General features: G+C 37.4%; 4 protein-coding genes, 1 long non-coding RNA gene and 1 pseudogene across 5 annotated transcripts; 2 read left to right on the top strand and 4 right to left on the bottom strand.

Annotated features, from left to right (window-relative positions):
- The first annotated feature begins 4,988 nt into the window (after positions 1–4,988).
- LOC121051391 lies at positions 4,989–6,809 on the top strand. The gene is made up of 4 exons (XR_005805567.1): positions 4,989–5,041; positions 5,618–5,665; positions 6,448–6,520; positions 6,606–6,809. It is a non-coding gene; the product is annotated as an uncharacterized LOC121051391 (long non-coding RNA).
- Positions 6,810–26,987: 20,178 nt separating this feature from the next.
- On the bottom strand, positions 26,988–28,764 carry LOC112190950 (glycosyltransferase BC10). Its single transcript, XM_024330469.2, has 6 exons — positions 28,728–28,764; positions 28,550–28,621; positions 28,090–28,171; positions 27,880–27,960; positions 27,369–27,407; positions 26,988–27,137 (listed from the first exon to the last, which is right to left on the bottom strand). Exons 2-6 carry the CDS (start codon positions 28,576–28,578, stop codon positions 27,063–27,065), a joined length of 306 nt encoding a protein of 101 aa, XP_024186237.1. The 5' UTR covers positions 28,579–28,621; positions 28,728–28,764; the 3' UTR covers positions 26,988–27,062.
- Positions 28,765–30,557: 1,793 nt separating this feature from the next.
- LOC112188677 (senescence-specific cysteine protease SAG39) lies at positions 30,558–31,721 on the top strand. Its single transcript, XM_024327842.2, has 2 exons — positions 30,558–30,999; positions 31,128–31,721. The coding sequence occupies exons 1-2, from the start codon at positions 30,558–30,560 to the stop codon at positions 31,715–31,717; spliced, it is 1,032 nt and encodes a 343-aa protein (XP_024183610.1). The 3' UTR covers positions 31,718–31,721.
- Positions 31,722–33,724: 2,003 nt separating this feature from the next.
- LOC112187593 (ketol-acid reductoisomerase, chloroplastic) lies at positions 33,725–38,292 on the bottom strand. The gene is made up of 10 exons (XM_024326457.2): positions 37,929–38,292; positions 37,695–37,787; positions 37,209–37,274; positions 36,911–37,051; positions 36,114–36,341; positions 35,910–36,027; positions 35,476–35,615; positions 35,216–35,383; positions 34,892–35,047; positions 33,725–34,337 (listed from the first exon to the last, which is right to left on the bottom strand). Exons 1-10 carry the CDS (start codon positions 38,211–38,213, stop codon positions 33,969–33,971), a joined length of 1,764 nt encoding a protein of 587 aa, XP_024182225.1. The 5' UTR covers positions 38,214–38,292; the 3' UTR covers positions 33,725–33,968.
- A 23,964-nt stretch (positions 38,293–62,256) lies between these two features.
- Positions 62,257–64,092, bottom strand: LOC112186389 (ABC transporter G family member 10). Its single transcript, XM_024324785.1, has one exon. The coding sequence runs from the start codon at positions 64,090–64,092 to the stop codon at positions 62,257–62,259; it is 1,836 nt and encodes a 611-aa protein (XP_024180553.1).
- Positions 64,093–69,507: 5,415 nt separating this feature from the next.
- Positions 69,508–72,089, bottom strand: part of LOC112184353 — a 2,621-nt pseudogene continuing 39 nt past the window's right edge.

Below are 72,089 nucleotides of genomic sequence, written 5' to 3'. Positions count from 1 at the left end.
TTTGATCCTGTGTCTTCCAAGAGATAAAATCAACAGAAATGGTGCTTGAACTCCCATCAGAAGCACGAATAAACTGAGGTGGACATGGATTTGTGCCATCAACAAAACCAAACAGATTTTGGCCCCTAAGAAATGACTCCATCCGAAACAACCAGGTGGGATAGTTGGTTTCATCAAGAAAAATGTTTGGTAGGAAAACTGTGGTTGATTGAGTGGTATGAATCTGATTTGGAAGAATAGATGTAGTCATGGCTGTATGGATCTAAGTGTAGGCAAGTGTATTAGCAAAGTTACAGCTTAAATTGCAAAGTTAGGGTTTCAATCTCAAGGAAAATTGTGGATCTGAACGAATCTATCAACTGTTATCAAGATTGTATATATCAACATGCTCAGTATGAAAAACCAAAGCTTCGAGTTAAGAACAAGTATGAGTTGCAGCAGAATCACATAATCTTCGTCAAAAATTTGGACTATAAAATCTTCAGAATCAAAGAACGAACTTATCTGAAACAAGAAAAAGCTCAATCCAAGCATAGAGTAGTAAGATTTGATGCTCCAAGGTCGCAGCCTGAGCTCTTGATACCATGAAAGCTGAAAAGCAAGCTTGAAGATGAAGCAAAATAGAGAGAAAAGAGAGAAAGCTCTCTAATCATTTATGCAGAATTGAGTTGTTGAGATCGTTACAGGGTTTATATAGTAGCTGGAGGATAAGAGGGATAGAGTACACGTGTCAGCTCATAACACATACTGAGCTAATTACTAACAGAAAACTTAATTAGTAGAGAATACGTGACTAATCCTAATTAACCCTAATTAACAGAAAACACACAAAAGAGGGCTAATAAGCTGTAGTAATCATGCTATATGGTTAACAACTAACAGCGTTGTTGGAGTAACTGCCATGCATATATAGACCCTCAACACCAGCAAGTCCACCATGCTAGCGCCTATGACGTCAATTTGCCTTTGATAGCTTTTCCCTTCCCAAGACAAATATGTTGTATCCCACCTGCATATTTTTCCTTCGTAATAAACCTTTAGAGGTCTGATATTGTCAACGATTCGTGTAGGGAAATCTGCCAGTTCCTCCTCGCTTTGCAGGAAAGAATGGAAATAAAGGTTTTTGAACTCTTCCCTGTTCAAAACCACAAAATTAAAAAATGATGTTTACATCAGTGTAAAGAGAGATATATATATATATATATATATATATATATATATATATATAGACACACACACACACACACACACATATCCTATCCAAAGCGAGGTTAGGATTTGAGGTCACTTTTCGGTGGCATATCCACATTTCAACCGTTCAGTTTTTAGGTACTATTGTATAGATCATCTCTGCAAAATTTCAGCCAAATTGATGGTCGTTAAGGCATTGATAACTGCCTTAAAGCTAGTACGGTTCAGGTTGGACAGATTCAGTTCGTCCATTGGTTTAAGCGAGTTAGAGACCTTAAAGACCATAAATTTGGCTGAAATTTTGCAGAGATGATCTATACATTAGTACCTAAAAACTGAACGGTTGCGATGTGGATATGCGACCGAAAAGTGACCCTAAACCTTATCCTCACTCTGAAATTTCAAAGCAAGACCTCGCTCAGGATAGGATCTGTATATATATATATATATATATATATATATATATATATATATATAGAAACTTTTCAGGAACGGACGTCCATTCCTAAGCTTAGGAACGGATTTCTATTTTTTTTCCCACTTTTCGATCACACATTCATACCTTAACCGTTCAGTTTTTAGGTCCTAATGTATAGATCACTTATGCAAATTTTCAGCCAAATTGATGATCGTTAAGGCATCCAAAATGCATTTACTTGAATGAACCGAATCCGTCGAACTGGAACCGTTTGTGTACATTGTTGTAAATTGTAGTTTTGAATGCCTTAATGATCATCAATTTGGCTAAAATTTTGCAGAGATGATTTATACATTAGGACCTAAAAACTGAATGGTTAAGATGTGAATGTGTGATCGAAAAGTGAACTGGAAATTTGTTCCTAAGCTTAGGAACAAACGTCTGTTCCTGAAACAGACTGTATATATATATATATATATAGAGAGAGAGAGAGAGAGAGAGAGAGAGAGAGAGAGAGAGAGAGAGAGATGGTATCACAGAAGAACTTACAATGTGAGATTCAGTTTCTTCAGCTTAGCATACAGATCATCCCTAGCTTTAAAATTTGCTGCAGCTCCGTGAATAGCAGTAAGATATTGCAAGAAGATTTTAGGGTACTGCTTTGAACCCTTTCGACCTTCCATAGGCAGGAAGGCCGTGTTATCTCGCAATTTCACATTCTCCGAATTCAATGTGCAACATGGTTGATCATTGACCCATCTATTGGCCAACGCATTTAAAACGTTCCTGCACACAATGACATTTGTGTCAATGCATGATTTATTTTTGTCTACTCCATGCCAAATATAAATTTCATACACGTCAAACAGCTAAGCAACTATTCAATCAGTGGAAAAAAAATAAAGCTAAGCAAGGCATAAGTTTTAGCTTATATATGCTCTAACATCATCAATAGCACAAGGAAAAATACTTTTAATTCATAAAATTAACTGTTCTACTCTCCACTATTCCTCCGTTCATCAAAAGTCCGGAAAAAAAAAAACACCTGATGAGTGTCCAAGCCGATTCATTCCAATCCAGCAAGCAAAGAGTTTGAAATTTCAAATAATGTTTGATGACTAAAGAGTGTTAATATTCTGGAAAATTATTGGGTAGAAAAGTCTGTAGCTGTCTAAATCGATCAGCTACGATATAATTTGAGTTGTGGCAAGCAGAATAGTTGGAAATTTTCTACAGTTTAAATTGGCTAAGCTATAATGGGCCCCTTTGGTTTACTGGATGGAGTTATTGCAAAATTAATTCATTTTTCCCTGTTCAATCGGGAGTTTTGATTGTGGCCTAATTTTGATGCCGCATTACATGTCAAACACATATCATCGTAATTAAAGGGTTTTTTTAAATGTACCCAGCAAATTTCTATGTAGACCCAGCAAGTTTTTTCCACCCAACAAAATGATAGAATTTCTAATTACACCCTGCAATTTTTCCGATATACCCTTATTATTAATTAAACCCAATAAAACTCACACCCAGCAAATCTCACACCCAAAAGTCACATCCAACAAAATCCACACCCACCAAATCCCCAATTATCTCCCTTGGTTGAGTTACTTATGATGCGTTCCGCATTAATGAGCATTATGCCAAGTTCGTTCCCCAACTGAGGAACTAGTCCGGAGCTTCATTAAAGAGGACCGACTCGATGTTAGTTCCAGATAAAAGGAACTGAAGCTAGTAAAAGAATTCGACAAGTAGAAACATTCGGTGCTTGTCTGTCGAAATTCTACCCATATTCGGTGTTTATGGCCAGTACAGAGCAGTAAAATTCGGTGGTTGTCGTCCGAATAGTATAGCAATTTTCGGTGGTTGATTGCCTAAAGTACCTATTTCATTCGGTGATAAACTACCAAATATTCTAATTATTTTCAGTGTTTATTAACTGATCGAAGTGCGATAAACTGCAACAAATTTTTTTTTATTCCGGTTCTATGATAAACAAAATGAACAAACCTTATTTAATGCCTCCAAAATCATAATTGTAATCACAACTTTGTCGATATCATGTGTATTCACTACTAAAAAAACCTCAATTGCTTCGAAAATTTGCGACGGAAAAATATTCCGTCACGAAAAGTCAGCTTTTGCGACGGCATATACTACGGTATATTTTCCGTTGTAAATTTACAAATTTTTGCTAAGGTTTCAATTTTACCGTCGCAAAATCTTACATCAATTGCGACAGTATAGCCAATCTGTCGCAACAAACACGCTAAATGAGAAAGAATAAGCCAACAAACTGCCGGATAAAAGAGAAGGAAAAAGAAAAAAAGATGGCCGGCCTCATTCTCTTCCTCAAACCCTATCTCTTCGTCCCCATTCCTCACCCAAATCCCAAGATACTTCAATCTCTAGTCGCCTAAACGCTGGAATCCATATCATTCTTTTCTTCCCAAGGTCAAATTTCTCGATCGATTGGGTTCTTAATTCTTTGGATCGTATTGTAGTCGGTTAGGCTGTTGTTTTAGGATCTGTATTCCAAAAGATGAGTAGACAGTGAGATTGGATTTTGTTGATGGTCGTCTCCTCCTCAAAGAAGCTGAACGAGTTGATGGCGAGGGATGTTGGTTTCATCCCTTTCAGCTTTTGATGTGGCCTCCTAGTCCCCGACGCATGCGTAAGCCATTCTCAAAATTCAAAGGTGAGAGCCTAATTCCCCTAACACCAAAACCCCAATTCAAATTGGGCACTGAGGATCCAAACCTCAATTTCAATTCTACAAGGTAACCATCTCGATTCCTCATAGTTTTTCCACATCAATATAGGAATTAGGATTTCCAAGATTACCTTACTTATATGTACTTTGTTAAATTTTTTAAATTTCGTGTTCATAGCTACTCTGCTAGTCTTTTTAAGGCGTGAAATTGAAGATTCCAATGTGTTTCGCTTGAAATTTAGGTACCCATTTACTAATTTTTGATTATTTCTGCAATTGGGCAAATAGATGTGTTGATGTTCATATACTGTATCTTGTTTGATAATTTCTATTACAGTCAGTTGTAGGCAGTGTCTCTTATTAGGGTTCTGGAGACCGTGTTAGTGATTCTTGATTTTATGATACTCTACATTCTTGCTTTTATGATATTATGGATTCTTTCTTTTACTTATTCTTGTTGTTACATTTGTTTCTTTTTGTATATTTTTTGTGTAGAGCTCCAGGGAGAAGCCTTTTCTCTATGAAATTGTGGCAAATGGGCGTAATGGTATGGAAGCCTTTTCATCATCCGTGTTGCTCATCTGAACTCTAGTTTATGTTTGTTATGTATATTTCTTCATGGAATCTAATGCTATGGATATATTAATGATTCACAGGTTTGATTATCTTGTCTGTGATAGCCGAGCTTGTGGGCTGGGATGCAACTTTGAGTTTAAAAGGTTGGATGAACTAAAGTTAAATTTACCTGTTATTGGTGCATTGTAGCTAAAGTTAAATTCATCTATTAATAAGTTGGTGTACGTATTATCAAGTGAATGAAAAATAATATACGGACAATCTTCTCTAGCTTCATATATTTTCCTGCTCTTGTAGATTAATGGAAACAATTCGGATTTTGGATGATGAGTTTGGTTGGTTTGACGAATGATTATATTTGCATCAACTCTATGTTTTGGAAGTATAAATTACTACCTCTAATATGATCCTCTAAGCACAGTTGCAACTTTTGGGCCACAACCTAAGAGGTTTAGTCTCTCAGTAATTGGTTCTATAGCATGGTGGTATTGCCTTATGTTTATAGGTTGTTGGTGACTTCCTAATAGATTAAAGTTTCAGAACTCTCGGGCATTCTTGCTTTTATATATGTTACTAGATTGCATTTTACGCCTTTCTCACGTGGTATATTTGTGCTCTTAGGTATGATCATGTTTTGTTTGTTTGGCTTGAAATAGCATATTACAGTTTCAACTTTTACTTATTCTTGCTTTCTTTGTGGTGGTATTATGGGGATTCAGATTTAGAGATATAGATGCCAGTGCTGGTGATGTTGATCCTCATTATAGGTAAATCATTCTTTAACTGTTTGTGGGATTTTTAGTTCTACTGCTTTAGCTTCTATTATTAGTTTTGCCACAGTTATGTATATCATTTTGAGGTTTTCGTGTTATCATTAGTTTGCTTTAAAGATTGGGCATTGTAATGTCCTGTATGTGGCTAGTGTTATGTAACCTACTGAGGCTTTTTTAGCCTGGATTAGGCATTTATTTTTTGGTTATGTGCTTACTGTTTGGAAATATAGATTGAGTCCGGTCATTCATAACTCTAGCAAGGAGGCGTGGAGCATTGTTGTTCATTACTTGTGGGAGTATGTCTCACCTGTTTCCTTGTCAGCTGGTTAGCTAATAAGAGCTCAATCTAAAAAGTAAATTGTGTGATGTCAACAAGCTTTCTTTAAAAGCAATTAACTCTTAACTTTCAGCCATATTTTGAACCATTAAAATAGAGGCTTTCTCGGTGTTACTAATTCTTCCTCCTACTCGTCCTCCTCCTTCTTCTTTCTTTTTCTTTTTCCATGCCTTCTTGCAATTCCTATCTATTTGAAGTCACTTAAAATTGATTTTTGATAAGTACCTCCTCACCCTTTGATATCAATATGTAATTATTGGTTCAGTACTGACTTGTACAAGGTTAGTTGAGTATGGTTCTTGTTATTTATTTGGTGGAGTCAAAGGTTTTGTCCATGTTGCATAATGAAGAAGTCTGGCTTATTTTGCATACACTTGCAACCTGTCATGTGGATTTAGGGCTTGGAATTGACAGTGTCACATTTCACTTGGAATTGTAGGGCTTGTTTACAACAATGTGAAGAAACTGGATGTGTAGCAAGAGATGCTTTCCACATTGCAATTTCTCTTCAGGTGGGGTATGGTGCTTATTTTTGTTTCACTGACTATATTAGCTGATTTAGTTAAGCTTCTCACTGTATCCCACGTGTTATCTCAGTTTCAGGTCCAAACCTAGCAGAAGGCGTGGGAGTATTCATATACTGAGTAGTTTTTGCATTGTCTACCACTACATATCTGTTTAACTTTGTATATTTGCTTGCAAATACATGTTCGAATACAATTCCAGGTCTTGTGATTGTTGGTTGGTGTAAGAATGATGGATATTGTATTTTGAGATTTTTCAATGTATAATATTTGGAGAACGTGGAACTAGCTTTGGTATGTAAATTTTTTATTTTTATTTTTTTTGTGTACAATTCACACCAGATTTTTTTTTTTTAATATCTTTTTGCGACGGCAAAGTACCCGTCGCAACTAAATTAACATTTGCGACGGTAACAGTTTCCGTTGCAAATACTTTTTGCAACGGAAATTTACCGTCGCAATTGGATCTTGTGACGCCACCTATTGCAACGCTAACATTTCCGTCGCAAATGCTTAATTTGCCGTAGTGAAAAGTATTTGCTACGGCAAAATTACTATTTGCCGTCGCAAACTGCCGTCGCAATTGAAGTTTTTTTTAGTAGTGATTAAACCCTTGAAGCAATTATAAAGGACAGTGAAATTTCAGTTTAAGGTTTTGCTTAAAGAAACAACATAATAACGTGAACACAGTGAACTGCCAGGTACAAATACAAAAAAGAGTTTCAGAATTTATGGTTTATTTTGTTATTATCTTTATTTACCGACTGTGACCATTACTGTCATTTCTTACGAGGATATAATTGTTTTTTCATGCAAAAATTTATCTACATAAAAATTTGCTGGGTACAATAGAAAGACCCTAATTAAATTCTTACACAATCCGAAATTTGATGCGTGAGAACTCTCTTGCATTGACTCTTTTTTTATATTATTATTATGTATAACATATATATATATATATATATATATATATATATATATACAGCAGGGATCAGAAGAGGACGTCCGTGAACAATGAGAAATGCGGACAAACACGTGTCAGCTAGTCAATCAACTTCATTTCCATGTGGGTTCCACCCACATGTCCTCCTCCGTCTCCAACTCTAATATGGTTTTCTAGGACTGAATCTTCTCTTAATCCCGATCCTTCTCTGTCTCTCCAATCTCCAAATCCAAAAACATAAGCAGCTTGAATAGAAAGTTTTAATCTTGAAATCGGCAGCACTTTCTAGTGTTGCTGCTCATCTCCCATTCCCCAAAGAAACCCGCCAACCACCACCACCGCCACCGCTGCCTGAAGCTTCTCTCTAACTTCACATTCTCTCCTCCCCTCCACCACTCTCACAATCCCATCCCCTTCGACTCTCATCCTCTCTAATCATCATCGTTAACAAATGACAACAAAATCATCTGAGTGAACTCAGTAAAGGTGTGGGTCTGACTTGGTTTCTTTCGGGAAGTGAAAAGTGGTCACTGGGTGAATTCGTTTCTAGTTCTGGAGCATAGGAAGGTTGAGAATGAGATTGGGTCGCTGAAATCATCATTTTGTATGAAGATTTTTAGATGAGGTTTGCATCGCAAGATGGGAGAAGAAGAACTGGAGGAAGAATAGGAGTTTTTTTTTCCTGGTGATATGTGTCATTGGTGGGGATCTAGATCTATAAAATCTTAGAGTTCATGGTCTCTGCACAATTTGGATATAGGCTATGATTCAAATTGAAGAGTCTGAAAGTACTAACAGTTCAATTTCATCATTTTGGAGGCGTGAATGCTGATATGGGAGAATTGGAGACACATTGGTTGGTTTGAGGTTGCTCTAGAAGGTGGAGTTGAATTTGCAGAAGCCGCTTCTGGAATCGAAGGTGGTCAGAGTCGAAATTTCAATTGATCAGAAGCTGCCAAAAATCATTGATTCAAATGCTCCAATCAAACGTCAGCTTTTCTCGAAACGTTTCTCAACTCTGAATTCTGGATATCAAAGGGGAATAGGCGGATAGCTTCATCTTCATGGTGCCCGGTTTGCTACCGGTCTTTTTTTGAAGGCGGTGCCACGAAAAGACCAGACCCATCTCAAATGTTAGGCAGTCACCAAATTCCAGTCTCTTCTACCATTGCGTTTCCATAGTTGCATCTCACCGATGAAGCTTGACTTAGAAGAATTTTTCTTCGTTTTTCTTTTGTTCGATCTGGGTTGGTAGTTTGGTACTGAACTCCTCTAGACTTCTCTCCTAATTTCTGTCTTTTAGATATATGTCCTCCCCTTTTGAGTTCTAATATTCTAGCTCTCTCAAAATCAAGGTGTTTATGGGCATCAGTTTCTCAGAGATAAGATTTTTTTTTTAGGCATCAATTTCTGGGCTCAACTCTATTAATTGGAAATTCATGTTTGAATTTACAGAACAGTCTGGGTTTGCTTGATTGTGATTCAATTTAAAAGAAAAAAGAACTCTTGATGAAAGCTTATAGAAGATGAGAGGGACGTCGAAGGGAATGAGATTGCGAGAATGGTGAAAGGGAGAGGCGAATGTGAAGTTGGAGCGGAGCTTGAGGCGGAGCGATCATCGGCGGGTTTCTTTGGGGTGGTGATATATATGAAAACTGAGGGCTTGCCTATTTCAAGATTTCCACTTTCCAGTCAATCTGTTTATGGATTTGGAGATTGGAGAGATGAAGGAGGATCAGGATCACGAGCAAGTTTCAATCTTTGGAAATAGAACAGAGTTAGCTGGAGACAGATGAGGAGAGTGTTGACTAATCGGACTGTGCGGGAGACAGAGAATATGTGGGTGGGACCCGCATGCAAATGAAGAATTCAATCTAAGCCATTGCTTTTCATTTAAACCAATCAACGGTTGAGAAGCTTTCGTCCGTAGATTAAGTTTTTCACGGACGTCCTCTTTAGAACGTTGCTATATATATATATATATATATATATATATATATATTGACAGAAAACCATCATATAAAATTATATTTCAGAACAAACCTCCTAATCCCGAAACAGACCAAGTTGGGATGGGTCAGATCTAACGAGAAAATCACTGGATACTACAGGGGAATTTGAAAAAAAAAAGATTTACCACAGAGCTAATCCACTATAAGCTGTTTGGCTACTAAAAAACTTCAAGAAACGAAAGTGATATAGAACCATCATTGAAGCACAAGTAATCATATTTCCAAAATGATTGAGAGACCAAAAGCACCGTTTTGAACCATTAATATTGTATCAATGCGTATAACAATAAAAAAACAAATGTATATCAAGAATGGAAGAAAAACCATTAATAAACCCTTGCTCTCCCCTCTTAACGCGCATGTTAGCTATTTCAAGAACACACCTTTATCGCTGTTATCTACATGCAAAGAGATAGAATCACATCACTTTTTCTAGTATAGTAAGATCTCTTTTATAAAACCCCGGATGCCTGGTCGGCGAGCACACGCACCGCCTTGCTCTGCCACCACGTACCGCTTCCACCTTCACCAGAAGCAGCAGCCTCTCTAACTCCTATGGCTGCATGTGCCTGCAAGTTCCCTGCACCACCAACCCGCGCCTGCAGAAGAAGAAGCAGCAATGCACCGGCGATTTTGCACCGCCATGTCTCTATGGCCAACCGATCGGCGATTTCGCGAAGACACACCTGCCGGGTGACACATAACAATGATCTTCTTCAATCTCCGTTAAAGTTAATCTGAGGTATAAGGAAGAGCCTGAAAAGAAGAGAATCTGCAGGCTACAGCATTATATATAGAGAGAGAAGAGGAATGGGAGAGGTCGGCAAGTAAAGCTAGCTATGGAATTGGCATATACTAGGTAGAATGCCCGCGCGCTGCTGCGGGATAGATACCAGAGGCATTGTACCTAGCAATTAAGTGCCTACCTACCCCGACGAATGGTTGTGGGTAAAACTTGTTTTTACTAAATTTAATATTTATTTTAATGGACAAAAGTTTGGTGGCAAAAGTTGTTTCCAAAATAAATATCTAATGTTTATAGATGAATATTTCATGTGTAAATTTTTTCTTATAAAAACATGCCTACATTCACGATAAACTTCTACATGCAAAAATTATTTTAAAAAAAAAATTGAATATACACTTCTGTCGAAAAACCTATCCTCGATTCATCTTTGCCAATGAAATTTTTAACAAATTACACTTAAGTTATTGACAAAATATGACTTAACAGTAAAGGAGATTGAATTAAACATATAAAGACTAAATCTTACAAATAAAGACAGTATGCTCTCCACTTGCCACATGTCATGAGTTAATTTACTCTTTTACCCTTAACTACTTCTTTAAAGATTTAATTAAACATATACTAAATCTTACAAATAAGGACAATCTGCTCTCCACTTGCCACATATCATGAGTTAATTTACTCTTTTACCCTTAACTACTTCTTTTGACGTCTAATCCCTTTATGTTACTTTTTTTTTCATGAGAATAGTCCCTTTATGTTTTTTTTTTTTTTGAGAATAATCCTTTATGTTACTTCTGAAAAGAAAAAAAAATTATCTTCCTTTTACATGTTGCTAAGAGAGAGAATCTCAGAACTCTTCGTCAAACTTCTTTTTCTTCTTTATTGCTAAACTTGTCCTCGATTTAGTAGCAGCTTCATTTACAGTAGTAGTCAAGGTTCGAAAAATCGCTAGGCGCTAGTCGGGCGGTGGTCAAGGGAGTAGCACCCAAACGCTTAGGTGGTTTTGTATTTTTTAATTTTTATTTTATTTTTATAGCATATAATTATATAATAAGAATATGTAAATATATAAAAAATGATAAAAATACTCAAAATAATCAAGATACTCAAAAAATAAAAATAGGAAGAAAAACAAAAGAGCTTCATAAACATTATACCATGGAAAACCCAACTAAAATTTAAGTAAACAAATACATGAGTGATCCAAATTCATGTAATATTTCAACAGTATTCCAAGTCTGGAATTGCAGCAAATGATAGTACCATCACGTCTATTATTAGTATTATATGATTTATATGATATATCCACATATCTTCCCCATCAGCACAATCCGCCTAAGTGCCTAACCCATTGCACGTTTGTCGAAAAAGAGAAAAAATTTAGTTTTATTAATTGATTAATTTAATTTAAACAAAGGGCAAAAAGAAAAGGCATAGTCAGTGTGGCAGAAGGTGGTGGTCGGCTTCCCACGTCATCCACCTCCCTCATGTTGATGTGTCAAGTAATAAAGTCATAGCAGTTCAGATCGTTCACTGTCGTCGGTGCTAACCGACTTATACTCACACAAACCTCCGTGATGGCTCTGATCGTCAATCCTTTTTGCATCGAAGCCTTTAAAAACGCGGCCGACCACTCTTATCTCGATAATCTTTTCTTGACCGTCTCCGCTTGATTTTTGGGGTCGACCTCACCCAAGACTCGGAGCTCAATCCGGTCATCGAGCAAAGTGACTGGATTAAATCGGCCTGAAGCTCGACTCGATCTTGAATATATTTGCAGCCACCGCCCAACTGCAATTTGCCCAACCGCCCAGGTGTATAGTGGCCCGCCTAGGCCGCCTTGGCGGCCGCCCAATCCCAACCTGCCTAACCCCAGCGATTTTCCATTACTCGCGGCGGAGACTCACCGCCTAGGCCGCCTTGATCACATATATTTGCAAATATAAATGAGTTACCAAAATGGAGAAGAAATCCAGCGCAGAAAGTTAATATGTTGACAGAAAGTTGAATGGTTTTCCATGATAATTAAGCAAAGTTGTATAATACACATTGTCCCAAATATTTAGATATGAATTAACAATGATTCTTTTGATATTATCTTTATTAGCCTAAAAACAAAAATCGGAGTTTAGATGGGTTATAGCATCTAATATGTTGATGCAAGTATATATAATTTTCAAAGATCGAGGCTTTAAATTGGTATCTCTGTTAGGTTGAAGGAGCCAGCTTTAGTATCCTCATCAACCCAAAGCACTCTCTGAAACTATGATAAACATACAAAGTTTGAAGCCCGGTGAAGAACATATAAGAATTCATATACAAAAGTACAGTACACACAAAGGGATGGGAATTATAGGCAATCAACCAGAGAAAGATGATTGGAATGTCAGCAGCAGCAACTTCACAATTGACAACACCTCAAATGCTACCTAATCTGCATACAATAAATCCAATTGATAAAATGAAAACAAAAAGCTAAATGACGCAAGTAAAGTTTGTCTAATCCTATATATTACAAAGTCCGCAAGTAAATTTTGTCTAATTTTATTAGATTACAATGAAACACAATATTTTCTTTTGACCTCATTAGATAATAGTAATTAGGGCCAACCCTCCTCTGGCCTATCAATTCTAGTTAAGTTCAAAGGGTTAAGCAAATTTCACTCCAATGAAATAGAAGAACACCATAAATTAACCACTCCCAGATACAAAAACCTAGAACAGTTTACCACCAACCACTTGCCTCAAACTCGGACTAAAATACCCAAAAACCAATCAATCCCATGAACCAATTAGAAGAGAGAAATCAAATCAATTTGGCACAGGGCTACAGAGCTAAACCTAGTTTGAGATAATATGGGGTCATGAAAATGCTCAGAAGCGAATCAGGGATATATTGGGAATAGGCAAGTTTAGTGTAAACAGAGCAAAGAATAATGGAAAAGAGTGAAACTTTTGCGTACCAGTTTTGGAAGCAGAGAGATTTATCACCCAAACCATGAACAATGCAGCAAAAACAAAACCCTTACTCAAACTCACAAAAATGTAGCCTAATTGACCAACCTGTTATGTAAATTGCTTTTGGGGCAGAGTATTATGATGATGACTAGATTGATAGGGGATCATATGCAATGCAATTTTTCTCTTGTATGAAGATATTTACAATGATTTATAGAGTTTGACTGAACAATAAAGACCGAACCTCAAAATGATTCATGGGCGTTAGGACTATGTTAGATCGAGTTGATCTCCTCTAATGTAACCAGACTTGCCTGTCATGATATTCCTCATTTCTCTAGCAGTTTTGAGACCCTGCAAGTTAAAGTAAACAATCCGGTTCAACAATCCTTATAGCAAGCTGAACTTGTGCTTTTAACAGCTACTAAAGAGAATCCATTCCAGCACAGAATTGGTAAACAAAACAACGCTTAGAGATTAATTCATTGTGCTAGTGACTTGTTCAAACTGAGAATGTTAAATGTAAATTATTTTGATTTTTGACACTAAATTGTAGAGATAACTTTTCTGTTTATGCAGATAAGGCTAGCTTATCTAGCGTTGTGCTGATAACAATCTTTAGAAACATAATATTGAACAAATTATTGACCCTCAACTTCATTTCAATATGCTTCTCAAGTTTTCTTGAATACCCAACATGATTATCAATTCCCTTTCTGTTCAGATGACCATTCCTAATCCTAATTTGAATTGAAACATCAGAACGAATTGGACAAACCCAGAAATGAATATAAGAAGAAAGAAGATGGAAAGGCATGCAAATATAAATTGAAAAACCTAAAGGAAATGAGAAATGGACTCACGGAAAAGAATGGTAAGCGAATGAGCATGGCTGCCATATTTGTATCCAAGTCTCAAGGTGAGAAGAAGAAGAAGAAGAAGAAGAAGAAGAGGGAGTTTCGGTTATACCAGAATAACATAGTTTGGTATCCCTGATCATCAAACCAAACCCAAAACCCATCTTCACCAAAAAAACAAAACAATGGAAAACCCAGAAATCCGAAACCCCCAATTTCCATCCAAAGACCACAACGTAGTTGGATTTGTTAACTCATTCCAAGAGAAACTGTGTCTTTTCCTATAATATCAATTCTTGATCAAAATTCATAACCCAGTACCGGAAACTAAGCAATTAGCACCATTTTGATACATAACCAATAAGCACAAGGATATAAAAACTTTTACCTTGATTCCGTGAAGAGGAGCAAAAGGCCAGCTGAATTCTAAAGAAAACTCAATTAAAAAAAACCCTCACCTGGTTGATCTAGCACGATTATCTTAAAAACCGAAGCACACCGAAACTAAAAGATCGAAACCCATATCAATCCAAATCCAACAGCAACAAAAACCCCAATCAAAACAAAAAAAAATAGGAATCTGGGAAACAATACCTTCGATAGCCAAGTTTTCAAGATTGATCCAAATGAAACGCGAACTGACTTCTTCTCCCGCTCTCTCGATTCCAACAGTATCGCCTTCCACTGCTCCAGTTTAATTCGAGGAGAAAGGGTCGGTGCCGTCGAGCTTCGAGGATAGAGGGAGAGGGCTAGTGACGGCGACCGTCCAGGAGAGAGAGAGAGAGAGAGAGAGAGAGAGAGAGAGAGAGACGAGTCACTAAGTGATTGACTTCGAATTCATGGAGAGACCAAGACAAGAGTCACTAAATGCTGCCCTTTCACCGCCATCGACAGTGAAGGAGGCTGAGAGTCAGAGAGAGAGAGATGTTATTGATCATAAGCTGCACTCACAGCAGATCACACCTCATGAAGGCAAAGAAAACGTGATCCATAGCTTCAGTCACTCTGTTATAGCTCCTTCTAGAAAACCATAGCAATTCTGTTAGTCCTTCTAGAATTATGTAAATGATTCTCTCCGAATATTTAGGAATTAAGTTACAGATATTTGTGTATATATATATACGATCAGTTGTAACAGATTTCTAATGAATGAAAGAATGAAAATATCTCTTTGAGTTTTCTCTCTCTTTTCAATTCTCTCTGGTTTTCTTCATGGTATCACGAGCCTTTTGCTTCACAGCTTCCTCTTTCTGAATCTTCATCTTCAACCTCTAGATCTCACCTGCATCTTACTTCTCTACCATGGCCTCCACTACTTCTTCACCTTCTCCTACTCAGCCTACTCCAAATCCTAGCCCGATCTTTCCTCTCACTCCGGGTTCCTCATCGGCGATGCAGGTTCAGAATCTGGGTCCGGTCATACCTGTTCGACTCACTGAGACCAATTACCTGCTCTGGAAGTCTGTCTTTCTTCCAGTCCTTCACAAGTATCATCTTCTTTCCATCGTCGACGGATCTGAACCATGTCCTCCGGAGAAGGTTCTCTCTCCCTCCGGCGAGCTCATCCTCAACGACGCGTTCGTCTCCTGGTTTGAGCGAGATCAACAACTTCTGATTTGGATCAATTCCACACTCTCAGACTCTGTTCTGCCTTACGTCATCGGCTGCAGTCACGCTCGTGATCTCTGGCTCAATCTTGAGGCTCGCTTCGCCGGTCTCTCTCAGGCTCATCTTCTTCACCTGAAAGCTCGTCTTCAGACTGCAAAGAAAGGTTCTCTTTCTATGACTGCGTATCTTCAACTCCTCAAAGGCTATGCTGACAGTCTTGCTGCTCTTGGTGCTCCGGTTAGTGACTCCGATCTTGTTGCCTATTGCCTCCAAGGCCTCACCGAGGAGTACTCTGCTTTTGCTACTGCGTTACGCACCAGGATGGGAATCCTCCCTGTCACTTCTGCTGAACTTCATAACCTTCTTCTCTCTGAAGAAATCATTCTTGAAGATCGCAAGCAGCTCAATCTTGAAGCCTCTGCTCCGGTTTCAGCCTTTGCGGCCACTCCTATCGCCTCTCATGGAGGAGCTCGTGGCGGCTCCAACTTTCGTGGACGTAGTCGACACCCTAACTTTCGTGGTGGAGCTCGTGGTGGTTCTTTCACCTCTGCATCTTCTCGGCCTCGCATCCAATGCCAGATCTGCGAGCGCCAAGGTCATTCAGCAATTGACTGCTATAATCGCATGAATCATGCTTTTGTAGGCCGTATTCCTCCGGCGAAGCTCTCGGCTCTCTTTGCCGCCCCTACCACCGTCGTGCCTCCTCCTTCACCCTCCGCCACTCTGCCCACTCCGGTTGCCTTCAACACTCAGCCATCTTCACAAACACCTTCTGTGCATCCTCCTTACTCTCCAACCTCTCCTGGCTTCAACTTCTATTCTGCTCCGGTCGCAAATTCGAGTTGGTTAGCCGACTCCGGTGCCAGTCAGCATGTCACTCCTGATCTCTCTCAACTCTCTGATGTCACTCCATACTATGGTAATGCTAAACTCACTGTTGGTAATGGCCATAATTTACGTATTGCTCATATTGGCTCTGCTATGATGCACACACCTACTGCTTCCTTCCATATGAAGAATGTTTTACATGTGCCAGAAATAACTCAAAATCTATTATCTGTGAATCAATTTGTGACTGATAACAACTGTGCATTTGTACTTACTCCTACTGGCTCTATGATAAAGGATTTGGGGCTTCGGAGAACCCTCTCTCAAGGACCAGTGCGTGATGGTGTCTATCCCATCACTTTCACTCCATCCTCATCATCACATCATTCCTCTCCATCATCCAGTCCTCAGGCTCTTTCTACTTCTTTAATTTCCAGTGATCTATGGCATGCTCGTTTTGGTCATGCAAATTTTCAGGTTGTTAATAAGGTGCTCAAGTCGATCAAGGTTCCAACTACCTCTACATCCACTCACTCTCTCTGCTCATTCTGCATGCAAGGAAAGGCACATAGACTACCTTTTTCATCTTCACGCAGCTCTTCCTCTGGACCACTTCATCTTCTACATGCTGACATTTGGGGGCCTGCTCCTGTTGCTTCTCCATTAGGTTATCGGTACTTTCTCAGCCTAGTTGATGATTGGTCCAAGTTTTGTTGGATAATTCCCTTGTTTCAAAAATCTGATGTACCAAGTGCATTTCATTTGTTCAAATTGAGAGTTGAGAAACTATTTTCTACTGCAATTAAGATTTTACGTAGTGATAATGGTGGAGAGTTTACTAGTTCACGGTTCAGAATTTATCTTACTCAACAAGGCATCACACAACAATTCAGTTGTGCACACACTCCACAACAGAACGGTACTGTTGAACGCAAACATAGGCATCTCATTGAAATGGCACGTACTCTTCTTGCTCAATCCAAGCTCCCTTACGCTTACTGGCTTGATGCTTGTCACACTGCATTGTTCATTATCAACAGATTGCCAACCATGCACTCTTCCTCTCCATTTGAGAAATTGTTTCACGAAGCTCCGAATTACCATTTCTTTAAGCCCTTTGGTTGTCTCTGCTTCCCTTGGCTTAGGCCTTACATAACTCACAAGTTTGAACCGCGGAGCAGCCCTTGTGTTTTTATTGGCTACAGTCATGATCATAAAGGATACAAATGTTTAGATCCATCTACTGGCAAAGTCTATACTTCTCGTCATGTCCAGTTTGATGAACGAACCTTTCCTTTTGAATATCTTCAATCTCAACACCCTGCCTCCACGCACTCAGCCCCTCCCACTTTCTTACAACCATACTCACCCTCTTTCACTTCATCTTCTATTCCATCATCATCTTCCCCTTCTCCTATATCGTCTTCTCCTTCTCCCATATCTTCTTCTCCTTCTCCTATATCTTCTTCTCCACCTCCACATCCTTCATCTCCTCAGTTTGCAATTGTACTTCCACCTCAGTCCCCAACTCCCCTCTCTTCTTTACCACTTTCTCTGCCAACTAATACACATCCCATGATCACTCGTTCTAAAGGTCCATTTCTTTCTTTACCATCTAATCTGCCAACTAATGCACATCCCATGCTTACTCGTTCTAAAACTGGTAACAGCAAACCAAAAGCTTTCTTCGCCACCAAGCATCCAATATCTTCTGCAGCTGCTCACTTTGCTTCCTGCCCTATCACTCCTACTTCATATACTCAAGCCTCAAAATACAAAGAATGGAATGATGCCATGCAAGAGGAGCTCTCCGCTCTCACACAAACTCAAACTTGGCAATTGGTTCCTCATCATCCCTCTATGAATGTTGTTGGCTGCAAATGGGTTTACAGAATAAAGCACAAGCCTGATGGATCTGTGGATCGGTATAAAGCTCGCTTAGTAGCCAAGGGCTATCATCAGCAAGAAGGGATCGACTACCTTGAAACTTTCTCTCCGGTAGCGAAGCCGAGCACAATCAGACTTCTCTTCACTTTTGCTGTTCAATTCTCTTGGCCTATTCTTCAAATCGATGTCAATAATGCCTTTCTTCATGGCCATCTCATGGAGGAGGTCTATATGGAACAACCACCTGGTTTCAAAGTGTCATCAGCTACTCCATTAGTTTGCAAGCTTCAACGATCTCTCTATGGCCTTAAACAGGCCCCTCGTGCTTGGTATGATGAATTATACAATTCTTTACTTGACATTGGTTTCACACCCTCTCCAAATGACACATCACTATTCTATTTCACATCTGCAAATCACATTGCCTTCATGCTTGTTTACGTTGATGACATTTTGATCACTGCTTCCTCATCTTCTCTTTGTGACTTCATCATTTCACAAATTAAATCTCGTTTTCCGATCAAGCCTCCAACACCAGTTTATTATTTTCTTGGTCTTGAAGTCCATCGTACAGCAGACAAGCTTTTTCTCTCCCAAACTAAGTACACATTTGATATCTTGCAAAAATATGATATGATTGGCGCCAAACCCTGCACCACTCCCTCTTCTTCCTCCAAACTTGATCTTTCTGGCACGCCTCTAGTTAATCCCACTGAATACAGATCCCTTGTAGGGGCCCTTCAATATCTCACTTGGACACGCCCAGACATTTCTTTTGCAGTTGGTCAATTGTGCCAATTCATGCATTCTCCTCAAGATATTCACCTACAAGCTGCAAAACGAGTTCTACGCTATCTCAAAGGCACACTTCATCACAGCCTTCAATTCTCAAAAGGAGATCTTCTCCTACATGGCTACTCTGATGCTGACTGGGCTGGCTGCCCTGTTGATCGTCGTTCCATCAGTGGCTATTGTATATTTCTTGGCCCAAACCTCATCTCCTGGTCTTCCAAGAAGCAACACTCTGTCTCACGTTCCTCCACTGAATCTGAATATCGTGCTCTTGCTCAGACTGCTGCTGAGGTTATTTGGATATGCAAACTTCTCCGGGATTATCACTTTCCCTTGCCCAAGGCACCCTGCATTTGGTGCGATAATGTTAGTGCCCTTGCCCTTGCTTCGAACCCAATCCATCATAACAGAACGAAGCACATTGATATGGATTACCATTATGTTCGAGAAATGGTCCTTAGCAAGTTCCTACATGTTTCATACCTGTCCACTACTCAGCAACCCGCTGACATATTCACAAAGTCACTCTCCAAAGATCGGTTCCATTTCTTACGCGGCAAGCTTCCAGTTCGTGCTACTCCCTTTAGCTTGAGGGGGGATATTGATCATAAGCTGCACTCACAGCAGATCACACCTCATGAAGGCAAAGAAAACGTGATCCATAGCTTCAGTCACTCTGTTATAGCTCCTTCTAGAAAACCATAGCAATTCTGTTAGTCCTTCTAGAATTATGTAAATGATTCTCTCCGAATATTTAGGAATTAAGTTACAGATATTTGTGTATATATATATACGATCAGTTGTAACAGATTTCTAATGAATGAAAGAATGAAAATATCTCTTTGAGTTTTCTCTCTCTTTTCAATTCTCTCTTGTTTTCTTCAGATGTCTGGGTTTTCAGTAATTGGAACACCTCATTTTGACGAGGATAAGAGGAAAAGTAAAATCCAATCACTCCAAATAGAAGAAAAACCTAATCGAAATCAAAACTAAAATCGAAACTAAGAAGAAGAGGGAGAGACTAAGAAGAATAATCGAGAGAGTGAGAATCGAGTTCTGAGAGAGCTGAGTGAGAAGGAGAGAGGCTGGTTGTTGAGGTTTTCAGTTTCGCGAGTTGTAGGTCAAGCTGAGAGAGCTGATCGAGTGAAAATGACAGAAAATGACTTAATTGCGAGGGATCTATGTCCAAAAGCACAAGTCAAAATAACTGAGATAATTTTAAAACAAGCTCCACACTCATACCACATTTAAATGTTGTCTCAATGTCACAACACTTTCTAGTCAACTAGAGCTTGGCTATTTGAGAGGGAAAAGTACTTGATCAAATTTTGGATATCCCTCCAAATTTGAGATTCCAAATTTGAGATAGGAAATCATCATCTTCTACAACAACAAAAATGTGTTGTCTAAATATTGACCATTTTTTTCAAATTGAACGAGTATATATGGTTTTAGTCTATATTCAGACAACATAAAAAAAAAATTATGTCATTTGAAAAACTCAAACAACATAAAACAATTCTTATGTCGTCTGAAGTGTGTCGTCTGAAGGCTTTTTTGGCATAGTGATGGAATCTCATCATCCATACATAACGAATTAGTGTGGTATATTCATATCATAACATCAATAAGAACTAGCAGCATTCTTATTGAGACTAGAACTCATAGAGAAGAAAATAAATTTATGGATGGAATCAAATATGCAATATTTACATAACCAATTCCCATAATTATGAAACACATATGAGATACAGAGGAATAGGCTTCTTCTTCTTCTTTTTTTAATTACGCTGACAAGGAGATGTTAAAGCTGCATAGATAAAATGTCATGTCCAAGCCAAGGAACTTACTCCGAAAAGTCCTGACAAATGATGGTTGAGACAAGCATTTTTAACACGCTCTTAGTCCGTAGCTTACGAACGCTCTTAGTTCATAGTTTATGAATGCTCTTAGTTCGTAGTTTAGCGTGAACTCCCCACGGTTCCGCTTTTATGAATCAAACCCACGTTACAAGAAAGGTGGGATGTAGGAGAAAGGATTTTGAAAGTCCCTAAGAAAAAGAAAACCAAAAATAAAATACAAAAGGCCGGAACTTTTATTAAGAACTTACTTGGAGATTTCGAAGCTTGAAAACTTGATACAAGCGCGTGTTGATGCAAGCGTGTAGACATTGATATGGGGATACTAGGCATGGTCGAGAAGACGCAGGGGCATGCTTGGGCTGCAAGGGCAGGCTAACGGCAAGAAGCTTTTCTTAGGGTTTTGGTTTTTTATTTTCAGGGTTAGGGCTCGTACTGATAATGTGTTTAAGGAAAAGAGAATCATGCATAGAGAGAATTGGGAGAATAGTTGTGTCTTTCATTGATAATAAGAGCCCCTATATATATGGAGTACAAGTACATTATCTTTAGTACAAGGAATTGTATTCTAAATAGAACTAGGAATCTAGAACATTATCTTCTATTATAACTATATAAAGTAATCTTAATTTTACAAGGCACATTAAAGTCAAATATCCTTCAACACCCAAGACACTTTCGCTGCATAATGAGTACCAATTTTTTAGTACAGCTGCAAGGAAAATTAATGTGCCATTTTTCATTAATATATACTATCAAGTTTCTTCATAACATAGTCCAAACCATCCTGCTTATTACTCCAGGGAGAACACCAGAGAATCTTAAATCCCCAAGCTCAGAAATATTGATTCAAGCTTCTAAATCATCCATAGCCAAAATTCCCGCTTGCTTTTGATGATAAGAATTTTGCAATGACACCCTTGGTCAGTCCAAGCTAGTAAACTGATATTACGAACACAAAGTTCCAACCAACCCAACACGTTATGCAATTCTTTCTGGAACAAGTAATTGGGGACCAAGTCTACACTCCATACAATTGAGGTCATTTCAATTCAAGTATAAGAAAAATCCTTTAAGTCAAAGAGCAATATTGTTGCTTGCGTTCCTCCTATGGGTCCTATCTGATCCTGCTGCACCAAACGAAGTCACTTTCCTACACCAGTAGCTAATCTATTGCGACAGGTCGGACCTCGAATTCAGAGCCACTGGTGAATTCCCAATCTACCTGAGGCCATGTCCTTCCTCATGTAGGGAAAAGGAGATGAACAGAACGATGGGTCTTTAGACTTCAGAGGAACCTAGTAGTCGGTAAGATAATGGGTTTGTCCAGTCGTGGGTGGATATCTCTTCACTGAAAATATCCTAATCAACCCAAATTGGCCAAATCTTTTCATCCAACGTCAACTGGGAGCAGGCTAAGCTTTTCCAATCAACATTTCCTCTTTATACGTTGACATGTGAGCTGCACGTGTCTGGGCCCATACAAGACAAGCATGCAAAGCTCCGAACATGGAAGACGTTCTCTTATTTATCATAGATTTTGTTGATTTAATCTTGCTACTGTATAATGATCTTGCACATGTAACAGTTTTATCTGCAAGTGATGTACTCCACCAAAAAGAGTTTTATCTCAAAAAGAATATTCTCTATTTTGGTGGAGTACGTCACTCGCAGATAAAACAGTATAATGATCTTGCACGTGTAACAGCTTGAGCCTGCTCCAGTCTGTAGCTAGATCCGCCCTAGTCTGTACCATCATGTACTATATTCTTTTTGAATCCTTCATTGAATTGGTGTATTCCAGTAGTGCCAGCACCAAAAAAAAAAATTTGTTAAGAAACCCGAGCCCACCCAAGGTTTGAATCATGGATTCTCCACTGTATGCAAGCCTCTTACCCCACTGCTTAACTTAACTATGACACTAAGCCAATGCGTACTATACATATAATGCATGTGTAGGTAGGTATCACTACTAGAATAAAGTTCATAGACATCAGTTCACAACTGATGTTAAAAAAAAAAAAATCCGATGTCTTAGTGGGTGATGTTAAAGATCGCTAAAACTAAGACATCGGTTCACAACTGATGTCTAATTTGCGACGAGACATCGGTTTAAGGTTCAGAACCGATGTAAAAACGTTAATGTGATCACCATTTTGGTGTGTTTAGCTATTGTCAAACCTTCATATTTTGGCATTAGATGCTTAATGAAATATAGGTCTAACAACACAATTATCCATTTTAACATCGTTTCTGATTTAGAAACGATGTCTAATAATATTTTACACATCGGTTCTCATTAATTTTTGCTTGTGGTTCATAAGCTTTTCGTGTGTTTGGTACATAATATTTCACTAGATATTCAATCTACATTCTGTAGTATAGTTTGAACTGATGTCCATATTTATTCTAGACATCGGTTTTGTGTATATATCGATGACTATAGTTATTCTAGACATCGGTTTTTGTTTATATATCGATGTCCATAGTAATCTAGACATCGGTTTTGTGTATATATCGATGTCTATAGTTATTCTAGACATCGGTTTTTGTTTATATATCAATGTCCATAGTAATCTAGACATCGATTTTGTTTATATATTGATGTTTATAGTAATGCTAGACATCGGTTTTTGTTTATATCTCGATGTCAATATCTATACTACACATCGTTTTTGTTTATATATCGATGTCCATAGTAATGCTAGACATCGGTTTTTGTTTATATCTCGATGTCCATGTTTATATTAGACATCAGTCTGTGAATTCAAACTGCTGTTATATATCCCTTTTGCTGTTGTATTTGGTATTAGAAAGCTGATCCACAAATAACATGAAATTCAAATGTACTTTAAATATTAGGGAATTGTATTAATTTCTATACAAAATTAGAGCTTGAGGTAGTTTCAAAAGTTTAGGGCAATAAACCCTAACCTACTTTAAGGCTAGTGTAGAAGATACCACTACTGCAATAACTACATGTAGCATAATTTGTTCAAAATTCATCCTGATACCACTACATCTACTACAAAATGGTCAACAAAATCTAGCCTTACTCAAAATCATATTGCTTGTCAAGATCTAGATATAGCAAAATCTGCAAGTAGTCAGCCGCTTCAATGTGCACCTCATCAAGTTGCTCTTGGGTATATGAGTTCCGACTCTTTGCCGCCCACTAGAAATGTATAGCACAACATAAGTCATAATCATTGAAGCTATTTAAATCAAACTGCTTGTCAAACTATAATATATGCATTTACCTTGGTTGAAATGCATACAAGTTCTTTAGACACAATAACACACACCCTTATCTCAAATAAAATAAAATAATGAAGAACACAAGTTATGCAGCAATGAAGACCAATATATTCTCTTTCATAATGCTTGAAGAACTAGAAGCTGCTTTTACCCATAAAATATAACGAAAAATCATATAATGCAATATGATTGAACACAGAAATAGTACAAGTTTCACCTTCTGAAATAGCGGAGGCAATTCACGGGAAAGCAACAAGGCATCAGCATAGTCAAGTTTCCTTCTCTATCAATAACATAACTGGTAAAGAGAATAAGCCATAATTAAAGAGCATTAAAGATTTGATCAATGATTCAGTAAAGTACGCATACACTGTGAAACAGATTTTAAACACGACAATGGTGAATTGCTGGAAGGTAACTTAGTTCACCAATGACATTAAAAGAGTTTACTCGACACATAATGTGTATTCAACATTTTATAATAGATTTATTAAATACAATTTGATCAGTTATTTGATTTTAATTCAGGTATTATGAGTATGGTGGAAAAAAAAAAGTTTTAGAAATGAAGAATCATTTTCTACAGTTTGATTTCTTTGTAACTTTTTTTTCAAATATCATTGATCTTGCTACATCAAATGTAGTCAATCATATTTTAAAATGAAAAATGATAAGTAGTACACAATGGATTATTCAAGCAAATAACCACAATCAATCCATCAGTTATATGTTGTCCAGCATTGAAACTTTGGTCATGAAGAAGAAGATAAAACAGAAAATCACTGAAAATGCAAATAATCAAACTCAGTCTCCAAATATGCAGACACTTACTGCAGATTTCATTTATTAGGTCCAAACCATGGAACATATCCTGCATAAACTCTAGAGTGTGATTTCCATTTTAGGTCTTAAATTATATAGCAGATGTTCAAGTTCACCTCTGTAACTTTCACACACAGACTTGGCTCCCAAATGCAAAAATAATACAACAGAAAACTATTAAATATTTTCACTTCCTTTCATTTCTAACTGGAGCTTCTTTAATGATTCAAAAAAAAAACAAAAAAAAAAAGGTAACAACCAACTAACATTAATTCCAGCACCCATAAATCAGAACCATCTTAGAAATGATGCAAAGCTTCAATTTTTCAATAAAAGAGTAAAACTTTACATGGAATTACGAATTGGGTAATGCAGAAAAAGAGATTACCTCAAATTTGGCGTTCGATCTTGTGGCACTCTTGGTCAAGTTTATTCTGCCTGAAATCAAATAATAATTGAAAAGTATGACAATGCATTCAATCACATGAGCAAGAAAGTCAACAACATTCAAAATCCGTAGAGTGAAATCTTAATGCAAGTTATATATTAGCATATTTTGTTTTCCTTTTCTACTATGTACTGTGGCCTAGGATATATTCAAATTAGATTTTAATAGCTTAGTACTATAATTGACCCTTGAGTATGACATTAAGATATGAAAAGTTCATGTTCTTCAACTATACATAAGAAACACGAGCAGATAAATAACATGTTCTGTCCACCTTTCACAGTAATAATATATACTTAGTCTTAAACACAAACACATATGTAGCAAACGAAAAATAAATTTGCCTTACCCTTTAAATGACTGGTTTCGAGCTCTACGCACTCTAGGATCTGCAGCAAGTAGAGTTAAGTAAATCAAAAGCTAAGACTTCATTTCTAGAATGCAGTACCAATTAAATCAAAACTAGGAGTCCAAAACATAGAGCTTTTATTGTATTGTTGGCCAGTTCCTCGTGCTGAGTAAGCGTGTAAGGCCCCCTGCAAAAGGTCGGAACAGCGAAAGAGGACGTCGGTTCCTGGACGGGTGTCACGGTGTCTCTGTGTCGTGCTGATAGTAAACTTGACAACAGTTGGAATTTAGTCCTTCATCTAAGCTCCAGTGTAGTCTGTCAAATAGAAAAGAGAGAGAGAGAGAGAGAGAGAGAGAAAAAAAAAAAAAAAAAAAAACATCATCCTATGGGACTCCTTGACAAAAATACATTAGAAAAAATCCTAGCAAAAGCTAGAACATTGACAAAAATTTTGAATGTTACCGTGTTGAGAAGCCTGAGAGCAGCAGGCCGGGTAAATTTTATGGCAAAAAGAAAGCATGGAGAGGGTTTCTCCTTGCTGCTACACCATTCTCTTCGATACTCGGTCTCATAGTAGATATTATCTACATCCTGAAATAAAAAGTCACCAAATTTCAGTTGAGTTTTTCTACCTTTACAACAACAATGCTACATTGAATGCAATTTCATGAGTTTTACAAATCAGTCCGGAGCTAGTACTGAACTTAATCCTTGAACACAATTGAGCCATTGCAGGGATTATTTAGTTGGAAGCTTGTTGAAGAAAGAAAGCATTGGATTAAACTCTAGTGTTCAGAGTAACCAAGGGAGCTAGTTATAAGGAATTATGAAAGACTTTAAGCTAGTGTCCTGACACTTTTCTCTGGTCGGTCTATTCAGCTTTCAAAAACCAAAATCTCAGATTGTTTATGAAGCAGTAACCGTATATATGACCATAAATGTTGCTAACATACGGTGTCATTAATATCTTCTAATATCTAGTTTCATAAATATATCTGACCTAGATATTTAATCCTAGAAAGAATCTAGCTAGGATATACCTACAAAAAAGGTGATGCAAAGACTTATGGTGAAGGAGGCTTTGTACAGTTTCAACATTGAGGAAAAACCAACTTAAACTCTATTAATAAATCAGGCTCACAGTGGTTAAACAGGAATTTATCTTACAGCCAGTAATGTCTGAACATAATGCTCGTCTGGAATGCAATTGTGCTCCTTGGAGTTATCGGCCGGCTGCAGAAACAGGAAATTTCAGAATACAAAATTACAATTCCTCTCTAACAATTTCAAGATGCATTCAGAAAATGTACATTGGATCTTACTTCAAATTTATCTGTGAATTCAAAAATTGAGAAAATGCATTTGATATGTCAACTTGCTTGAATTGGTGCAAGAATACTTTTATGGGATAGCTGATGTGGTAATTGATTACAAATTAAAAATAAAATAAAGAAAAGTACTTACAACAGGATGATCCCGCCAAAACTCAGGTAATGACTTCCTCTGCATGATAATCATACACAAAACAGTAAAATATGAGCTTAAAACAGATAAGATGGCACACTAAAAGGGAGCACTCTGTCACCATGGTAACAAAATAAAAGGGGTACACAACAATAAGTAGAATCCTATGCAATCTCAGCTATTCATTGCAAGCATGGCTTTTCAGCACACATTAAAAGTTTTCCATCTCCAGTTCTAGGATCACCCAGGACAAGTGAATTTAGTTTAGTTTTGAAGTAGAGAAGGATTACAATATGTCACCTGGGACAAGTGAATTTAGTTTAATTTTGAAGTAGAGAGAGATTACAATATGCCACCTTTTCTAATTGATTATGATCGCCTTCCTTTCAAAATTTCAACATTCCAATACCTATCTATGGAATGTTTGGATTATCTTAAAAGGCACCATGTTGGGGAATAACCAAGATTATATCATCTACAACTGTGAGTCAATAATTTAAGGACAACTTACCTTACAATACAACTGAAACATAGGAAACACTGTATCGTCTTTCACTACAACCTCTGCATGCTTCCTCGTCAATACAACCCACTACAACAAAGAAAACAAAGTACAAGAATAAGCCGATCTGTGGAACAGTCAGAGTAAATACTAACCATTTTGTTAGGCTTTCTTTTTACTATTGTGCAAAATTTCAGGAAGCAATTATTCCTTGAATACCTGAGATCCTTTTCTCCAGTTTTGTACAGGAATAACAGGATCCATTTTTGGATTGTAGCGGCCATCTTTTGTATCAGCAAAGCTGCTTCCAGAAGATAATAGTTAAACATACATTCAAGGGTGACCACCGTAAAAAGAAACAACTGGACAACATTGGAAAACATAGTTCACAAACTTAAAGTGATAACATGTACCAACGCAAGTTTGAAATGTATGCACAATATTCATATGCAGCTCTGTATTGATATGTATAGTTATTTCACACAAGTAACTCAGTTGCACTCATAAGATGAAACCTAAGTAGCATTTACATGCATTAAAATACAAATGACTTCAATTTCATGGTTTCAACTTTCAACTATTAAGGAATGCGCAGACCAACTGATGACTGCTGGACCAGAAACAATCCTTTATTTCATATGTTTGTATTAGCACTGCATATTTGAGTTGGTCCACTCACCTGTCTACAAAACTGGTTCTGGTTGACATGATATAGTCATATATATAGTTGAAATTGTAAAGAGGGATGCAGCTGAAAAGAAATCAAGTAACTGAGATATTGTTAGATAATGGAAACCATCGAGATTGATAAACTGACAAAAAGAACCAGCAGACAAAATCATCAAGCCAATCTTCACCTATCAGAAACAAAAGCAAAGCGTTGATTAAGAGGATCCTCTAATCATGGAGCAAAGCGTCAATATCTCATCATGGAGATGTTCATGAGAGAGATCGATTGAAAACCTAGAAAGTCAAACCCAGACAACTTCTTACCGAGTTACAGTCGATCAGAGTGATGGCCGTCGCCGCCTCAACGGTCGAAGAGAGGGGCTGAGAAGGGGAGGCCCATGGAAAGAGAAAGGAGAGACGGCGACTGCAGCTCCGGCTTCGGCTTCTCGATCTCAGCAATTGGGAGATTCACTGGATTTCAGAAGAGAGATGAGAAAGAAGGAGGAGGAGATCGAGCGGTCGGAGCCGGAGAAGGCGAAAGAGGACGTCGGTTCCTGGACGGGGAGGTGTCGCGGTGTCTCTGTATCGTGGTGTCTCTGTGGGGAAAACCTAGCTAGTCAATGAGTCGAAATCTGATTAAGTGTTGGGAGGGAGTGAAATTTTGGCTTCCCGCTTACTTAATTTGAGACTTAGTACATTTCCGCCTTTTTTTTTAATTTGGGATGAAAAGTATAGACATCAGTTAAGTATAAGAAACGATGTCTATTATATGATAGAAATCAGATTTTTTAGAACCGATGTTATAAAAATAATTTACATCAGTTGAAATCTTAACTGATTTAAAAGACATGATGTCTATTAGCATTATTCTAGTAGTGTATATGTAAATGAACTCGTATATATATGTAATTCTTTAGAGGAACTCTAGCTACCTGCAAGAAATATAGCAATTTTATAAAAAAAATGAAGTACTTTTGATCGATTTTTGGTTTTGTTTTCATTTTTAATTATTTTTTGAGTTACAATCCTCAAATAACAGATCAGGCACAATAGGCGGAGAAGAGTGAGAAAAAAAAAAGTAAATAATAATCTGAAGGCCAGATCAGTGAGCGCCCATCTAGCACGTGGAGGAGGACTCACACATCCTCGAATATAGGGCAAAGTGAAGCCCTAGCCAGAAGAAGAGGATGACACACTTTTTCAGTAGTAATTTCCTATAAAAACTGTGCTTTAAAGTTGGCCTACAATTGAAAATTTAGATCGATCGAGAACCACTTTCTAGATCATGCAGTTGAATTTTAGGGCCATACGCCATTACTAGTCCTCAACCCAAATTTCTCATCATGTACGATCCTGTCTAGGAAACATAAGCACGACACTAATGAGTATATACAGCTTAAGCAAGGAAAATGTGGTAACTTGTTCTAAATGGATTTGAGAAAAATGTCAATCTGCCTGCCGTTCATGTATCTTTTGCTTGTTGTTTTCGGCTTGCCTTTCAGCTGGTAGTTGTCTTTCTTTAAGATGAGCCTTGTTCTTCTCTCCTCGCCCAATAAAGTTTGAATCTTGACTTTCATTTTTCCCCTAAACGCCAATGAGATCGAGTACGTTGCGCCTGATTTTCTAGTACGTACTTACATGGAAAAGGAATGGCGAAATAATGCTTTCGGGTTGACAGAAAGCTTCATTGGACGGATTACTTTGAAGTTGACTTGGTGCGAATAATGTTGCATATAGATTCTAATTTGACCTGAAAAGTTTGGACAAAAGGGGAGTTGCCAAGGTGTGACGGAGGAATTTGTGAAAGCACAGCAGAAGAAACAATAACAACTCGCAGGAGAAGTACTTTGTTCTTGTACGTGTCTTCATATTATATTGATGTTACACAGCTGGTTCGATCATATCAAAACTTTGATTTTTCGGGGGCATTTACACGGAGATATCAAGGTCATTCTCAGTATAAAACCAGCTTCTCTTTAGTTCATTTACTCCATCAAATCATATCCTAGCTAGCAAGCATGGAGTTCATAAACCAGGTGCACTCTAAATGTATTTGTCTGTGCTTGATCCTCATATTCGGGGCTTGGTCTTCTGAAGCCACCTCTCGGAATCTTGAAGATGCAGCCATGTATGAGAGATACGAGCAATGGATGACTCGTTATGGACGCCAATACAGCAGCATGAATGAGAAGGAGACTCGCTTCAATGTATTCAAGAAAAATGTGGCAATGATTGATTCTTCGAATAGCGATGTAAACAAACCATACAAATTGAGCGTCAATCAATTTGCAGACCTTACAACTGAAGAATTCAAATCCCAAAGGACTGGATTCAAGGGTCTTCGGGATACCCCTCCGCCGACTACTTCTTTCAAGTACGAAAATGTTAGCATAGTGCCATCTTCAATAGACTGGAGAACGAAAGGAGCTGTAATGCCTGTCAAGGATCAAGGCCAATGTGGTACGTAGCCAATTGCTTCTGATTGTTATTTAGGGATAATGCATGCACTATTGTACTAATGGAGTTCTGTTTCATTTGTTTCCAATAATGTTCCAACTACTATATCTGTAATTGGAATTACTATGCAGGAAGCTGTTGGGCTTTCGCAACAGTGGGAGCCTTGGAAGGAGCTCTTCAGCTTGCTACCGGTGAACTAGTCTCTATGTCCGAGCAAGAGTTGGTTGACTGTAACGTCGGAGGTGAGAATGAAGGCTGTATGGGTGGCTACCCCGACGTTGCCTTTCTGTACATCATAGAAAAGCACGGGCTTACAAACGAGGCTAATTATCCCTATACTGCTACTGATAATATGTGCAATACTAAAGAGGCAGACAGCCCTTCAGGTAGCATAACCGGCTACGAAGATGTGCCTGTAAACAGTGAACAGGACCTTCTCAAGGCTGTTGCTAATCAACCTGTATCCGTTTGCATTCAAGCTGAGGGTTTATTCCAATCCTATTCATCTGGTGTGTTGACAGGAGATTGTGGAACGGACCTCGACCATTGTGTTACCGCTATTGGTTACGGAACAACTGATCAGGGGATCGATTATTGGTTGCTGAAAAACTCATGGGGCACAGAATGGGGTGAAGAAGGCTACGTTAGGATTCAAAGAAATATAGAGGCTGTGGAAGGAATGTGTGGCATTGCTACGTCAGCCTCTTATGCTACTGTGTAGATGATTTTACCGTTGGAATAAATGCCCTACCACAACTGGACGTAGGTGTATGTTATGATAAACTTGTTTGTAATAATACTAGTGAGAAACTAGCTACAGATCCAATCGATCAATAAATTGCACTTACCGAACTACTTCGGTTTCCTCTAGTGAATTAGCTATCCATGTACAAGCTATATGAAATAACTTCGAGTGCATAAAACCACAAGAGACCTGATGAGCAACGGTTGAGATATGGATATGCGACCGAAAAGTGACTAAAAACTCGAACTTCACGCGTTAATTTCAAAGCGGAGCTCCGCTCTGAATAAAATATGTATAAATATATATATATATATATATATATATTATATAGTCCTTCTCAGGTAAGGATACAATCCTTAATAACGATCATCAATTTGGCTGAAAATTTGCAGAAGTGATCTATACATTAAGACCTAAAATCTAAACGGTGAAAAGTGGTCAAAACTGAAAATTCGTTCTTAAGGCTAAGGTAAGGATATCCTTAACTGTATATATATATATATATACAGATCCTATCCAGAGCGGAGCTCCGCTTTGAAAATTCACGTGTGAAGTTCGAGTTTTGGGTCACTTTTCGGTCGCATATCCACATCTAGACCGTTCAGTTTTTAGGTACTAGTGTATAGATCGTCTCTGCAAATTTTCAGCTAAAATGATGATCGTTAAGGCATTAATAATTGTCTTAAAGCTAGTACGGTTCATGTTGACAGATTTAGTCCATCCATTGGTTTAAGCGAGTTAGATACCTTAACGATCATCAATTTGGCTGAAAATTTGCAGAGACGATCTATACACTAGTACCTAAAAACTGAACTGTCGAGATGTGGATATGCGACCGAAAAGTGGCCAAAAACTCGAACTTCACATGTGAATTTCAAAGCGGAGCTCCGCTCTGGATTGGATCTGTATATATATATATATATATATATATATATCCAGAGCAGAGCTCTGCTTTGAAATTAACGTGTGAAGTTCGAGTTTTCGGTCACTTTTCGATCACATATCCACATCTCGACCGTTCAGTTTTTAGGTACTACTGTATAGATTATCTCTGCAAATTTTCAGCCAAATTGATGATCGTTAAGGCATTGATAACTGTTTTAAAGCTAGTACGGTTCAGGTTGACAAATTGAGTCTGTCCATTGGTTTAAGCGAGTTAGATACCTTAACGATCATCAATTTGGCTGAAAATTTGCAGAGATGATCTATACAGTAGTACCTAAAAACTGAACTGTCGAGATGTGGATATGCGACCGAAAGTTGACCGAAAACTCAAACTTCACACGTTAATTTCAAAGCGGAGCTCCGCTCTGGATATGATATATATATAAAGGATCTAATCATGGAGTTCTAAAAATTGAAAGGTTGAGATGCCGATATATGATCGAAAAGTGTGTTCCACAAAGAATCCCTTAAATGACCAAAAAAGGAATACGTTAGTGTGTGTGTGTGTAGAGCCCTTCTAGTGAGGGGTCTATTTTTTCAACCATTTTGACTGATTGCTTATTAGACCCACTTTTTAATCACTTATTAAACCCTTTTTTTTGGCAATGCAGTACAACTTACGTGAACATGCTATTAAAAGTTACAGCTACACTTGATTCATTTCAACAATTATAACATTACATGTAATCTATCAGGAATGGAAATTGTTTTTGTAAGACGAGAAAACTTCATGACAAACAAAACATGCCGCAGAGATATACTGAAACAATTGCAATGGAATGACATTCCGAAGCAACAATTGATCAATCAAGTGTAAGTTATCAAATCAGAAGTTCAAGTGTTCTGAAACGTCGAAGCTGAAAACCGTACTTGAGAAACAAACAGTTCTGAGACGCATCAAGAGATTTCCTCAACGCTCATGATTGTTTAACTGCAACTTTCAGAACCAAATTGGTGCGTAACTTTATATAGTGGCTGTTTATTCACCTTGAGATGCCAAGAGAGGTCAATCTCACTCGTGAAGTTCGCTAGTTCTGATACCAGGAACACCATAAAAAGGGCCAACTTTATTTGACTAATTATTACTACCACAGAAATTATTAATACAACATTCAGCATCATACCTCATTTGTTCATAAGAAACATAATACCTCATTTGTTCATAAGAAAGTACATAGGATAGATGATGTAACACGACAAACTGGGCCAAGCTACAGCACTCAAACATTACTTCCTGGAAAACGATTTTGTAGGCCAGCTAACGTAGTAGGTTCTTCAAGCTCTAATTGCTAGATTGGCGCAACTCTGGTCGCACAAAGTCTGCATCAGCAGGCACTGAAATATCAACTGTGGGTCTCAGTTGAGCACATACTTCAATGGCTCCATGCACTGGATCTGACATGAAGTTGCTAATGAGGTCCTGATTGATGGGTGTACCGTTGTCCACGGCAACCAAAGCTTGCTGAGTTAGAATATAATCAAATCTTGGAGCCCATTTCCTTGATCCCAACCGCGCTGTTGTTGAGCAATTATCAACCATGAAAGAAACTCCCCTAGCATGCATAAAAGGATTCAAAGAATCCACCGACTCGATTACACTTTCGTTGATTATCTCTGAGTAGGAGTGCCCTTTCTTCCTTAACACTTCAATCTGGAAATTACAAAGCCAAAACAAAAAATTAGCACATATACTGAACAGTAACCAACCATTCAAGCTCCCTAAATGAGCATATTGATACTAACCAACCCATCAAAGTTCTTTTAAAGTAATATATTCCAAGGGATAAGTATAGACAAAAAGATACCAACCAACCAATTGCCTCATGATTATCATGATACTTCCAGGATATCTGTGTCAACTACAATAGCATTGAAGTCCACTTTCACTAGATTTATTCACAGATTGATTCCCCCTTATCAAATCCCTTTCCACCCGTTCTGACCACTACATTTCATTCATTATACATGAGCATTTATCTGGTTCCAGAAATTCATATTAGAATACAATAAATGTATAAGCGTTGGATAGAAGCTGGTTTCCTGAAGATTTCTCAATCTTTATAATTTATTATAATTGAGAATATGCATCCTTAGATGTTCTACTGTAATTTGAGATCAGACAAAAGGATTAACATGAAGAACAGATGACATCTCTTTTAGTAAACACAGACCACCCATTCTAAAGGATTGGGAATAGGCTCATACCTGTGCCATCATCAGGGCCACAAAAACACCAGCTGTGAAAGGGTGTAGAGGGCCTAGATCACCAGCTGGACGTGTCGATCGGACACGTTCACCAACTTTCCACATGCGCGTCTGATCAATCTTCCCCATAGGGAAGGCAGGAAGACCATCTTTCTCCTGAAATCAGAAGTAGTTTCACTATTAATAGCCCATTACGTTACTATTACAACGACATTGAATGAGCTATGAGAATCATTATACTTTATATAAAGATTACCGAATTCAACTAGAAAAATATCACGTTTTAAAAACTATTAAATACTGGCAACAGATAGGAGAACATACATAAAATCGCCGCCCAGCCAAAACAACACTGCGGATCTCACTGCCGCTTGCTACATCCTCATAGCATTCATAGAGGATGTCCATGCAAGGATAATAGGAGGCACTATATGCAGTCTCGAACTCCTTCCTGTCAGCTTCAGACAAAGAGCTGTATATTTCCAACATGCCCTGTAGAAGAGGATTATAAAAATGAGTTGACTTGTTACCAAATTCATATAGAAGCACACATAAAAGTAAACAGATGCTAATCTGAGCAGAACCTTAGTTGATATGGTTCTTGACACAATTCCAGTAACACATTCAACTGTATTTTTATAAGCAGAATCTTCACTCATTCCGCTGTCGGTGTATCTTCTGAACAGGGACTCCACAATTCCATGAACAGCACCAAGTAATATGCCTATGAACCAGAGAATCAAGGATCAGGAATCAAGTACTGGACTCAAAAAAGACATAACACAGAGAGAGGGAGAGGGAGAGGGAGAGGGAGGGAGGAGGGAGAGGGAGGGAGGGAGGGAGGGAGGGAGAGAGAGAGAGAGAGAGAGAGAGAGAGAGAGGGAGGGAGGGAGAGAGAGAGAGAGAGAGAGAGAGAGAGAGAGAGAGAGAGGGAGGGAGGGGGAGAGAGAGAGAGAGAGAGAGAGAGAGAGAGAGAGAGGGAGGGAGGGGGAGAGAGAGAGATGTAAACCCAATTTACCTCGCTCGCCAAAGATGTCACTTTTGTATTCCTGCTCTAGCGTAGTCACAAATGTGAAAGGAGAACCAAGGGCAACCGACCAGCCCAGAGCCACATCTGTGGCTCTCCCATCAACATCCTGTACAAACAGAACAAGTTAAGTATCATGAGAAATAAGTTATTTGAAGCTGGGGAAGATAGAGAGGAGAAAGAGAAAAAACTGACCTGGTGGACTGCAAAACTTGAATTAATTCCCGCACCATTTATTTCTTTGCCTTGGACATAAAGTCTCCTTACTGACGGACCCATTCCCTTTGGGCATACAGCAATTACACTGATGTTCTTGGGAAAGTCAAGTCCCTCTGACTGCAAATGCCCTAGAAGGAAACCGTGGGAAAGACCAAGTATGCTATTTGGTTTCATGTGCGAAAATATTTTCTCATAATTATCTGCCTGCAGCATGAGACAAGTTTAATCCTTTCAGAAAGAATAAAAGATACTCTCAAGTTACATACCTAGGAACCAAAAGACTTCCACACATTTAGAATTAAGTATTACTTTCTTTAATCCAGCCTGCTTCTCAAAAAGTAAACACCCTACGAGACAACTTTACATTGCATAAAGTAGTCTGAGAACAAAAACAACATTATGCACAGATATGCAGAGATTCATGAAACAACCACCATATACAACTTCCACTTTGTTTCAACACCATAACTAAATTACTAAACTTAACTATTACAAAATCAATACAAACCTTTGAGCAGAAAGTGTGTAATGTTGCATCATACAAGACCAACAAAAATAAAATATATCAAAAGTTAAATACTAATCCTTTTTTCCCCGAGTGAATTGGTAATACAACAGGACAGGGGTCAGAGATGGGGAGGTAGAGAGTTGAAAATTTAAAAAGTGGTAAATGGATTAGCAGTCTATTTTTAAGCATGATAGAACCAAAGTACTGCACTGCTACAAGTTACAGCCTATTAGATGTACAACTTTCCAATGCAGAACCAACATACCTGTGCAGAATCAGAGATTAGTAGCAACACAAGATCACTCTCTGAGATTGTTTCCCATATATCACCTAAAGTCCCATTCTCCTCGGTGAAACCAGCTGCGCGAGCTTCATTAAATGAACGGGATCCCTTCCTGAGCCCAATCTGTGAAAATCATGGCATGGAATATAGCATTCGTCGTGATTTAGTTGACCACAAAAATCTTACAAAAGTAATCCTATACACCAGAAGAAAAAATATAGGCTGAATCTTTTTACAAACTTCTAAATCATTTTATAACTTAAAAGAGACAACAAGTTACCTTGACCACAATATTTGACTTTGCTTCAGCTAGAGAATCTCTCAAGTTCTGAGCTTGAGCAGGTCCCTGTACACAAGAAAGTTATTAAGATCAATTATTACATATGTTGAGTGACACAGGTTAGTGAAAAAATCTGGAAATGATTAAAATCAGATTACAGCAAATATAGCACGCCCATCTTTCTTCCTATAAGCTAAATATTGAGAAGAGGCAACATCAAGCTCATACACCATATACACGGTGCATTGCGGTACAAATCGAACCAGGAAAAAAAATATATACATTCAAAAGCCATGCAGCTCTTTGTTTCCGATTAAGTTGTTTTCACTTTCAAACATAAATAATCAGCACCGCAATTGACAGAGACTCTAATGACAAACGCAGACCTCTAACATAATTGAAGTAAATGGACAGTGAATGATATTCAAAGCAAATAAATAACACCATTCATTAAGTAGATGAAAAGATTCGAGAGAAATTATTCACCTGGGAACCCCAACCGATGACACCGATCTGCTTGATGCCCTTGAAGGCATCAGGCAGCAGATGGAACAAGTCCCTTCCTCCCTTTACAATATACTGCAAAATCAACAGAAAAACCAAATAACATATCTCAAATCACTATGAATACTCTGCCAATAAGTACAATAAATAAAAATAAATGTACAAAAACAAGTATAAAATACTGAGATAGAGGTTAATAGAGAGAGAGAGAGAGACCTCATCGTGACCAGCGAGGTTGACCTTCTCCTTGTTGAAAACAGAGGTGTCGAAATCAAGAGAGAGCGGGGGCTTAATCGTCGGCATTGAGACCATACGAGCTCCGAGAGCGGATCCGCGGCCAACAGCAGCAGAGCGAGAGGCGGCTCTGAGCCTGAGAGGGTTGAGGGACTTGGAGACGGCGGAGGAGAAGGCGAGAGTGGAGGGAGCCGCCGCGTGGGCTTTGGAGGATGAAGGTGGAGTAGCGGTGAGGGCTGGAGAGAAGGAGGAAGTTGCAGCCGACATTAGTGCGAGCTGGAGAGAGAGAGAGAGAGAGAGAGAGAGAGAGTGAGAGGGCAACGAGAGGCGGCGAGCAACAGAGAGTAGGCGTTGGAGTTTAAGCAGGTTTTTATAGTAGGTTTTTGTGGCTAACGTGTCTTTACACGACTTCGAAAGGCAGAAGAAAACAAACCAATAATGTAAAAACCAGTGTTGAACCAAAAAAAAAAAAATTTGGCAATTGACGCAACTCATGTCTATAAATATAGTTTAGCAATCGCTTCCTTAACCATCCAAGTACTAAGAGCAAATGCACACATGTATCAATATGGGTGCCGATCCAAAAAATGGTTGAAAACCAATTGAAATTAGCATGACCAATTTGCAAGGCTCACTCAGTATAACCAATTCACTCTTAAAAAATTGTCAAGTGTATCTGTCATACCAATCAATACTGGTATGTGGTCTTGCTATAATAATAATAATTTTTTTCAAACGTTCAATTCTTTAAAATCAAGTGGCTCCAAAATTCTTACACCAAGTTAATTTTGAGTAAGATATAGCCATAGGATTTGAATGAATTTTGAATCCACTAGTTAAAATGTCACGCCCCTGATTTTTAACACAAATAAAAATCGATATACAATCTCATAATTATATATGCGTGAACGTTCAACCATCAATACAAAATACATAGAAACTTTTTCCTTTTTAACCCAAGTACATATTGATGTCCTGAACCCACTATGTCAATATAGACCCGCTCCATAGAGTCATATATTACAATGCTTAGGAATTAAATTGTCAACAACAAAATAAAACGAAAATTCTCCTCAGAGCTAACTACACAACGGAAGTCCTTATCAACGGTAAAGTCACAAAAATGGCTTCCTACCGTAAAGCTACAAGGATGCCGCCACCACTTCAGCCACGATTATCCTGACCTGCAAGATTAACCCCTACACCGTTTGAATAGTGTACCTGGTTGCCACACAACAAAACCCGGTAAGCTTTTGCAAGCCCGTATGAGTAAACTCAAAATCACAAAGCAAAACACATTTTCAAGTCACCTCAACCTAAACACGATATGCACATATCTCACACCTACGACCATCAATTCCATATCGTGCCTACATAAGTCAACTGGTGACTAAAGCCTCATGCTTATATCCTTAATCCTAGCATCCAATTACACAAATTTTCGGTCAAACAAGACTTCCTCAAGCAATGTTTGTCGTCATTCTAACGCACTAAGGTGAATTCCAGAATCACACCATTCCCCATTTCCCCCCCCCCCCCCTAGAAGCTTTTGTCATCAACATGACATCAAAGGTGAAAATCAATGAATCATCTTCCTATCCTCAACACAGAGTACAATTCGTCACCACTATGGCTCTTAAGATAAACCAAACCATCAATCAATACAATCAAGAAGAAACAAGGCAATCACATATCAAAACAAGCAAAACAAATCATAGTAACCCCTGCATATAATTTAGTTCAGGATGTCACATTAAGTCAAGCAATTCAAGTCAAAGTAGTTATCGAAGTCCCACACTCTGACGTCTGTAGGTAGCCCCGACCATCACAGCAGTCTTCTCGATTATTGTTAACTTAATAACAATTCAGCTCCACTACGGAGCAGTCATCACACTGATCATCGCACATATTCCACCGGTCATCACCCAGATATTCATCATCCTACTAATCATCACATAGATTTCAAGGATCATCACATAGATAGCAATTGTCCAGCTGATCATCACATAGATAGCAATTGTCCAGCTGATCATCACATAGATTTTGCTGGTCATCACGCAGATAGCCATGATCTAGTGAATCATCACACAGATTTCACCGGTCATCACACAGATAGCAATCATCACAAAGATTCATCAATACATATATATTTCACGTAAATATACATATACGTAGTCATTCACTTACAAATAGCACTAATACCAACTATAGTCGTAGTTAACCTAATCACTCCAAGACAATAGGGTAATCTCGCTCATAACGAATATCGATCATGCTCATAACAAATATCGATCATGCTCATAACTAATATCGATCCTGCTCATAACTAATATCGATCCTCCTCATAACAAATATCGATCTTGCTCATAACAAATATCGATCTTGCTCATAACAAATATCGATCCTGCTCATAACAAATATCGTGAGATTTACTCACCAAACGATAAAGGTAATCCGTTCATTAATGAACCTTGTGAGATTACTCACCTCGAAACTCCCGCTGCATCTTCAATACAGAACAAGGCAGCCAATCCACAAAATAGCCTTCCAAGGAGTACTACGTCACGTACCTAAGGAATTACAGCTCTGATTCAGTCAATGAAACACAATGAATAATGTTCGAAACCTTAAATCGAACCAAAACTCCCAACATCGAAAAGCTTCATCTAAGTATGCTTGTGAATTCTCATAATTAGCTCGAAGTCAGAAAACAAGCATAAATGGTCGAAAACTACCTCACAAGCTGTGAACAGTAATTCAATCTGAGTTGAACCAAGTTTTACTTGAATCGATCCAAACAACCACCAAGGATCGATCAAGGAGGCTACTCTGAGCTCCCCAAGCTCAACTTGAAGCCCCACCGACGTCGGAGATCTGAGAACCGATCGGGTCCGAAAACACTCAACTGTGTCGCCTTCTCCTGCCGCCACCACCGAGAATCGGTGCTAGAGGACACCACAGGGACGACCAGACGGAGGAGACGATCCTATCTGGAAAGTTTTGTCGCCGCAGTTCGTCGGAAAAGCCGGGTCGGGTCGGCCGAGTCCGAGTTGGGTCAGTCGAAAAACTCAGATACTGAAGGTGCAGTCGAGAGAGAAGAGAGAGAGAAGAAAGCTTTCCGGAAAAGGAAAGTGAAATTATGAAATGATTTTTCAGAAATTCCCTATTTATACCAAAATGAAAACTTCTTCTAATGGTCATAACTTCCTCATACGAACTCCGATTGACATGTTCTATATGTCCACGAACTCGTATCGACGCGCTCTACAACTTTCGTGAATGAAGTTTTCAGAGAATCTCAACGTATCAAAAGTCAACCTTTGCGCCACCCCTAAAGTCATATTTTCCGAATGAAAATTAATCCGAAACACTTCCGCTCCGTCCACGAGCCACGAAACCGTCCTATAACCACAATTTAGATTCCGGAAAATCCTCGAAAAATAAATGACGAATTTTCGGGGTACTACATAGAATATAAAGACAATCAATATACCATTTTTTTTGTTGACCCAAAAAATTTCAAAAATACATTAAAGAAATTCTCAGCCCTAGAAGAGTGCCAATGCACTATGTTTTGCTTTCTAAGTGCTTGATTAAGTTCAATCGCTTTTATTCTGGCTATCTGGTCCCAAATTATTGTGCCGAAACTGTAGGTATCAGCCTTTATAGACAACTATCCTGAGAGTACATACTCTAGAGCCAAAAATTCACAAGTGCTCTAAACTTCGGTAGAGACACAAGTATCATCTCCTTTTGGACCAAATTTTAATATCTCAAAATCCGAAATCTTTAGGATAAACTTTCCATCCAATAGAATCACCGATCATGATGAATAGAATTGTGGAAATGCGCTAACCATTTTTCAACACCAAGATCAATTTCTGTTTTTTTTTTTGTTTACCCAAAAAATTCAAGAAAACATTAAAGAAATTTCTAATTTTTTTTTTATAAATTTCTAATTTCTAAAACATTAAAGAAATTTCCAATTCTTTGTATAAATTTTTTTTTCTTGTAAATATCTTATGTATCTTAGACATTCCATTCTCTCAACCTTTTTTTTTTTATGTATAGTGCGGTAGTCCCTATAGGTATAGTTCTGGTATCAGAGCCACAATAGTGATAGGAGCACAAAATGTGACGTTTTTAATATGTATTTTCCCTCATTTGGCTAAGTTATTCTCTTAAAATTACTAACTCTAACATAGTTTCTGTTTTTAGGTACTTTAAAAGTTGGAAATGGAGAAAAGAGGCGAAAAAGAGCAAAAATGAGCGTAAATGAAGGATAAGTCATTTTAAAAACTTTCCTCTTTCATTTTAGGAAATCTTTCTTATTTTGTTTTAAGTAACTTTCTTCCTTTAAACTTTCCTATTTGTGACTTTCCTGTTTTAAAGAGAGAATTTAAGAGTCTACCCTAGGGCTGCCACTTGGTTTGGTAATTATGAAACCGACCGAATACCAACCGATACTTTAGGTTTGGTAAACTAACTTTTTGGTAACCGAGACCGATAAAACTGAAATAGAAAATTACCTAAAAAGTTGGTTTGCTTTTGGTAAATACCGAATCTACCGATTATCTAAATATTAGCTTTATATACTATGGTTTTCAATACACATACATGTATATTAAAAAATAGGGTTATTATCACAAATGGTACCTGAACTTATCCTCTATTTTATCGATGGTACCTGAACTTCAATTTTGATCACAACTAGTACCTGAACTTTTCGATTTCATTTTAAATGGTACCTAAGGCCACCTTCGATCACTATTCTGGCCAAAGAAGCCAAATCTAAAAAAAACAAAAAAACAAATTCAAGGCAAGTCTACCAAAAAATCATCACTATATATGATCGCAACCCTCGAAATCATCAAAAATCATCACTATGATCGCCTCCCATGCCGTTTTTAGTCAGAATAGTGATCAGACATGGCTCTAGGTACCATTTAAAATGAAATCGAAAAGTTCAGGTACTGGTTGTGATCAAAATTGAAGTTCAGGTACCATCGATAAGATTGAGGTATAGTTCAGGTACCATTTGTGATAATAACCCTAAAAAATAAACATAAAAATTTTCATAATAGTATGAACATTACTCAATATACTACATAATTAATAGTACATGTATTTTGAGTAACCTAGTCCAAGATGGTTAAATAACCTAGTTTTATCGAAAATAGATAAAATTTGATGTCATATATACAAAAGAAAGCTATGATTAGTAGTTGGTTTGCGTGGTGGTGAAGGTTGGAGATTCGACGATTAGGTTTTCCTTACCTCCTAGTGTTTCTGGTAGTGCGAAACTTATTGATGTGATTTTGGGATTGGATTGGTTGGCCCCAAACCATGCTGTGATCAATTGTTTTAAGATGATTGTGTTTTTTTCATATTCCTGGACCAGTGTTTCACTATCGTTGTTTGATGTCGCCATGAGGGCAGGGATCATGGCACACATTGAATCAGTGGGTAGTACTACAGAAATTGCAGGGATTCCGGTAGTGTCAGAATATGCTGATGTGTTCCAGGTGATACCAGGATTACCTCCGAAAAGGGTAATGGACTTCTCCATTGATGTGATACCAGGTACCGCACCTGTATCGAGAGCACCTTATAGGATGGCTCCAGCTAAACTTCAGGAGTTGAAGGTTCAGATTAAAGGATTTCTTGCACAAGGGTTCATTCGGGCTAGTGTTTCTCCTTGGGGAGCACCAGTGCTGTTTGTGAAGAAGAAAGATAATTCACTTCGTTTATGTATGGATTATCGGCAGCTGAACAAGGTGACCATCAAGAATAGGTATCCCTTGCCTAGGATTGATGACTTGTTCGATCAACTTAGAGAGGCTATGGTGTTCTCCAAAATTGATTTGAGATCTGGATATCACTAGTTGAGGGTGAAGGATGAAGATATTTCTAAGACGGCATTTAGGATCAGGTATGGGCATTATGAATTTCTTGTCATGCCTTTTGGTCTAACTAATGCACCTGCAGCATTCATGAACTTGATGAACCACACGTTCAGTCCTTACTTAGATCAGTGTGTGTAGGTGTTCGTTGACGACATCTTGATTTATTCAAAGTCGTCCGACGAGCATGAGAAGCATCTGAGGTGGTGCTGTAGATTTTGAGAAAAGAAAGGTTATATGCAAAGTTTGAGAAGTGCGAATTTTGGCAAAAGGAGGTCAAGTTCCTTGGTCATATAGTTTCGAAGGATGGAGTTTCTGTAGATCCTTCAAAGGTTGAAGCAGTGATGGGTTAGAGTCGCCCCACTACCGTTACAGAGATCCGTAGTTTCCTTGGATTGGCAGGGTACTACAGGCGATTCATTGAGGGGTTTTCTTGTATTGCTTAGGCTTTGACCAAGTTGACAAGGAAAGACACTCAATTTGTGTGGACGGATGATTGTGAGAAGGCCTTTAGTGAGCTGAAGACTAGATTGACTACGGCTCCAGTGTTGACTGTCCCATCTAGCGGTGGCGACCTAGTTATCTACAGTGATGCATCTCATCAGGGTTTAGGTTGTGTGTTGATGCAAAATGGTAGTGTTGTCGTGTATGGTTCTAGACAGTTGAAGGTGCATGAGCGGAACTACCCCACTCATGATCTAGAACTAGCTGCAGTGGTTTTTGCCTTGAAGATTTGGAGACATTATATTTATTGTGAGAAGTTCGAACTCTTTTCTGATCATAAGAGTTTGAAATATCTATTCTCCCAGAAGGAGGTTGATTTGGTTAAGATGTTGTGGAGTCATCATGATGAAGGTGATGCGTCATGGGAGTTGTCTGACATGAAGGCGAAGTACCCACTGTTGTTTGTCGATGAGCTTGCTTGAATTTCGGGGCGAAATTCCTTTAAGGAGGGTAGACTGTGAAGACCCGAAATTTCAGTTAAATATTTTGGATTCAATATTTGTCCAGTTATATGATATATGAATTGTGGGCATGATTCGTATGTCGTTGTGTGAGGAATTTGGTTTCGAATGCTTTTATTTTCGAAACGAACGTTATTTAGGGGGGGTCACTAAAATTGAGTTTTTGTACGTACGAAATTTGGGAAAACTTCCTTTATGAAAGTTGCAGAGGTCGTCGATACGAGTTCGTGCATATGCTGAACACAAGAATCGGAGTTCGTACTAAGAAGTTATCGTGTTTGGAAAAGTTTCCATTTTGGGTATATATACCTAGCTATTTTTGGAAATTTCCAGAAATAGCTAGGGTTTCCATTTTTGGCAGCCGCACCGTTTTTTTTTTTCTCTCTCTCCCTCTCGAGCCGAGCCAAAAACAGAGCATAGAGTCTTCGGCTCCGTTCTCCCTCCTCCGGCCACCAAACCAAACCACCTCACATGGCTTCGTCTTGACCTTGCGAAGCTGCCATTGGCAGCCTTGCGCCGTGGCACGGCTTGTAGCGGCGGCAGGAAGCTTGTTTCCATTTCCGGCCGTTTTGAGTGCGAAGTGAATATCTCGAGCTACCGGCCACCAAAACTCGATATTCTTGGCTCATTAGACTCTCCTAAACTTTCTGAACAAGCACCAAGAAGGCCCAGACCTGGGAAGATCGATTTCACGCTCGTCGGAGGCTTCGCCGTTTTCTGCAAATTTTCAGGCCAAACCGAACTGTTTGAGGTATTTTCGATCACTTGCGTTCATTTTCTGACTTCGAGCTAGTTATGAAAGTTTCTCAAAATGATTAAACGAAGAGGAAAAGCTCGGTCTCGACACAATAGGCGGTGGTCGGCGGCGGATCCGTCCCTAACTGCGGCGGCTTTTTCCGGCCACTTTCGGGGGTCCCAAGGGCAGTTTCTGCTCATTTTTATGTTCTACATGTTGATAAAATCATTTTGATATGTAGCATGTGAATTTTGGAGATGGTATGATTAAGTTATGAATTTTATAATTTCGATCGATTTCGATCGTTCGATTTGTGATCTGTGAAGATCGGACCTTCCGTTAGACTTGTAGTCTATTATAATGATCGTAGGACTGTCCCAAAGACTTTGTGTGGTCACGGGTGAAGATCCAACTGTTGGATCTTCATATAAGTGCGTTCTTGAATTGTACGCTAAGTTAATTATCGTATTTGGTTAGGTGATTGACAGTTTGAATTGGTGGACGATTGGAAACCATATTTTAAGATGTTGAGAATACGCAATGGGATTGGAGGTGAGTAAATCTCACATGGTTCATTTACGAACCGAATTTCCTTATTGCACAATTAATTTTTATGTGTGAGAAAATGGTTTTAAGAAAATGAGATTTAAAGTATATAAGAAAAAGAAATTCTTGGTTTTACTATGTGTCAATTATATATAGTTGGTATTAGTGGTCATTTCTGAGTGGATGATTACGTATATATATATATATATATATATATATATATTTACGTGATTTTATACGGAATGGTGTGACATTGAAATATGTGTTTTTTGTTGGTGATTTTGTTTATATACTTGATTGAAGGATTTATTTGCCATGATTATTATGATAATTGGTATTGTTGTGAGTATGATTTGGGTGGAGACATGATATTGTGAAACGGGTGGAATTCTGTTTATATTTTGTTCTGCGGACTGAAATGTCCAAAGTTTGATGGTTATAATAACTAGAGTGTTTTGTTCTGAGGGCAGCAATGTCCAAAGTTCGACGGTTATCATTGTGATAAACGAAGTATTTTGTTCTGCGGGTAGAAATGCCTAAAGTTCGACAGTTATAGTATTAACCGAAGTATATCGGATGCTTGCACCTGGGCCAAGGTGACAGGTAACGATTCAGATAGAGCTCTAGTCTGTTGTGGGAGTACGGTCATGGTGGTAACTAGGTTATTGCATTGTCAGTACTGTGTGCCACGTGAATTGGGTTGGTGATTAAATTGTTGGGGTTGTTGTGTGTGTTCGGATTGTTGGATTGTTTTACTTGAATTAAAAGAATTGTGATTTATTAAATCAACTGTTCATTTCTTATTTACTCACGAGCTTTGTAAAAAGCTTACCGGGTTTTGTGTTGTTGCAATCCCGGTACACTATTCAAACTGTGTAGCGGATAACCCTGCAGGTTAGGAGTATCAGGGTGGAGATCGAGCGGAGTAGAACATCGGTGTTAAGTGCTGCACTTAACCTATTTTGGTGTGTTGTAGACTCTTTCGGACTTAACGTTTTATCTTTGTTGGTATTGTTGTTGGTATTGTAATAATTGGCTCGAGAGATAGTTTGCTACGAGGTTTGTATTATGGTTTGCGAGACTCTGATCAAGAAAAAATTTCAAGACGTTATTTGTATTGGTTATTATTCATGTTTCGGATTTGAATTTGTTATTCAAAATTCGGGGTGTGACACATTTATTGAGGCTATAATTTGCTAGTTTCTAACTATTGCTTGTTTATTTTCCATCGCACTCAATACTAGGGAAAATGATTTAACAACTAATGTAATTCATGTATATAAATAGGGTTTAGTAGTCAGCACTTTGACAACCCAAGTACTAAGGGAAAATGCATCCATATAACAATATAAGTACCAATCCAAAAAGCTGTTGAAAAATATCAATGCACCAATTATTAGCATGACCAATTTGCGGGCTTCACTTGGTACAACCAATTCACTTGCTAAGAATTGCCAAGTGTATCAGTCATACCAATTAATATTGGTATGTGATCCTCCTATAATAATTTTATTTTTCAAACATCCAGATTCCAATTCTTCAAAATCAAGTAGCTCTAGAAATCTCATACTAAGTTAATTTTAAGAAAGGTCTATGTAATACCCCTGAAATTTGTTATTATTTTCCGAGAATTTTTCGGAATCTAATTTGTGGTTATTGGACGGTTTCGTTGCTCATGGATGGAGTAGAAGTGGTTAGGACGAATTATTATTCGAAGAATATGGTTTTAGGAGGGGTGCAAAGGTTGACTTTTTATACGTTAGGTTTCTCCGAAAACTTCCTTCACGAAAGTCGTAGAGCGCGTCGATACGAGTCTAAAGGAAAATGCATCCATGTAACAATATAGGTGCCAATCCAAAAAAATGTTGAAAAATATCAGTGCACAAATTGTAATTAGCATGATCAATTTGCGGGCTTCACTTGGTACAACCAATTCACTTTCCAAGAATTGCCAAGTGTATCGGTCATACCAATCAGTATTAATATGTGGTCCTCCTACAATAATTTTTTTTTTCCAAACATTCCGATTCTAATTCTTCAAAATCAAGTGGCTCCAGAAATCTCACACAAAGTTAATTTTGAGTAAGATCTAGCCATAGGATTTGAATAAAATTGGAATCCAATGGTTAAAATATAAAGAAAGTAATATATATATATATATATATATATTTTTTACCCCAAAAATTTCAAAAAAAATTAAAGAAATTTTCATCCCTAGAAGAGAGCCAATGCACTATGTTTTGCTTACTAGTGATGGATTGAGTTCAATAGCTTTTCTTTCGGCTATTATGTCCCTAAGAACTGTGTTAAAACTATAGATATCAGCCTTCATGGTCAAATGTCTTAAGAGTACATACTCTAGAGCAAAAAATCCACAAGTGCTCTTGACTTCGGTAGAGACATGAGTGTCCACTCAATCTACACCAAATTTTGATATCCCAAAATCTGAAATCGTTGGGATAAACTTTGCATCCAGTAGGATGTTAGAGGACATTAAGTCCCTATGAATCACCGGATTGTGATGAATCGAATCGTGCAAATACGTTAGCCTTTTAGTTACGCAAAGATCGTTTTTTTTTTTGTATTTACCCAAAAAATTCAAAAACATAATTCCCAATTCTTTTTATATTTTGTGTGTGTGTGTGTAAATATCCTATATATCTTATGTATGACAACCAAATTTAAAATTTAATATATTAGTTTTGAAGATTAAATAATGTACGATTAATCTTATCCTTAAAGTAACTAATTAATCAATTTCAAGTTTAAATAATGGTTGGCAACTGATTTGACTTTCATTGCTTCATTGAAAAATTAAACGCAATTGCCAATTTGTTTAAATAGTTTACTGTACATTCATTTATTGAGGTCATAATTTGCTATTCTCTAGTTTTTCTAATTGTTGTTTGTTCATTTTTCATCGCACTCAATACTAAGGAAAAAGATTTAACAACTAATGTAACTCATGTATATAAATATGATTTAGTAGTCACCACATTGATAACCCAAGTACTAAGGGAAAATGCATCCATGTAACAATACAGGTGCAAATCCAAAAAATTGTCGAAAAATATCAATGCACCAATTGTAATTAGCATGACCAATTTACAGGCTTCACTTAGTACAAACAATTCACTTGTCATGAATTGCCAAGCATATCAATCATACTAATCAGTATTGGTATGTGGTCCTCCTACAATATGTTTTTTTTTTCAAACATCCAGATTCCAATTCTTCAAAATCAAGTGGCTCTAAAAATCTCACACCAAGTTAATTTTGAGTAAGGTCTAGCCATCGGATTTGAATGAAATTAGAATCCAATGGTTAAAATGTAAAGACAATAATATATTATTATTTTTTTACCCCAAAATTCCCAAAAATACATTAAAAAAAATTCCCAACCCTAAAAGTAGGGCTGTCAATGAGTCGTGTCAGGTCAAGGTATTTGTCTTGTCGCAAGAGACAAACTCAAACCCAACCCATTGAATAATCATGTTAAAAATTTAAACCCAAACCCAACCCATTGAATAATGGTGTAAAAAATTTAAACCCAAACTCAACCTATTTATTAAACGGGTTACCCGTTTCCAACCCGCTCAACCCATTTATTAAATAGGTCGTGTAGTGTTAGACAAAATGACTTATTTAAAGGTTAACAATACGACCCATTTAACTAAAAAAAAATGCATAAATTGATTAAATTTGCTAAAAACTCCACAAGACAAATAATATAATTAATTATATATAATTCATAAATAATTAAATCCAATAATTATAAAGCAAAATATTTCAAATTGTTTAATCCTATGATCAAATACTCCCAACGTCCAAAATTTTAAGAAGTACAACATAATTGGGTTATACGGGATCACTTCGTGTTGGCGGGTTGACCCACGGCCGACCCACTTTTTAATCGTGTGGGTTCAACCCGCTTTATTTCATGCGAGTTTCGAGTAGTGTCGGAATTGACAGCCCTACCTACAAGAGAGCAAATGCACTATGTTTTGCTTTCCAGGTGATTGATTGAGTTCAATAACTTTTCTTTCGGCTATCAGGTCCCTAAGAACTGTGTTGAACCTAGATATCAGCTTGTATTGTCAAATGTTCTGAGAGTACATACTCTAGAGCTAAAAGTCCACAAGTGCTCTTAACTTCGACAGAGACATGAGTATCTACTCATTCTAGACCAAATTTTGATATCCCAAAATCTAAAATTTTTGGGATAAACTTTGCATCCATTAGGATGTTATAGGACTTCAAGTCCCTATGAATCATTGGATTGTGATGAATCGAATTGTGCAAATACGTTAGCCCTTTTGCATTATCAATTTTTCTGTTTACACAAAAAATTCAAAAAAAAAACATTAAAGAAATTCCCAATTATATATATATATATATATATATATATTTGTGTGCAAATATCCTATATACACATACATAAGATAATAACCAAATTTAAAATTTAATATATTAGTTTTGAAGATTAAATAGTACTGTACAATTAGTCTCATCCGTAAAGTAACAACCGCTAACAATGTGCTGCAACTCAGATCCGATTCTCACTCTCCGATACTCAATCGCTGGTTCCGATGGCAAAAACGACTTATTGTCTTAGGCTGAGAGATATCCGAATTCGATATTCATGTCGTGGCCGACCAAATTTGTGAAAGCACAGAGTGTTAATCGCTGCTCCCGCCTTTCCTAAGAAGAGAGGGCTGATTTCTATGAAACGATGAAACACTTAGTGGTGATGAAGTGCTCACAAGAACCCGAGTCTCCAGAACTTTTTTGTATTGGTTTTATAATTAATTCTGATAGGCTTATTCTAATAATCGCTAACAATGTCATCTATCTCACACTTACAAGAGTTCGCCTTTTTGGTGAAGAATACTTTCGATTCATTACAGTTGTCGGTCTCGATCGCCAGAAAAATATGGCTGTTTTGAAATTAGTTGAACCACTAGATACAAATTTGCAATTTGTGAAAATCTTCAACAAGAAGGGGGTTGTGGATCCAGGGATGGAAATATTTTGTATTGGACACCCGTTGGAATTATGCTATAGCTTTCTCATTGGACAAGTTGTAGAGCCCTGTTATTATCTGAGTCAGCAACCCATAATATATAATTCAAGGATTACGAGCTAATCCGATGCTGCAGGCCATCATTCCTGGAATAGAACAAGGCCTATGTGAGGACTGGCTTCTAATGAAACTTAACAATATTCACGGCTGAGGGAGTATTTAAGGTGCATCTATTTTCAACTCAAGCAGATCCATTATTGGGATGTGGCATTCACACTTGACAAATCTGACTATGCTTTCATTCATAGTGAATTGCTCATATTCCTTGACATGGTAAGAAACAATGAAGAGGGTAGCAAAACAAGAAAGAGGGCAACAAGAAGCTAGATTGCATTTGAACAATGTCTGATGTAAGATGTATATCTGATTAATTATGTAAAACTTGAGTATTTAGCTTATGTAATGGACTGATGTATAAATATTTAATTCGATACTAATATGAGTTAAAAAAAAAAATTCAAGTTTAAATAATGGTTGGCAACCGATTTGACTTTCATTGAAGCATTGAAAAACTAAACGCAATTGCCAATTTGGTTAAATAGTTTATTGTACATTCATTTATTGAGGCCATAATTTGCTACTCTCTAGTTTTTCTAATTGTTGTTTGTTCATTTAATTTCCATCGACTCAATACTAGGGAAAAAAGATTTGGCAATTGATGCAATTCGTGTCTATAAATCGGGTTTACTAGTCACCACTTTGACAATCCAATTACTAAGGGCAAGTGCATTTTTGTATCAACATAGGTGCCAATCCAAAAAATTGTTGTACAAAAATTTCAATGTACCAATTGGAATTACTGAATTTGCAAGACCAATTCGGGGGGCTCACTTGATCCACCAATTCTCTTGCCAATAATTGTCAAGCTTTTTTTTTTTTTTTTGAAGAAAATAAGTTTATTTGTTAATGATCATCTCGGTGCTTCCGATGGAGCCGATTACATAATACTTGTCATTTTCATTTTCATTAATATAATAAAAAACAAACAAATTCTTATTCAACAACAAGATCCAAACTCGACATACTACTCATATTCTCAACTTATTTCCCTACAATGTAGCATATTTTCAACATCATATTCCCAAACTCATGGAGTGATAGTCGCCACTTGCCATCTCTACCTTTCTAAAAACAACTCGAACTGAAATATACAATCCATTAATAGCTGGAAAAAATCCAACGGCATTGTTGGGAATGCTTGGATGTTCTCATCCATTTTGTTCTACAGAGAGATTTGTCCTAACCCATTCATTGAAATGTTGACCCAGTAGCTTAACACAATTTCATGCTTCTTCAAAGGTGTTCATGAATTGCTTGCCTTCAGAAATAAGATCTTGATAGCTTTCTATTTTCTCAAAACGTGGTCTGACATCACCATAGTAAATTAAAATATTATCCTTGTATTCCTTATTAGTCCGCTAGAATAACATAATCGAACAAAAAATATGATGTTTCCATTCTCGAATACAAGATCGGATGGAAGTATAACCTAGCGAAATCCTGGGGCTTCTTGCAAATGTTGATATATTTTAGAAAATAAATAAGCTCAATATTTTCCGGAGAGGGTTTCTGAAGTACTTCTATTATTACAATTTCTAGTAATTGGCCGAGTCATTTGTTGGATTTGTGGATCAAATATATTTTTATTATGCCATCCAGTACATAAACACTTTCCAGTGAGAAGTGACCGGTTGTGCGTTTGAAGATTGAGTATAATCGTTACATATTATAATTGTCACACCAACAAACCGGAGACCAATATTATATTGAAATATGGTACCCGATTTGCGATATGAGTTATAACAAATAAAATTTCATCCTTAAAATTCGGTAACAAATAAAACTTCATCCTTAAAATTGTCAACATCTTATTTACTTAAGCTGAGAATTAGTAGTCATTTTTTACCTTCAATTCTTAACAATCTTATTTGACTTCCAAGACCAAGTATTAAAGCGAGTTGATAGTCTAGCTAGTTAGGGTAATTGTTCACAAAGAAAAACAAATAGTAAGATAGTTGAAAAAAATATCAGCTAGCTATCGATTATCATTTGGATTGCACACACACACACACACACTTACTCAAACTAATAAGTAAGGAATTTTGGTGTTTTCTTAAGATTCATATGTTTTAGCAATAATTAGTACTAAAAAGATAATAATCTTAAGCTCAATAACAAATATTGAGTGTACACAAGAATACAAACTAAGGTATTTTGGTAAGTTTATTTGATTCTAATATTTCAGAAAAGTTATCTATCTTGTAATTATGATATGAGAAGTTTTAAATACACACCCCTAATTACTTAATACACACTCCATACTTAATACACCACCCATTTAATTTCTCATTCTAATAATTTACTAAATACACAACCCAAATTACCTAAAATACCCTTAATCTCAAAAATCATGAAATATCCTACGTTTTGACTATATTAAGGTTACTATTTAATATGATTAGTATATTCTAGTATATTGACATTTTATAAATGACCATATTGATTACTTGTGTTAGTTATTGAGAAATCCATAAAGATTTATTATTTTTCTCTTTAAATAGATGCATATAAATAGGCTTTGTGTTATTTGAGCTCTCATCCATCAAACACTATGTTAATCAAGTATAAAATTATGAGTTGAACATTCAACCAAAACTATACTAGTAGTTTCTCCATAGTGGCGGAACTTAATAGTAGTTGTCATTAGAGGGGCCAAACAAATTAACAATTACAAATTTTTTTCACCTGTGATGTTTATATTAGAAAATAAATTGATTAATCATAACTCTTAGAACAAAAAAGGAAATTAACTAAAAATGGGAGTAAAGCGATATGTTTTAAAAATATTTAATGCCATTGATTTTGAAATTCTAAATATTATGGTCTCTAACCTCATCTAATTACAATTTATTTAAGGAAAAATTAAATTAGATAGTTTCTAACTTTATTCTTGTATTAAATTGGGAGGCCATGTATAGAAATTTGTTGTATTTATCTAACTATTATACATAAATAGAATAATATAAGGAAAATATGACTATTTTTTTTTTCTTCTTCTAATGCATAAATGTCTGTTTTGGTAATTTAACCTACTTACAAAATCTAATTTGAAATATAAAATAATAGGGATGTGTATTTAAAATTTCTCTTAAGATATTTGGTGTCATTTGTTTCTAAAAGGAAATGTCTAGAAAATATTTGGGTTACTTCTAAGTTTTTTTTTTTTTTTAGCAAACCTTGACAGTGCAAGGGAAAATTATTGAAAGAAAAGGAAAAACGAGTACATCAAGACGGTGGAAGGGGAAGACAACAACCTTACCCCTCGAAAGATTGAAGAGACATGCCTCTTCAAGAACAACTAAAGCACTACAAACTAGCTAAAACAGAAATTAGGAAGACCTAAACGATCTCGGGCACAAAAAGAAATTGCAAATTGAGGAATCGAATCCCACCAAATCATATCAGACAAAGAATCACCAAAATTAGCTAAAGCATCAGCAACTTGATTACCCTCTCTATAAATGTGTGAAGAACGAAAGTGCATCTGAGAAATCCAATGAAGACAATTACCCCACTCCACTCGAAGTTGCCAAGGCACCATATGAGGAGAGCGAAGGAATGTGAGAACAAGATATGAATCAACTTCTAAGTTGAAGGAATCTTAGAGTCCTCTACAGTGATACTAAGTTTTGAGTTATTACAATAATCATATCCCGTATAAACTTTTGTCTTTGAAAATGATGTCCCCACTATCCCACTGTTTCGATAAATTATTGAGATGTCATGATAACCCAATTCTGTTAGGCGAAGCTGGTCTTTCCGCTCCATCTTGATGCCTTTGCTCAGAGACATCATCGTAACCTCGAGGAATGCCCACTCGTAAATTAGGCGTTTTCAATCTTAAGTGTTGTTCATAGATAGAAACCCTTGTGCCATCACCTTGTGAAGAGCTTGATCCATTTCCTCCCAACTGATGACCTCCTCGGTTTTGTTTATTCAAGAATGATATTGAGGTAGCTAAGAGGATTAGGTATTAGTGAAGAATCAAGAATGAACTGGTGAAACAATTCCGGTGCATGAAATGAGTAAAATTAGAGCAATTTATTAGAGTAAAAATGAGTGAGTTCCACCGGTATGTGGTCCCACCAACAACATCAATTTTTTTTTTTTTCAAATGCCTAGATTTCAATTCTTCAAAATCAAGCAGCTCTAAAATTCTTGTACTAAATTAATTATTGAGTAAGATCTAGCCGTAGGATTTGAATTTGTGTTTACCCAAAAAATTTCAAAGAAAAAAAAAATTTCCAATGGGTTTGCTGCCGTCGCTAGAGGAGGAAATTCCAATGGGGTCCGACTGCCTCTATCTTCGCCACCTTGCTGCGCCGCTGTGGGTGAGAATCCCCACTAGAGACCATCGCAGGGAGGACCGCACGGAGGAGGCGAAGCGATCTGGGTTAGTCTCGCCGTTAGAGGTTGCCGGAAAAAGAAATGCTGGCCGGGTCGGAATTGCGGGTCCGGGTCGGGTCTGAAGCAAAGAGGATAGAGAGCGGAGGTTTTGGGTTTTCCGAAAATGGCAACTTTCTAATTATGAAAATAGTAAATTTCCGTTTTCAGAAATTTCTATTTATAGTGGTTTCCAAAATTATGAGAAAGGCTCGTGCCGTCGAGAGAGAGAAGGGAAAAATGAGGAAAAGGTAAGGGTTAGGGTATTCTCCCTTTATTACTAACGAAGTGGATTGTCTATTTTGCCCTTCGAAAAGTTTCCGGAAACTCCAGCATAGAAATAAATTTTTATAGACCGTAACTTATTGATATGAATTCCGATTTCAACTTGCCACATGTCGACGAACTTAGTTCAACGTACTCTACAACTTTCCAGAAGGAAGTTTTCCCAAAAACTGAACTGAACAAAAAGTCAACTTTTAGTCGTTAAATGATTTAAATGGAAGTAAAAAGTAAGAAACTTAATTATTTACTGTCCGAATGACTGGTAAATGAGTATGTTTAAGTACAGGGCGTAACATTATATCACTTATATGACTAGCACCTTGAGAGAGTTCTTATCTTACTATCTTCATTTTAATTTTTGTTTAAGTTTGAAGATACAAAGGAAAATGTCACTAATAGAATGAAACTAGTTGGAAACTCTGCTTCCTTTAAAACATTTAAGGAAGGTGAATCATGGACTCATTGCTGACGCACAAAAGGGGAAACCACGACTAATATATAAGATAGGGACAGTAGGCCTAGAAATTATGAAATTCTTTTTCTTAGATTTCTGAAGACAACTTTTGCTGGCTTTGATGGGTATAGAACTTAGAAGGAAGTTTAGATTGCTCTGATGGCAGATTCAAGAGGAAAAAGTAATATAATTCTTAGATGTTTATCAATGTATGTTGTTTGTAAAAATGTGGGGTTACTGCCATCACAAAACACTCTGATACTCAAGTAATCAAGTGCGGTAATTCACCCTTTATATAGGCATTCTGTTTGAACATTGCTGGTCTCCATGTCTCCATAATCTCACTTCATTCCTACGTCTGTTCCCTGAAGTTTGGTGATGCTGGTCATCAAGGATGCCGACGGTCAGCTTCGGATTAGTCGAAAGTCCGTTTCTTTGTTTCAGTTGTCTGCTTATGCATGGGACCTTCATCCGATTTGTCTAGTTTACATTAAGTAAAAGTGAAGTCTTAGTTGTTATAAAAATAGTGGTCTAAACTATCAGTTGTAGTTGTACATATGCACACAAATTAATCGATCAAAAATAAAACGGTAATTATAATGCTTAATTATATATGTACAAAGAAGCAAATATTGCATCTTTACGATTTACTAACCATCGTGACAGTTCAGAAAGTCAAACCCAGGTTCTATCTATTTGCATTATCAAATGCATATTGACAATTTCTAAATCATCATCATATATCTAAACGTATTTAGCAAATGACATCGTTGGTTGAGTATACAAGATATAGTAGCAGTTACATGACTTATGCTTGACGAAACTACCATGAGTGTCTAGGCAAGTAATAAGACAAAATCATTCAAATCAAAAGAGTATTAAAATGTTTTCATGCAGAACATGCAAATCAAATCAGCATATAAGAATGCATATAGATTAAACTAATCTCTTGAACGGTAAAAATCGTATCCACTTATATAACTGCAGATATCGAAACATAGGTATAGCAAATCACCAGACAAAGAATTTCATCTTAAGATTGTTGGTAAATATATGGTCTAATTGCTATATTAAAAGGAAAAACAAGAAACCATTTATGCAGATTATATACCAAATAGAATGCATAGATCTAAACAAAGTAAAACGCTAAAAGTTAGAAAAACCTTTAACAATATGGTCGAGTCTAGAACTTGGTTTTATGTCCTTAAGACGAAATTGCCTCCTCATTGGTGCTTGAAGGGTTTTAATGGCAAACGTCTCCCAGGATACAACGACATTCTTCTTGTGGCAGTAGCACTCCAAACCTCAAGAATAGCGAACTTAGATTGTGTATGAACTCTCTCTTGAAAAGACTCAATTGGTTTTTGAGACATTAGGAAATACTCATATGTAGAAGGAGAGGAAGAAAGATGAATTTTAGAAGTAATATTTAGAATATGGTGTAGCAAGTGTTTTATAGATGTAAGGTGACTTTTGGAGGAGATATGACTTTTCACCAAAAGTCATCTTTTGTGATCAGCCATGAGTTCTCATAACGTAGTCATTTACAAATATTCAACTTCACACATTTTCACTAATTATTCATCCACAAATTATGGAAAATAAATAACTTAATATTAAATTTTCCAACAGTGGTCAATTGTCGTAGTGCAATTGAGTGACACCCCAATTCCATCGAGTTTAAGTTAATTACTAAATATTTTTCTGATTTAGGATCTATACTTCAAATCTATCCTATCTTAGATATAATCATAATATCATATAGTCTAGTTAAGGAAGTTATACCTTAGATAGTTTATAGAGAGGGAGGGGAGGGTCATTAACTTCTCCGCAAAGAAATATTATCGAGACTTGCTTATATCTGTTAAATTACTGAAATATGGTAGCTTTGGAATTTAACATATACCAAGTCATAAGTAGTATTTAGAGCCTGTAGTTGAATACATGCTTGTTAAAAGCTTATTATCTTGCACCAGTAGGACTAATTTACAATATACTAACGCTCAGTTGCCCGGTTTCCTGTTCATCACTGTTCATTACTGTGCACAAAGTGGAGTGACGGTTTTGCCCTTCTGTTTTCCCTTCATTTTTGCTCTCTGCTCTCCCCTTGAACTCTTCGGAAAACTCTCGAGGTTGCTCGCTCCATTTTCGCTCACCTCTCCAGGTTCCTCTCTCTCTCTCCCTCCAACTATATCCATGCAGCCCCTTAACCAATCTCACACACAAATTAACTTTGATCTCGAACTGATTGTAGAGCTTTCACTCATACTGAGCTTGAAGATCTCAGGTCCCTGCTTGCGTCGTTAGCTGCTTAGTCACACAACGACGGCCAATTCATCTCTCCCTCAGTTTTCAGGTCAATTGCTTCACTCCCTTCCTTTTTCCAGTTCACATAAATTTCTTATCTTTTTTATTTTCAGCAGAAGCAAACTTCCAGGAAACTTTTGATCCTTTAGAGCTTTTACCTTCTTGGGCTTTTCTGAAAAATCTGATCACTCTGAACTTTTGTTATGGGTATGTTTAATTTGATCGGCTTCTTTGATTTCTAAGCTGAATTGACAGAGAGTGGGGGGTTGATTGGTTCGATTAGGTTTTGGGTGTCCACTATTTGATTAGAAAGTTTGGTTCTTCTGAGGCATTTGATTGCAGATAGAGGTTTGCTATGAACATTTAAATGCCATATCATTCTTCGTATGAGTCATGTTTGTTAATAATTAATATGGAAGACCGGGAGCTGGGAATAAGTTATGTTACAAAAAACTTATAGATAAAAGAACTTCTGGTCTTGCATCGATTAGTATAAAAACTTGGTTGTATGACATTAATCGAATGGCTTCATCAATAAAGGCAATAGACTAAAGTAATGTCTTATTGCCCATAAGAGCTCTAGATTCATTTGCTAAGGCTCATATACCAGAATATTCGAAGTCGGAATCAGGCGTACAACTTTACTTATCCAAAGAACTATAAACAAAAACCCAAAGAAGTTTCTGACTGACAGTCGTAAATTGGACGGATTAAAGGACTTGGCATTTGGACTGCGTCATACTGTTTTATTACTTCAAACAACAATAAAAAAATACTAAACACCCATTTTTCAGTGTCATTATTCAAATCAAATAACACCAAAGTTACACTCTGCTCCTCTGTATCAACCTATCTTCCCACAAGATTTATATGACAATCCATAGCAGAAGTTCTAGCAGCTAGATTTCTCTTCCCCGTTGTGTTTATTTTGGTTATTTAGCAATTAGCACTTTTTGTTTTGAACATGAAATTGATGGTTTACTCTGAAGTTAGTTTAGATTAGAAGTAAACCATATTGTTCACAGTGGGAAGGGTATTGATAAAAGATTAAATATAGGCATTTGATTGTTGTATTTTTAACATTGTATTTCTAAATTAATGTGAATTGATATGAGATGATCTACTGTTATTGTTAATGTTAACTGTTAATTGAGTTTCTAAATTTGTTGTTAATGAGATAGTCTGTTATTGGTAATTGTTGAAATGAGATGAGATGATATACTGCTTTCTTGAAAGTGGTCTACTTAGGATCTACCGTTCTGCTTGAAATGAGATGAGATGATCTACTTTTCTGCATGTAGTGGTCTCAGAATAAATTTAATGCATTATTGACAGAAATCTAGCAGTTTTTGCTGCGTTATATGAGTTTTTTTTTTCCTTTTTTTTTTTGGTCACTGCGGTTTCCCCCATCTTTCCCTTGAAGTAGAAGATCAAGGTTTTTATGACTTAAGAATTCCTTGCAGTTTACTTCAGCATAGGGTTGCAGGAAGGGGTGCAACTTTTACTAGCTTGACTCTTTTTGTGTGATAAGGCTGAAATTGATACTAACTTTTGGCCTAGATAAGATTAATGTCCTTTGCTTTGATAACCATATTTGTCCAGAGTGCATTAGCCTTTGTCCTGAGTTATGGAATGCGGATTTCTTTGACGCAATTATGACACTAGGCAAATAGATTCACAAATTATTTACTCAGGTTTCCTTTCGCCCAATTATGCTTTTCCATACCCATTGCATCTTATTGAATTTACTATAAATGTGGTTGTACGACTTCTTCAAAGGTGGTTGATTACATTTTTGAATCTGTATTCTTTTGCTGTTTATAGTGATTACTTTACTTCAGAGAAGCTTTTGGATTTGATTATGTTGGTTTTTGGATTAAATGGCTTTTGTATGATCATCCAGCCCTTGCAGTCTCTCTAACTTTAGCTATCCCTAAATTTAATGCCTCTTGATTATATTTTTAAAGCATACTCATACCACTGATGCATTAGTATATGCATAAACTGGATATAGTCAATTACAAAAGAATATATGCATTTAGTATTCTTGCAGCTTATGCATTATTATATACAAAAGGTACCACTATTTTCTGCGTATGATTAGCTGCCTTTTTTTTGTTTTTTGTTTTTTTCTTTTTCATTGTTGTTGTCGCAAGTAGCTGAAGTTCTAACTTAACAAAAACTTATTAAGGGGTTATTGGGTTTGGATTTGGGGAGGAAGTTCTAAGATGTTTCTATTCTTTGTGTGAATATTTGTTTGTTTTTCTTTTCTATCATACATGTTTTGAAAAAACGGCTGCATGATGTTTTTCAATGGATGGGTTCTTGGGTGTAGTTTGATTAAGTGTGCCTTCTTTAAAAACAACAGAAGAATGTGTTGAGTAAAATAGTTCTGATTTCTGTATATTTGGTTTATTTTGTTTAGAATTGTTGTTGCTGTTTCTTTTTTCTTTATTTGTCTTTGTTATTGAAAATTTGATTTGCTGTTCTTTGTGTAGTTGGAGCTCAAAAGTTGCATATATTCAAGAAGCCGTGAAGACCAGTTTTTTAAACTCCTAGAGGCAGAGGTTTGGGAGTTTAAGGATTGTGTTCCAAGGTTGGTATTCTGTGTGTATATTGGAGAGAAGATTGATTGAGGGCTTTGGTCTATAAATGGAAATATAAAGTTTAATATTTAATGTATGTATATATTAATTGACATATCTAAGTTTCTATACGTTCTCTGTCAAAAAAGAAGTTCAAATTTTCTCCTCAAGAGTTTCAAACTAGGCTCAATTTATTTTTTTCGGTTATCGTTGGTAGATCTGGAATTTTTCTTAAAAATTGGTACGGAAAGGTGCAGACTTGAAGATTATAGTCTCGGAAATTTGTTTACTTGGCTCTTGGGGCAGTTGCTACAACATTTATATTCATTTACTGTAGCATTCCCTGCTCCCTGCAATACTTGATATTGTGATAGAATGCTTTGATCGAATGTTACGGTAAATTGCAATAATGCAAACTCAAACAATTTTAGAGAGATGAAACTTTGTCTTTTATTTTTTCACTTTGATCAAGAGTGAAGTCCTTTTCATTAGTATATGGCATTATTATAAATTATTAGTAACAACAAATCCCGCAGAAAAGCGCAGGTACAATCGCTAGTATCCATGAAATACTCGATGATTAATAGGTATAAATGTTCAGAGTCCATTTAATCAAGCCATCTAAAAGATTAAGTAAGTTTGAACAAACAAAAATGCCTGCATAAACTTGTGTAAGATTACTGTCATGAAAATAGTTTATTGATATGAAGAACGTACAGAAAACAAGAAGCATATCTTTCTAAACTTGAAGCATCTATTGAAGGTAGCCCTTTTTTGAAAAGAATTAGAAGATTGAGAGACATTTCTCTTCTTCCTCAATTGTTTGACTAAATTAGATTATTATGTTAATGGATTACATGCATCTGTCTACAGAGGAAATCAAACCCAATGCCACTGCTGAACGAAATTTGTTCAAGATAACAATAAGCTTGAAATTAATGCATGCCAACCAAAAGATACATGCTTTACATAGGTAAAGTAAAACAATGAAGAACACAAACATCTAATTACTGGTTCTGTAAGATCTGTACCACAGAATCAGAAAACAAAGACACCTATAACCAAAGATGAAACTCAACATGACACCTAAGTTGATCCACTTTTGTGATTGTTTCAGACCTTGCTGCATCAAGAACTGGTCACCATACATAAAGCAGTTTCCCTCAACACTTTCCAGACATCTCTTCCTTCCTTGCTGACCCCCATACTCATTTATCATGAAACACTCCAATGGGTACTTAAACAAACTCAAGTAGTGCATGAAAATCCAGTACTTTGGTATATCCTCATTTGGTATGAAAAACCCAGAAAATAGAAAAAAGGACCCCATTATCCCTGCCACTAAAGATGTTCCCATGATGAAGTTTGGCACAAGAGCGCTAAAGCAAGCAACAACAGAATTCGACATCAAAATGACCATCCAAACCACTAGACAGAAATAGAGAAACCCATCAATTTCTCTTCTTAGTCCAACAAACCAATAGACTGGGGTAGAATAGAGAAGAGCCACACCTAATAGGAAAGGAAGAAATACTATAGTGTTTGATATGACATAAGAAGAGATTCTATAAGCACCTCTGGAGCATTCTCTCATTAATGTTGTCCTCTCTTGCAGGTAAATTGGTAGACCTTCTGTTGTGGAAGAGAACAAGAAGGTGAGGCTGAAGGCGAAAAACCCAATTTGCGTTTGCAATTTAGCTCTTCTTGGGTCATTAGCTGCATTCCTGAAAATAGTGCCCAGCACAAACCCTGCTACCACTGCCTGCATAGTTCTTGCAGCAAAGAGCTGTTTGTTCCTGCAAATGTTGCTAGAGAATCTTTGCCCCAGTATGCAAACCTCCATGAACCGAGAATTGGCATACACGAATTTGTCTTCATTAGCAGCCTTTTCTATGAATGCATTTGATCTAACATGCTTATATTCTTCTATTTCACCACCTCGTATTTCATTCTCTCCAATATGTATGACTAAGTCTTCCATAACTTCAATAGAAAACTCAAGCACATTAACATAGGGTGGAATGGAATGACCTGCATATCTGAGTCGCTGCTCGAGTATGTGCAGGGGTCCATGGTGAATCACGCTTCCATTGGATAGCAATAGAATTTCATCAAATAGCTCAAGAATTCTGAAACCTGGTTGGTGGATGGTTAGCACAACTGTCTTACCTTGTTTTGCAGCTATGGATTTAAGCAACAAGGCTACATCAAGCGCCGAGGAAGAGTCCAGTCCTGATGTCGGCTCATCTAGCAGAAGAACACTTGGGTCATGTACTAGATCAACTCCAATTGAGACTCTACGTTTTTCACCACCCGAAATCCCACGGTTTGATTCACTACCAATTCTTACATTGGCAACATGTTGTAGTCCAAGCTCCCTTATTAGCCCACTCACTCTAGCCATGGCCTTCTCGTGCCTGCTATGGTACCTTAAACGAGCGCTGTACATCAGTGTTTCTTCAACAGAAAGCAGTGGGAAGAGGGCTTCTTCCTGTGTGACATAACCTGATACTCTCCGGAAATGTTGAGCATTCATAGGTTTGTCATTGACGGTGATTTGGCCAATAGAACTGTTCAGAGGGATCATTCCAGCAACTATTTCTAACAATGTTGTCTTTCCAGCTCCACTTGGACCAGCAATAGCTGTGATCTCTCCCGGTCTAGCTTCAAAATCAACATTCTTCAAAATGTATGCTTTAGGGATCACCTCCCTCCTGAAGTTGAGCCACTTGAATTTATCAACTGGGTAAGCTAATTCATAACAAAGATTTTTGGTCTTAATTCTATATTGAGCTTTCTTGCCAGTACTGGAATCTTGTGCCTTGATTGGTAACTCCATTGAGAAAAAGAGGAGAAAAAAGAAGCTATGAGATGAATTAGAGAGTAGAAATTAAAGGTGAGCTCACACACCAAACTGGCTTTTCTTTGTAAACGCAACCCTCATTGCTATATATATATACCTGCATGGTTAAAAGTTGAAGCATTGAACTATTTTCCTTTTAACGGCTCATTGGGAACCGAAAGTTTCCTATATGTCATGTTGACAGTTTCAAAAACGCATATTCAGGTGAAGTGAGACTTGGTATAGCTAGGTTTGGTAGATGATGATGTATCATTCATGTGACTACTGAGCAGTGAATCTGCAGTTATAGATCTTTAACTGAGCAGCAGTTAAATTTATGGGGGTTTGGTAATACCAAGGATGGGGATTTAGTGAGGGACCGTCCCTCCTTAATTGGAGGAGGAAATTCATGTGGTGGCTTACTACATGAGGAAAGCATTATTTGTTGTAGCCTTCATGACCCATTGAATGAAAAAAAAGGCTTGTTGCTGAATAGCAAAGTTTGTGCAGTAGAGTTTGAAAGGTAACAAATGTAGAATCGCTGTAAATCTGTATGCAATTAGGATTTTATTTAATTAGGATATCTTGTAATTATGGAAAGATTGTTTCCTATTACAGTTAGACTACTCCTTTGTACTTGTATATATACCCTCATTGTGGGATGAATAGTATTATCGAATTAACCTTGAATTGAAGTATTCTTTTCTACTTGGTATCAGAGCAGGTTCAATCCTTTGAACTTGCCTGCATCCTTTGAATCCTAAATCCTGAATCCTGAATCCTGAATCCTGAATCCCAAAGCACACCACAAACCGCTGCGTACCACCACCATTAAAATCAAGCCATCCCTGAATTTTTTGAAACCCTAGAAAAACCAAACCTAAAAAAAAAAAACAAACAAACCCCAAATTCCTCAATGGCCGTTCAACGCCGACCAAGTCCTCCTCCAGGCTTCTCAGATCCTTCTCCACACCGTCCTCATGACAAACCAAACCCATACGCAAACAAAAAATGTGTTGTCTGTGGGGAAGTAGGTCATACCAAGGAGCGGTGCTATGAAGTGATTGGCTACCCTGATTGGTGGGACTTCACCAGGAAACCGCGAAAGAATCCGGGCAAGGCGGCTATTGCTACTACAGAGGAAGAGCATCTCGACAATGCCTCCGCTAATGTAGCGCAGTCAGGTATGAAGGGTAAGGCTACTTTGAATAATACATGGATAATTGATACAGGTGCATCTGACCATATGACCAATGACCCAAGTCTTGTGAAAAACCTTAGACGTTCCCCTCAAGACATTGTCTCTACTGCTGATGGTACTCCAACTCCGGTCACTGGAGAAGGTTCTATTGCTTTATCTGATACCTTAATCCTTGAATCTGTCTTAGTTGTTCTATCACTAGCTTATAATCTCTTGTCTGTTGGTCAAGTTATTTTAGCTCTTGCATGTATTGTGACCTTCTATCCGTCTTTCTGTGTGTTTCAAGACATTCTGACTCGACGGATTCTTGGTTATGGTGTTAGAAGGGGGAAATTATACTATCTGGATTTGACAGAGACTGGAAAGAAACAGAAGCATCTTTTGGGACAGGCTAATCATATCAATGGGGTAGAGAATGCGAAGGAAGCTGTATGGTTATGGCATCGCCGTTTAGGTCATCTATCCTTTCGTTATCTTAAGAAGCTGCAACCTCAATTGTTTTCAGTTGTTAGTGATTTGGATTTCCACTGTGACATCTGCGAACTGGCCAAGAGTCACCGTATTTCATATTCACCAAGTCTTAATAAAAGTCCTGTTCCTTTTATGAAGATTCACTCTGATGTCTGGGGTCCTGCAAAAATTCCTTCCCTTTCTGGAGCTCGGTATTTTGTAACGTTTATTGATGATTGCACTCGCATGACATGGGTGTCAATACTGAAGAATAAGAGTGATGTATTTGGAATGTTTACCGAATTTCACAAAATGGTGGCAACTCAGTATCAACAATCCATCAGAGTGTTTCAGTCTGACAATGGTGGAGAGTTTGTGAATGGCCCTATGATTGAGTTTTGCCGGTCACATGGAATTCGTCATCAAACCTCCAATTCTTATACTCCTCAACAGAATGGTTTGGCAGAACGGAAGAACAGGCAGTTGATGGAAGTTGTTCGTGCTTCCTTGTTTGGTATGAATGTACCTCGATCCTATTGGGGAGAAGCAGTAAAATCAGCAGCATATCTTATCAACCGTACTCCTTCACGGGTGATTGAGTTTCAGAATCCTCATCAGAAGCTTCATACACTTTTGACCATTCCTTCTATGCCTAATTTGGAGCCCCGGGTGTTTGGATGCACAGTCTATGTTCATATTCCCAAACCTCAACGCAGCAAGCTTGATCCATGTGCCCGTAAGTGTATCTTTGTTGGTTATGCTGACTTCCAGAAGGGTTATCGATGTTATGATCCTCTTACTGGCACTATACATGTCTCTCTTGATGTTTCTTTTCGTGAATCTGAGCCTTACTACTCAGGGGGAGCTTCTCAGTCTTCCCTTCAGGGGGAGAGAGGTTGTGAAGGGAATCCTCGTTCTCGTTCTATTATTGATTTTGATGTCTTTGAAGACTTGGAAAATTTGGAGGATAGATTTGAAGGTAGAAATTCGGAAACAGACAATGTGACTGCCGAACAGAGCATTGTAAATTCGGAAACAGACAATGTGACTGCCGAACAGAGCATTGTAAATTCCGAAATAGACAGTGCGACTGCTGAACGAAGTGTTGCGAATTCCGAAATAGAAAATGTGACTGCCGAACAGAATGCGACTGCCGAACGAAGTGTCGCGAATTCCGAAATAGAAAATGTAACTGCCGAACGGAGTGTTGTGAATTCCGAGAGGGAAGAGACAACTTTTTTGGATAGTTTGAATCAAAATCAAGACATATCTGAAGCTCACACACAAGATATTTCCCCTTCTGCATCACCAACTGAAGATCCCGGTCAGAATGATCCACCTCAGGTACCCCTAAACTGTAATGAGTCTTCTGGGTTAGAAAGTGTCGAACCTAGGAAATCACAAAGGGTTACCAAGGGAATTCCTAAGAAACAATATGAACCAGATATCAAAGCCAAAGCTAAATACCCTATAGCTAATTTTATGTCTAACCATAGGATTTCTGGGTCACATGCACTTGTTGTTGATCAATTATCTACTGTATCTATTCCTAGTAACGTGCATGATGCATTGGCTGATCCAAAATGGACAAAGGCGATGAATGAAGAATTGGAAGCTCTTCAAAAGAATGCAACATGGGAGCTAGTACCTATGCCAGTTGGAAAGAAGACTGTAGGATGTCGTTGGGTATTTACTGTGAAGCTTAATGCAGATGGAACTATTAATAGATACAAAGCGAGGTTGGTTGCCAAAGGATATACACAACGCTATGGGATTGATTATGAGGAGACTTTTGCACCTGTGGCAAAGATTAATACTATCCGGATTCTAATCTCACTTGTAGCAAACAAAGATTGGCCCTTGCACCAGTTTGATGTGAAGAATGCGTTTCTTAATGGGAATTTGGAAGAAGAAGTGTACATGGATGTGCCCCCAGGTGTTAAGAATTACCTAAGTGACGTTGGCAAGGTGTGTAAATTGAAGAAGTCTTTGTATGGCCTGAAGCAGTCTCCAAGAGCTTGGTTTGGAAGATTTTCAAAGTCCATGAAAGCCTTTGGATACAGACAAAGCAATTCTGACCATACCTTGTTCATCAAGCGCAAGAGTGGTAAGATTACAGCTCTTATTGTGTATGTTGATGACATGATTGTTATAGGGGATGATCCGAAAGAGATAAATGAATTACAAAAGTATTTGTCAAAGGAGTTTGAAATGAAGGATCTGGGACAACTGAAGTATTTTTTGGGTATTGAAGTTGCAAGGTCTAAGAAGGGGATTTCACTTTCACAGAGGAAATATGTCCTTGATTTACTTGCTGAAACGGGGATGTTGGACTGCAGACCCATCGAGACACCCATTGAGATGAATCACGGACTTGCTATCTATCCTGATCAAGTGCCAACTGATAAAGGGAGGTATCAACGTCTTGTAGGAAGGTTGATTTATCTTTCACATACTAGACCTGATATTGCTTATGCTGTGAGTGTTGTTAGTCAATTTATGCATTGTCCTAGTGAAGAGCATATGGATGCAGTATTTCGTATTTTGAGGTACTTGAAGAGGGCGCCAGGTAAAGGGTTACTGTTTCAGAAAAAAGATGAATTGGAAGTTGTTGGGTACACAGATGCAGATTGGGCTGGTGATAAAACAGACAGACGTTCTACATCTGGGTACTTCACTTTTGTTGGAGGGAACCTTGTCACTTGGCGTAGCAAAAAGCAAAAAGTCGTTGCCAGATTAAGTGCAGAAGCTGAGTTCCGAGGTATGGCACATGGAGTATGTGAAATATTATGGATTCGTAATGTCTTGAAGGACCTGGGTTACAAGCTTAAAAAGCCTATGGATTTGCATTGTGATAATACAGCTGCCATTGAGATTGCACATAATCCAGTTCAGCATGATAGAACAAAGCATGTGGAGGTTGACCGTCATTTTATTAAAGAAAATCTTGACAGAAAGGTTATTCGCTTTCCATTTGTAAACTCAGAGGAGCAATTAGGTGATGTTCTTACTAAAGGAGTGTCTAGGAAGGTATTTGACAGCTCAGTTGACAAGTTGGGCATGATAGATATCTATGCACCAACTTGAGGGGGAGTGTAGAATCGCTGTAAATCTGTATGCAATTAGGATTTTATTTAATTAGGATATCTTGTAATTATGGAAAGATTGTTTCCTATTACAGTTAGACTACTCCTTTATACTTGTATATATACCCTCATTGTGGGATGAATAGTATTATCGAATTAACCTTGAATTGAAGTATTCTTTTCTACTACAAAAACCTATAAGCGTTGGTGGTGGCAGCAATCTTAGAAGATGGAGTAGACATGCATTAATAAGCATGCAAGCACTGAATCATGAAATAAGGAGGAAGCTTGACTTTGCTTCCAATTGCATGTTACCGTGAATGAATTACATGGTATGTGCATGAAGCCAATTGTCTTTATATTGGCCTGAAAGATTGCAGCAATACAACCTGGGTAGAGTTATCCAAACTACGGAGAGTTTTTGATAGTAGCAGTGAGATCCTCACTCGAGATATATATTAGTGAGAAGAAAATTCATCTTGAGAGATAGTGTGTTACCACTTCAGTGTAGTTTAGTCATTAAAGTGAGATTGTTTCTTGTAATCCCATTATTTCACGTAGTGGAAGAATTACTACTACTGTCCTGGGGACGTAGGCACATTTGCCTTTGTGACCTATTAGAATGAAGATAATTATAATGACGAGAACTTCAAACGAGAAGCTCCATGTCAGATTTCAAATGTACACAAGAGCCAAGAACACTACCAGGGAAAAGATGTTGCTCATTCTTACTGATCCATATATCTGCATCACAAAGTACACATTGATTAGACCTACCACTTCAGATAATTGATACTTAGACACAAATGTAATGTAGATTAACAAACCTCAGAGTAGGCCAATGATGCTGTTCTCTGCTTCTTCTGGCTGACAAAATTTAGAGTGGACACAATCTCACTGGAGCTGACAAAAGGCAGAATAACAAATGAGACAAAGAATGTAGGAATACCTGTAGCTGTTAAGAAGTTAACCCTTTCAAAAAAAGGAAGTTGTCAACAGCATCAACAGGGGGATCAGCAATCACAGCAGCAACAATGGTTCCCAGAAGCAACATCAGTACTGCTTTTGAGGCATGCCAGTTTGCATTTATAATATCCTCCTACAATCTCATCAATCTGATCCCCATACCGATCTTGTTCTTCCTTTGTTAACTGCAAAGTATGTCATCATTGTACTTGGTCAATATGTTGACACCAGAAAATTGAATCAAAGGACTAGGAACATACCTTATCAAAATCATCAAACAGTTTCATTGATAGCGGAACCTTTCCACAGTCCATCATTGCAGCACGCTTAGCCTTGTTACACCTTGAAATCCCTTTGAAGAATTCATCAACATCAATCTTTGAATCACGAGTTGTATCAACGTCTCTCATAGAGAAATGGCTTCATCAATATTTATATCTACGTCATCATCAAATTGGATTCCTATTATCAAAGATTTTAAGTCTATGGTGTTCAAATAATCAAGTTCTGATCAAGTGTCCTGAATAACTTGTGATTGGACCAACAGAGAGTTGATCCTGCATGTATTTGGTTCAAAAAGTAATATTTAGTTAGGAATCAACTGAAGACTAACTTTTCTATAACAACTTTGTTAGGATCACCATCATCTGTAAGAAATCTTCCAATCGTGTTTGTATTAAACTGTTTTAGAATCTCTGACATCAGATGCTTATGCTTTGCATATGCAAGTTTTCTCTTCTGAAACCAAGGCTAAAAGCCTGCATTAGAATTACTAAGTCAGGTCTATGAACTAGGGCATGACAGGGGGGAAGATGCTGAGATGATACGCAAATCAGACATACATGGCATTTGGTAACTGAAGGATATTCATTATCAAAAAGCTCCATGTGGATAAGGGCTTTTTTTAATCTAAAGCTTCAGGTACCTAATACATGCTATAATCAATCACAAAACAGATGGCGACAATGAGTGAAATTAGAATTGGCAAGCTACTATCCGAAGTTGCAGTGAAAACTTGAGGTAGTTGGACAATTACAAAAGGAATAATGGAGATAACCATGATCCCTGCAGCATAGCTTGTCCAAATATCTGTGCTCACTACTCCAGATCCTGATCAAGATTAAACAAAACAATGTAATTTGTTACTGAACATAAATATTAACAAAAGTTGGCATTCTTGATCAAAAACTATGCTTTGCTGCCTATAACATATTCCTTTCAGCAAGATCTAATGTTTTAGTAAGCGTGCACTGACATATTCAACAATCAACTGAATATCAGCTCAAGATGTAAAACTACATTCAAATACTGGCATTGGAAAAGATTCTTTATGACTAATTGGTCTTATTGGTTTCCGGAATCTTCCTCACTTCACACTGATAGAGTACGAATGTTATATCAGTTCTGATTAAATAACTAAATTTAACATCTACAACCATTGAATTACACAGATTAAGCGGAGAAGAGTACAGGCAAGTACCGGTTAAGCCAAAGCGCTTAGTATCTTTTTCAACAACTGCAACTGAATTTTCAAGGTCACATTTGGCAACTAGAAGACAGGTCCCCCATAGGATTGTGATAAGCATTACATTGGATCCAGCTAGCAAGCCCATTCCAACGGAGACCTGACTTTGTGCCGTTGCCGTGTCCCCAGAAAGTCTTGATGCTGTTCATACCCCATTACTAGCCTAGTTAAATTCATGGTTAAATTCTTGAAAAAGAACAACAAATCTTAACATAGCCAAATTGATTGATATATTAGCAAATCATATAGTACAAGATTGTGCTGCCTCTGTAATCAAACCAACATAACTACATAAGTTATTTTCAGTCAAGACTCAAGAGTACTGTGGAAATTAATTTGGGTGGATGAGAAGTAGTCCAATGTAAGAAAAAAAGAATTGTCTATGCATGTGAAATTAATTATAATTCCTCAACTACTTCGTTAAATTAACAAAGTCATTAGTTGACATAAGCTCATACAGACTCCACAGATCAGAGCACATGTCACGTACGTAATTAAAAAATTATGGCTACTACAAATTATAGGCTCACTCATGAATATAAATCAGTGTCAAACACTCTGAGGACTCATTTTAAACTCAGATGGAGATCATTATTAACCAACTGATCGATAGGGAAATGATGCTAACAGTGATCCAGTAAGCGATTTAATGATCAATTAACAAAGCCTAACTTACACATTGAGGAATATTATGGTAGCTTAGTAAAGCTAAGCCAGCATCAGCTACAGAACTCAACAGGGGCAAGAAGAGACCCCCTACAATACC

This window comes from Rosa chinensis, chromosome 2 (genome assembly GCF_002994745.2).
Source record: "Rosa chinensis cultivar Old Blush chromosome 2, RchiOBHm-V2, whole genome shotgun sequence".
In the NCBI taxonomy this organism is placed as follows: domain Eukaryota; kingdom Viridiplantae; phylum Streptophyta; class Magnoliopsida; order Rosales; family Rosaceae; genus Rosa; species Rosa chinensis.
This window is presented reverse-complemented; position numbering and strand designations above follow the sequence as displayed.

Bases quoted from the DNA above. Each gene is read 5' to 3' on its own strand.
- LOC112190950 (XM_024330469.2), bottom strand. From the start codon at position 28,578: ATGTCAACCAGAACCAGTTTTGTAGACAG. The intron at 27,961-28,089 runs GTATTCAAGGAA...TCTTTGTTGTAG, and splicing joins ACTGGAGAAAAGGATCTCAG to TGGGTTGTATTGACGAGGAA. The intron at 27,408-27,879 runs GTAAGTTGTCCT...ATTATCATGCAG, and splicing joins TGTTTCAGTTGTATTGTAAG to AGGAAGTCATTACCTGAGTT.
- LOC112186389 (XM_024324785.1), bottom strand. From the start codon at position 64,092: ATGGAGTTACCAATCAAGGCACAAGATTCCAGTACTGGCAAGAAAGCT.
- LOC112188677 (XM_024327842.2), top strand. From the start codon at position 30,558: ATGGAGTTCATAAACCAGGTGCACTCTAAATGTATTTGTCTGTGCTTG. The intron at 31,000-31,127 runs GTACGTAGCCAA...ATTACTATGCAG, and splicing joins CAAGGATCAAGGCCAATGTG to GAAGCTGTTGGGCTTTCGCA.
- LOC112187593 (XM_024326457.2), bottom strand. From the start codon at position 38,213: ATGTCGGCTGCAACTTCCTCCTTCTCTCCAGCCCTCACCGCTACTCCA. The intron at 36,028-36,113 runs GTCAGTTTTTTC...CTGTTTGTACAG, and splicing joins CAAGTTTTGCAGTCCACCAG to GATGTTGATGGGAGAGCCAC. The intron at 35,048-35,215 runs GTATGTTCTCCT...TTCTGATTTCAG, and splicing joins TGGCTGGGCGGCGATTTTAT to GAGAAAGATGGTCTTCCTGC.